Source organism: Vulpes vulpes, chromosome 13, assembly GCF_048418805.1.
Source record: "Vulpes vulpes isolate BD-2025 chromosome 13, VulVul3, whole genome shotgun sequence".
In the NCBI taxonomy this organism is placed as follows: domain Eukaryota; kingdom Metazoa; phylum Chordata; class Mammalia; order Carnivora; family Canidae; genus Vulpes; species Vulpes vulpes.
The window spans coordinates 91,772,889-91,844,977 of NC_132792.1; the positions used below are offsets into that span (position 1 = coordinate 91,772,889).

General features: G+C 35.6%; 1 pseudogene; it reads right to left on the reverse strand.

Moving 5' to 3' along the window:
- Window positions 1-12,335: 12,335 nt before the first annotated feature.
- LOC112925691 (DNA-3-methyladenine glycosylase pseudogene) lies at window positions 12,336-13,133 on the reverse strand (annotated as a pseudogene).
- Between the last annotated feature and the right edge of the window lie 58,956 nt (window positions 13,134-72,089).

A 72,089-nucleotide genomic window follows, 5' to 3' on the forward strand; every position in this document is an offset into this window, starting at 1 on the left:
TTTCCTACCTGCCTGGTGAGAACTAGGCACTATTCTAGCCTCTGTATGGGTGCTGGGGATTACTTTGTCTAATTCTCTTAAATGGTTCTTTATAAGCCTCAATTTGTTTTCACAAATGCATGGAGCAATCAGTACTTTCCTGAATACCAAGGACTACCTTCTCAGGATCTCCAGAGTTACCTCTTTGTACAGATCTCTTCATCACTGTGGGTTCACTATAGATTCCTTGGCCCACTGCAGTGTAATTTCATCTCCTTAAATTGAGAATTCTGCCAAGCTCTGCCTGGGTTATTCCTCACTCTGCCAAGGTCTACAAACTCTTTCAAGCCATTAAGTAGTAGAAATTGGAGAACTCACTTCCTTTGTTTCTCATCTTCCAGGGTTCACTGCTCCTTGTTGCCTAATATTCATTATCTTGAAAAGCAGAGATTTGTATGTTTATCTCTTTCTCTCTCTTTCTTTCTCTCTCTACCTTTGTCTCTCTTCCTTATGTTTTCTCTCTGGTTTGTTTTCATGAAGGAGTGTAAATTCAGACTGTGTTATTCCATCTTTGCCACAGTTCTAAGTAAACAGGACTTTTAAATAATATAGGGAAGAGAAGATGGACTAAACACCCTGAGGCAAAGAGACTTTATGTAGCATTTTACTGTAAAAAGTAAATGTAGTCAAGGAATAGCCTTTTAAAGAGTCAAGAGGTTTGTCGCTAATGTACTAAATTGAATACTGCTGCTTTTGTAGACTATGAGGAATTGACATAATTAGAGTAGCCTTACATCGATGGAAAGATTATTTCATCAACAATGTAAAGGAACTAAGCTAAATGACCATGAGTACTTAAACTGTGTTCTTTATTGTGAGTTCATTTTGTCCATTTTTAGTATTATATTATTTCACAAAATACTTATATCAAAATATTAGAGGATATAACTACTGCTTATGTCCTCTTTGAACTTTACCATCATCTACTAAACAGCATTGATATTTACTAGTGACTACTTAGTAATCTCATGTCTTTTGTGTTTAGGTGTTGAACACACAATACTCAAAATTGAAATCAGACCAGTTTAAATATAGAATTCTACAAACATGAACTACCTGGAGGCTGGCAGGAAAACAAATGCAAAATCCCATTCAGGGCCCAACTGACCTTTGCTGTTACTTACTTAACAAAATATTTCAAAGAAATTCAAGACTGACCTTTCTGCACCACATCTTGTGGCTGCATTTCTGCTCAACAAGCTAATCAGCGCAAGTGTCATTGTTCTGGGAACCTGGGAGAGGGAGAAAGGAAAAAGAGTTTTGTATAGTAAAGACAGGGACAACACAGAATAGGAAGAAGAAAGTGAGTATCAGGTAAATAGCTATGTGATAGAATATATCTAATTAGATATTCAGTTTTTAAAATATTTTATTTATTTATTTATTCATGAGAGACACACAGAGAGAGAGAGAGAGAGAGGTAGAGACACAGACAGAGGGAGAAACAAGCTCCTCACAGGGAACTGATACGGGACTGGCTGCCCAGACCCAGGATCATGCCCTGAGCCGAAGGCAGATGCTCACCTGCTGAGCTACCCAGGCATCCCTCTAAGCAGATATTCTTATTAGAACCTTTATAACATTTATTCCACTCAAACTTTCTAATCTGTTTTCTCCTTTCAACATGTGAACATGGTGCTGTAGAGGTTATTTTGGCCATATTTTTGAAGTCAAAAGAGAATAAAATTACCAAACTTGACAAAGAGGAGTTTCAGAAAAGTGAGACCTAAAGTAACATTTTTTGGAATGGAAAAATGGAAACATTTTAACTGTTCTTATCTAACTCTTTTTCATTCTGTTTTAAAGATTCATGAGTAATAAGTAGAATAATTCATTATTCACCATAAATAATGACTACAATTATTCTTTATTTTCCCTCTTGATCCTCATGTATACCAGAACAGTGACCATATCAGATTCACCCTACGAACTAATTTAGGGAGAATTAGTTATCTAATAATTCTCATAAATCATCAAGCTTCCTGGAATCATAAAAATCCCATTGTCTTTGTACTTAGCCTCTCTTTGTTTTACCACAGTCTCCAGCAACTCTTCTCTGTCATTTTGTTTCAAATTACATTTACTAATATTGGTGCTTACACAATTTTGTCACTTCATATTTCCTGATTTTAAATATTAAATGCTTGGATACCTGAAGAAATGGGAAAATGGCTTATTATGCACTCAATTCAGATCATGAACATAATTTCTTTAAAAAAAAACAGATTTTATTTATTTATTCATGAGAGACACAGAAAGAGAAGCAGAGACATAGGCAGAGGGAGAAGGAGGCTCCCCACAAGGAGCCTGATGTGAGACTCGATCCCCAGACCTGGGATCACGCCCCCAGGCGAGGGCAGATGCTCAACCTCTGAGCCACCCAGGCATCCCATGAACATAATTTCATCTGAAAAATTCAAAACACCGGTATATCTACTTATTCTTTTGTTGTTGTTTTTACTTTTTGGAACACAGATTTTCTTTTAATTGTAACCTGTTATTAGCTTTGTTTAAAAATCATGGTGGATATTTGGAAACTTGCAAGTTTATCTCTCCTGAATTTTTGGTGTTCTGTGTGTCCAGAGATCAATCAATAAGCAAATAATTAAATATAAGTTAAATAGTAAATGTGTCAGACATTGTCCCAGGAGGTGCTGGAATATACAAAAAGAACAAAATATATGATCTTTAAAAAAAGATTTTATCTACTTATTTGAGAGAGAGAAAGAGAAAGAGAGCACACGCACATCCACAAGTTGGGGGAAGGAAGAGAGGGAGAAGCAGGCTCCTGGCTGAGCAAGGGCCCTACTTGGGGCTCAGTCCCAGGACCCTGGGATCATGTCCTGAGCCAAAGGCAGATGCTCAACTGACTGAGCCATCCAGATACCCCTAGCAATATATGATTTTTATCCTTTAAGAAGTATTAGACTGTTATTTAATACTTGAGTTGTATCTTAGTTATTGAGGTTTTTATGTGTGTTTTTTGTTTGTTTGTTTGTTTGTTTGTTTGTTTTTTTGCCTAATCCTGACAAGATGGAGAGGTTGGGGAGGAGCAGTGCCCTCCAGGTAGCATAAACAGCATTTAAAAAGGTGTACACCTGCAAGCCTCTGCTTGCAAGAACTGGGGTAAATGTGGCTAGGCAGAGAAAGGATGACTAGAAAGTTAGATAGAGACATAATTTTTAATACACTAAAGAGTTAACAATTCTTGCCATATAATAGACAATGGTAAAAAGGCATGGGTAGAAGGAAATTGATTGGAATGAAATTAAGAAGTATTAATCCAGTATATTGGCTGATTGGATATGGAGTGCAGGGAGAGGGAGAAATGTGGGACAATTCCCAGGTATATGGTATAGATAATCAAGAGGATGATGATTAGATTAAATTAGATGAAGTTAAAACCTCATTTAAGGGAAGATGTTGACTTCAGCATGTTCAACTTGAGTTGACAATAAAGTCTACAAGAGAAAATGCCCCACAGATGTTTGACAAAAAAATTAAGCTCCCAATTGCAATAAGCAACTGTTGGATTCAGTGACCAACTGACAGAGTTCTAGCCCCTTCTCTGTTTCCTAATAATTGAATAAGTCAGTAATGTTCTCTGAGCTTCAGTTTCTTCTGCAAAGAGAGTTGCAAAGATGGTTTTAAACAAATCAAAGAATGTATTCATAGGAAGAAAATTAACAAAAATATAATAGGATAAAGTTATTCAGTAAATATTTTTTGAGGATCCATGGATTTTGTTATAGATTTGTGGGATAGTCACAAACAAAAAATCCTGCTATCAAGGAATTTATAATTTTATCAGAAAAGTTAGGCAATAAGCAAGAAGTGACTACTGATATATCAGGAGTGATAAATGCTGAGAAGAAAAAAAGTAGAATAAAGTGGCTCCCTAGTGATGGGTGGAGGAAGATTTTTTTGTAGGATAATCAGGATACCTAAAGGAATGAAGGAGCAGGCTATGTGTGTATTGGGGCAAGGGTGCTCCCTGTGGAGGAAATAGCAACCCTGAAGAAACCCTGAGTGGGGAACATTCTTATTTGTGTTTTGCACTAAGTGAAATGAAAGTCATCAGAAACTGGAAGAGATAAATGACATAATCTGTCTTTAGTTTTAAATAGTTTATTCTAGCATCTGTGTGGTTCACAGACTATACAGTGACAAGGATGTAGCCAAGAGACAAATTGTTCTTGGTGAAAACGAAACTTGGTTTACAGTGAAAAGAGTGAGATAATGAGAAAAAACAGACTTTTGGATATATGTTAAAGATAAAACCTACATGATTTTCTGATTAAACTGATATGTTTAATCAGAAATATATTTAAGAGAATGTTTAAGAGAAACATAAAAACCAACCAGGGTCCCATATCTATGGCCAAAGGAATTGAATTTAGAAAGTGGTATTACAGAGTTGGGGAGGAGAGAAGAGTAGCAGCTTTGGGCAGGATGGATTATTGTGTTTGAGAAGTTTGAGATACCCATATATTAACCAAATAGAGAATCTGTAGACAGTTGGATATATGGGTCTAGAATTCAGAGGAATAAACAAGTAGGGGAATCCAAAACCAGGATGCGTTAGTGTTGTTGAAAGCATACTAAGACATGGACTGGGAGATGCATATGTTCAGATTCCACTGAGAAACGTCATAATGCCTGGAATGAATATGAAGATATATATTGTTTCTGGAGAAAAAGATAACAATGTGATAATCTTATTTTTATCCTAGATTACAAAACATGTTTAGGAAGGAGGGGCAAGATGGCAGAAGAGTAGGTAGGGGTCCTCAACTCACCTGGTCTCACAAATTTACCTAGATTACTTTCAAAACATTGTGAACACCTACAAATTCAAACTAAGATTTAAAGAGAGAGCAGCTGGAATGCTACTGAGAGAAAAGTTTTCACTTCTAACAAGATAGGAAGATGAAAAAAAATTAAAAAGAATAAAATGGGGAAGGGGAACCACAAATAGCCGGGCTAAAGCAGAATGGTGAAAGGCTCTGGGGCAGGAAAGTCCAGCCGGGAGAAGTAAGAACTTTAAAAATCCAAGCCAATGTTTTCCCTGATGGAAAAGTGCTTAGCAGGGAAATCAAGCAGAATTACAGGAGGGGCAGGGAAGCCTCAAGATTCCTAGAGTCACTATAAGAGGAGGGGAGCCTAGGGGAAAGCTCACTGCAAACCATGGTCCAATATTGGTAAAGGACTGGAGTGCTGCAGCTCTCCAGGGCATTTGGGAGAAGCCAGTTGGTTAGGTGGGCCAGTCTGGAGCTGCCTTTACTCTAGAGGCTGGCAACAGAAGGAGGTTGCTGTACCCCATTCCCTTTGGGAGAGGTGGTCCCCAGGAGCCATGTCCTGTGACACATGGCTCTGGATCCCAGGGCACCCAAGCAGACAAAGCTGGCAATCCTTCTTTCCCCCTGGGATAGGCAGAAGCAGGGAGGGCCCTGGAAAGTGAGAACTCCCCTGTTGATGTGCACCCAGCAAGCTGTGCGGATCAGTGCACCTGCACCTGCATCTAGTCCACTGTGGACTTGTAGGCTGCCATTAGTTACTCATGGGGAGCTCGACTCCAGAGCTGGAAATCTCACAGACATTTTAGTTTTTCCTCTTTGTTTCACCTTGTGCCTGGGAGTGTGAGACCTCTAGGGAACAAAGGCCTCACAGGAAAACAGCTCATACTGAGCACCTGGCAAGGGGTGGAGTATCTCTGCCCAGGTGCAGACCCCTGAGAATCAGCCCCAGAAGAACTGCTGGAAGAACAAGGGAAAAGCAAGTTTATTGACCAAGCAGCACTGGAAAGCTCCAGGACTGAGGGGAAAAAAGTATATAGAAGTAGAGGGTCCTTTCATTCTTTTTTTTCTTTTTCCATTACAACACGTTTTTATATCAGACTAAAAATTTCCAGTTTTTTTCTCTTTTCCCACCTTAACTACAATATTTTACCATCTCTTCATTTTTGAGTTTTTTTTTTCCTTTTTAACTTTCATATTTCTGCAATTACATGTCTTAGATATATTTTTCACTTCTGGATTCCCTTCAACATATTCAATTTAATTTTGGTAGATATGTAAGATATAGGTATTTGTTTTTTTGTTTTTTCTGCCTCGTTTTATTCTACAATTGAGGAAGTTAGTACCTTCTAAAACACAACCAACATACACCAGGAACCAAGTGGGACACTGTGTAGATTCATTCTGTGAGATTATATTGTCTTTTCCTTCCCATTCTGCACCTCCTCTTTTATCTTGTTCATGTTTTGGTGGTCAGTGTTGGGGCTTTATATAAGTATTGCTGGTTTATATAAATTTGGGATTGAGCATCTTCTGACATATAGAACAAAATACATACAGAACCAAGAGGATAACCCTCTAGGATCCCTCAGGTAGACTACATTCTCTCTCCACTATCACTTCCTCACCACCACCATCCCTCTCCTTTTTTTCTTTTTCCTCTATACTTTTTTTTTCTTTTTCTTTTTTCTTCTTTCTTTTCGGTTTTTGGCTTTTTATTTTTACTACTTTGTTTTAAAATTTGTTTTTAACTTTAGTGGTCCTTTGGTTTATTTTGTTCTCTTCTTCTTCTTCTTCTTCTTTTTTTTTAATTTTCTGGTCTCTGACCTCTTCAGAATCATCTAGGGTGTATTTTATTTAGGTTTTGTGGTTGATATTTTTGACTCAGCCTGCTCATACAGCCACTCTGCCCTGGACAAAATAGCTAGAAGGAAGAATTCACCCAGAAAGAAGAAATGGAAACAGTACTCTCTGCCACAGAGTTATAGAATTTGGATTTCAGTACAATGTCAGAAATTCAATTCAGAAGTACAATTATAAAACTACTGGTTGCTCTAGAAAAAAGCATAAAGGACTCTAGAGACTTTGTTACTGCAGAATTGAGACCTAATCTGGCCAAAATTAAAAATAGATTAAATGAGATGCAATCCATACTGGATGTCCTAACTTCTAGCCTTAATGAGTTGGGAGAGTGACTTAGAAGACAAGTTGATGGTAAGAAAGGAAGCTGAGAAAAAAAGAGAAAAACAGAGGAAATGCTTAGGGAAATAAATGATAGCTTGAGAAGGAAGAATATATGTCCTATTGAGATTCCATAGAGGTTGAGACAGAGAGAGGACCACAAAGTATATTTAAACAAATCATACCTGATAACTTCCTAAATCTGAAAGGAAATAGGCATTCAGATCCAAGAGATAGAGAAGCCCTCTCCCCCCGCAAAATCAATAAAAACAGTTCAACACCTCTACATTTAATAGTGAAACTTGCAAATTTCAAAGATAAAGATAAAATTCTTAAAGCAGTAAGAGACAAGAGACTAAATGAGAAGAACATGCAGCCAAGAATACTCTATCCAGCAAGGCTCTCATTCAGAATAGAAGGAGAGACAAAGAGCTTCCAAGATAGGCAGAAACTGGAAGAATATGTGACCACCAAAGAAGCTGTGCAAGAAATATTAAGGGGAACTCTATAAAAGAAAGAGGAAGCCCAAAGAGGCAATCCACAAAAACGGACTGAATAGTTAATTCAATGACACTAAATTCATATCTTTCAATAGTAACTCTGAACATGAATGGTCTAAATGATCCCATAAAAAGAGGCAGGGTTTTGGAATGGATAAAAAGCAAGACCCATCCTATTTGCTGCCTACAAGAAACTCACTTTAGACCTAAGGACACTCCAGCCTGAAAATGAAGGGGTGGAGAACCATTTACCATTCATGGTCCTCAAAAGAAAGCTGGGGTAGCACTCCTCATATCAGACAAATTAAAGTTTATCCCAAAGACTGTAGTAAGAGATGAAGAGGGACACTATATCATACTTAAAGGGTCTATCCAACAAGAAGACCTAACAATCATGAATATTTATGCCCCTAGTATGAGAGCTGCAGAGTACATCAATTAATTAATAACCAAAGTAAAGACATACTTAGATAAAAATACAATAATAGAAGGAGACATCAACATGGCACTTTCAGCAAATAACAGATATTCTAAACAGAACATCACCAAGGAAACAAGGACCTTAAATGATACACTGGACCAAAAAGATTTCACAGATATATATATATATATATATATATATATATATATATATATATATACAACTTTCCATCAAAACGCAATTGAATAGACATTCTTCTCAAGTGCACATGGAACTTTCTCCAGAATACATCATATACTGCGTCACAAATCAGGTCTCAGCCGATACCAAAAGATTGAGATTGTCCCCTGCATATTTTCAGACTGCAATGGTTTGAAACTAGAGCTTAATCACAAAAAGAAATTTGGAAGAAACTCAAACACATGGAGGCTAAGGAGCATCCTACTAAAAGATGAATGAGTCAACCAGGAAATAAGAGAAGAATGAAAAAGATTCATGGGGGATCCCTGGGTGGCGCAGCGGTTTGGCACCTGCCTTTGGCCCAGGGCTCGATCCTGGAGACCCGGGATCGAATCCCACGTCGGGCTCCCGGTGCATGGAGCCTGCTTCTCCCTCTGCCTCTGTCTCTGCCTGTCTCTCTCTCTCTCTCTGTGACTATCATAAAAAAAAATAAAATAAAATAAAATAAAATAAAAAATAAAAAAAATAAAAAGATTCATGGAAACTAATGAAAATGAAGATAGAACCATTCAAAATCTTTGGGATACAGCAAAAGCAGTCCTAAGAGAGAAATTCGTCACAATACAAGCCTCCCTAAAAAAATTGGAAGAAAACTCAAATACACAAGCTAACCTCACACCTAAAAGAATTGGAGAAAGAACAGAAAGTAAAGCCTACACCAGGCAGAAGAGAGATAATAAAGACTCAAGCAGAACTCAATGAAATAGAGACTAGAAGAACAGTAGAACAGATCAACAAAACAAGGAGCTGTTTCTTTGAAAGAATAAGATAGCTGAACCCCTAGCCAGCCTTAAAAAAGAAAAGAGAAAATACTCAAATTAATAAAATCATGAATGAGGGATGCCTGGGTGGCTTAGTAGTTGAACATCTGCCTTTGGCTCAGGATTTGATGCTGGGGTCCGGGATTGAGTCCTACATCAGGCTGCCTGCATGGAGCCTCTGTCTCTCTCTCTTTCTGTGTCTCTCATAAATAAATAAATAAATAAATAAATAAATAAATAAATAAATAAATAAATAAAATCTTTAAAAAATAAAGTAAAATTACGAATGAAAAAGGAGAGATCACAACTAATACCAAGAAAATACCCACGATTTTAAAAACATATAATGAGCAACTATATGGCAAAAACTAGGCAATCTGGAAGAAATGGATGCATTTCCATTGTCACAATACAAGCCTCCCTAAAAAAATTGGAAGAAAACTCAAATACACAAGCTAACCTCACACCTAAAAGATGGCAAAAACTAGGAAAAGCACAAATTATCAAAACTGGACAGGAAAAAAAGAAAGCCTGAACAGGCCAAAACCCAGCAAGGAAATTAAAGCAGTCATCAAAAACCTCCCAAGACACAAAAGTCCAGGGTCAGATGGCTTCCCAGGGGAATTCTATCAAACCTTTAAAGAAGAAATAATACCTATTCTACTAAAGCTGTTTGGAAGGATAGAAAGGGAGGAATACTAGCAAACTCCTTTTAAGAGGCCAACATTACCTTGATTCCAAAAACAAACAAATACCCCACCAAAAAGAATTATGATGATGAACATGGATGCAAAAATAGAATCCAATGATACATTTAGAGGATTATTCACCATGACCAAATTGGATTTATCCCTGGGATGCAAGGTTGGTTCAACACTCGTAAAACAATCAACATGATACATCAACATCAACAAGAGAAAAAAAAAAAAGAAACCATATGATCCCCTCAATAGATGCAGAGAAAGCATTTGACAAAATACAGCATCCATTCCTGAGGAAAACTCTTCAAAGTGTAGGGATGGAGAGAACATTCCTCAATATCTTAAAAGCCATTTATGCACAGCCCACAGTGAATATCATTCTTTTTTTTAAAAGATTTTACTTATTTATTCATGATAGACATAGAGAGAGAGAGAGCAGCAGAGACACAGGCAGAGGGAGAAGCAGGCTCCATTCTAGGAGCCTGATGTGGGACTCCATCCTGGGACTCCAGGATCACGCCCTGGGACAAGGCAGGCAGCAAACTGCTGAGCCACCCAGGGATCCCCTCGAATATCATTCTTAATAGGGAAAAACTGAGAGCCTTTCCCCTAAGATCGGGAAGACAACAGGGATGTTCACTCTCATCGCTATTATTCAACATAGTACTAGAAGTCCTAGCCACAGCAACCAGACAACAAAAAGAAATAGAAGGCATTCAAATGGGCAAAGAAGAAGTCAAACTCTCCCTCTTCACAGATGACATGATACTGTACATATAAAATCCAAGATGTACCACTCCAAGATTGCTAGAACTCATACAGCAATTCAGCAATGTGGCAGGTTAGAAAATCAATGCACAAAAATCAGTTGCATGTCTATACACTAACAATGATGCTGAAGAAAGAGAAAATAAGGAATCAATCCCATTTACAATTGCACCCAAAAGCATAAGATACCTAGGAATAAACCTAACCAAAGAGGTAAAGGATCTATACCCTAAAAACTACAGAACACTTCTGAAAGAAATTGAGGAAGACACAAAGAGATGGAAAAACATTCTATGCTGTGGATTAAAAGAATAAATATTGTGAAAATGTCTATGCTACCCAGGGCAATTTACACATTCAGTGCACCCTATCAAAATACCATGGACTTCCTTCACAGAGTTGGAACAAATCATCTCAAGATTTGTATGGAATCAGAAAAGACCCTGAATAGTCAGAGGAACATTGAAAAAAAAAAAAAAAAACCCGAGCTGGGGGCATCACAATGCCGGATTTCAAGTTGTACTACAAAGCTGCAATCCTCAAGACAGTGTGGTACTGGCACAAAAACACACATTGATCAATGGAACCTAATAGAGAATCCAGAAATGGGCCCTCAACTCTATGGTCAACTAATATTCGACAAAGTAGGAAAGACTATCCACTGGGAAAAGGACAGTCTATTCGATAAATGGTGCTGGGAAAATTGGACAGCCACATGCAGAAGAATGAAACTAGGCCATTCTCTCACACCAGACACAAAGATAAACTCAAAATGGATGAAAGATCTAAATGTGAGACAAGAATTCATCAAAATCCTAGAGGAGAACACAGGCAACACCCTTTTTGAACTTGGCCACAGGAACTTCTTGCAAGATACATCCATGAAGGCAAGAGAAACAAAGGCAAAAGTGAACTATTGGGACTTCATCAGGATAGAATGCTTCTGCACAGCAAAAGAAACAGTCAACAAAACTCAAAGATAATCTACAGAATGGGAGAAGATATTTGCAAATGATGTATCAGATAAAGGGCTAGTATCCAAGATCTATAAAGAACTTATTAAACTCAACACCCAAGAAACAAAACATCCAATCATGAAATGGGCAGAAGACATGAACAGAAATTTCACCAAAGAAGACATACACATGGCCAACAAGCACATGAGAAAATGCTCCACATCACTTGCCATCAGGGAAAAACTAATCAAGACCACAATGGGATACCACCTCACAGCAGTAAGAATGGGGAAAATTAACAAGATGGGAAACAATAAATGTTGGAGAGGATGTGGAGAAAGGGGAACCCTCTTGCACTGTTGGTGGGAATGTGAACTGGTACAGCCACTCTGGGAAACTGTGTGGAGGTTCCTCAAAGAGTTAAAAATAGACCTGCCCTACGACCCAGCAATTTTACTGCTGGGGATTTACCCCAAAGATGCAGATGCAATGAAACGCTGGGACACCTGCATCCCAATGTTTATAGCAGCAATGTCCACAATAGCCACACTGTGGAAGGAGCCTCGGTGTCCATCCAGAGATGAATGGATAAAGAAGATGTGGTCTGTGTATATAATGGAATATTACTCAGCCATCAGAAGAGACAAATACCCACCATTTGCTTTGATGTGGATGGAACTGGAGGGTATTATGCTGAGTGAAGTCAGTCAATCGGAGAAGGACAATCATCATATGGTTTCACTCATATGGGGAATATAAGAAATAGTGCAAGGGATTATAAGGGAAAGGAGGGGAACTGATGGGAAAAATTAGAGAGGGAGACAAACTATGAGAGACCCTTAACTCTGGGAAACAAAGGGTTGCAGAAGGCTGTTTTGTTTTTTGTTTTCTTTTGTTTTGTTTTGTTTCTAGACATAAAGTGTTTATTTGGTTGTTAAAAAATTAAAAAGCCTGGTTGGAGGAGGCCGTCGCTCAGGCCTGTGCGCTCTGCTCCCCGGCTCTGTCTACCACGCTGACCCAGGGGCTGCCCTGTAGGTAAAAGCGCAGGAGCTTCCAGGCCCACTCTCCCGCGTGTCCAATGCCCACTCTGGCTGCTGCCACCACGGCTGGCTCGCCGGGCCCCGCGGACTGCGCTCCAGCCACACCGTTCGGTCCTCGGCAAGGTCCCGCTGGTCGAAGCTCTTGTCGATGGCCAGGGCCTGGCACAGCTTGGAGGGGCCGCAGCCCAGCTTGCGGTCCTTGTGGCTCGGCCCGTGGCGCCCTTGCGGAGGGTGCTGCGGAGCTGCCGCGTGGTCTCCAGGCGCCCCAGGGGCTCCAGCGCTTGCAGGAGGATGCACGCCCCATCCCGTTGGCTGGAGACGTTCATGCAGAAGTACATGCCATAGATGATGTACACATACAGAGTTCCTGGCTTCATGAACATGCCACGGTTGCGGGGGATCCGCCGGCCACCCCCAGAGTGGGCAGCTTCATCCTCTGGCCCCAGATATGCCTCTGTCTCCACAATGCGGCCACGGAGCTCTGTGCCATCCTCAAGTCGCCGGACTAGGACCTGTCCCAGAAATGCCACGCCAGGGGGACGGCAGGCTGGTCAAAGAAGTCCGATCCCAGCTGCGCAGAGTGGCTCTTTGGGCGGGAGAAATAGATGCTGCGCCGCGGGCCCAGGGTCACCGGCGGCCCCAAGCAGGGCTCCCCAGCAGACCGCGTCTGGGCCCTGCCCTGCGGGCTCTCACCGTCTGCCTCCCACACTCGCTGCCTTTTTTGGCCCATCCTGCGGGTGTGGGGTTGGAGTAATTGGGCGACAGTCACTGTTGAGGGCACTTGATGGGATGAGCACTGGGTATAATACTATATGTTGGCAAATCGAGCTGAAATAAAAACAAATGAAAAGAACTTGTTTAAAATAAAAAGAAATTTGCATACTATGACTGCTAGCCTGCCAAGAAACTGCAAGATGGTTTGGCAAGTTATCTAGATTAAGGGCAGATGCCAATATTTTATTTTGATCCTGCAAAAAATAATCAAAAGTGAATTTTTTATCTGAGTGTAGAATGAATGTAAAACATTTGGATTATCTTTTCCTTTTTTAGTATCAGATTATTTTGGAATTGGGTGATTCATTTGTTAATTTTTATACTCAGTACATAGCGGTGTTATCAACTCTTCACTTGATAGCACACTGTCATCATTAGTCCATGTAGCCATTTAGTCCATTAGTCCTTTCTTTCTTGTTTTGGTTGTTTATTCATGTATACCTACATATGAGTTTGTATGCATGCATATGTGTATGCACAGAAGCATGCATGGATGTTTGTATTCCTTTTTATCCTTATTTCCCAAGCCCTTTATTCTACCTTCCATAGGTAATAACACTTTCTTCTTCTCCCTCCTCCTCCTCCTCCTCCTCCTCCTCCTCCTCCTCCTCCTCCTTCTCCTCCTCCTCCTCCTTCTTCTTCTTCTTCTTCTTCTTCTTCTTCTTCTTCTTCTTCTTCTTCTTCTTCTTCTATTCTTTGTTTTTTCTTTCCTTACAACATTGAACAGAACCTTCATTATTAATGATAGGGTAGGTTTTCATCGTTTTCCAAAAATTAAAGTGAATGTTTCTAAAACTTCCTCATTGAAGATATTGTTTGCTACAGATTTTGTTGAACAAGTAAACTCGTTAAGTGCAATCGTAATTTGATAATAAACTTGTTAATCATATATATATTAAAGTTTATTAATTATTTTCTCTAGTATTGTGAAAATTATGTGTGAATATTATAATATTATATATTTGGTAAATTTATCTACTTTCACTAGGCTTCCAAATATGGCATATGGTTATATATAACACTTATTATTTTTCAAATTACTGCTGTGTCTAAAGTAATTTTTCCTTTTTAATTTTGCATTCTATTCCTTTTGAAACTTTCTTTTAGTTTGTGCTTATCCTTTCTTCAATAGAAAGGTTCAATTTCAAAAGGAAAATGTGTTTTTTGTTGCTATTTTAAAGTAATTCATAGCTTTATTGAATAGTGATCTGAGGGATCACAATATTTACAATATTGCAATTTTATGGAAGTTACTGCTGGTTTCTTTGGAATCACACATAAAATTAATTTTGGACAAAAAGTCCCTGATCACTTAACAAGTTGTTAAATTCTCTATGATTGGAGTATACAACTTGATATATATCCCTCTTTGTGATTACTAATTATATTTTCCTAATATTTATTTGGCTGCTTATTCTATCTTGAAAATTAGTGTTTTTCTATACATTATCTATTTGCTTTTCATGTAGTTTTTCTTTGGTGGAGGTATTTGGTGTGTTATTTTATAAATAAATATTTATATTGCTATATTTAATTTGAATTATGGCTTTTAGCTTAAGAGTGTATTTATTTGTACTACTTAATTCATTTTATTAAATTATAATTTTTCTGATATCAGGATCACGACCTGGGATTTCTTGTTTTTATTTGACTGTCATGACTTTGTTCACCTATTTATAGTATGTCTTTAGGACTCACTTATTTTAGGATATCTCTTTTTCAGATCAATGATTTGAGTTCTGCTTTGTAAACTAAATTAATAATTATTTCCTTAATAGGTGAATTAAGCTTATTTGTATGTTAATATGATTAATTATATTTGGTCTCAACTGTCATATTATTTTCCAATTATATACATTATGCTGTATTTTGTCATAGTTTTTCTCTGCATGATATGTACTCCTTGTGCTTTATTCAATTATTTATTTTTGTATTTTAGCAGATTAGTAATATTGTTCCAATGGATGACTTTGAACTTAACACTTTAAAAAATCCTTTTAATCCCCTGATTTCGTATTTATATTTAGTTACCTTATTTGTCAGCATTTAACAATGTCCTTTAACTCTGCCTCTTGGCTCTATGACAATGAAGCTAGAGACTACCTTCTTCCACCGACCTCTCTTCTCATTTCACTTGTGTTATTTCTACCGTCACATCAGACACAATTTATGCATCCATCTTCCACATTTGTCCCTATCCTACTTAATTCTTAGTTTTCCATTCATAAATATATTAAATTTTCATCATCTAATTTACTGAATCTCTTTGAGTCAACTATTAAGTTCATCCTCTAAAAGATTCCTCAAGAAAGGCAATTAGATACAGAATTCCTAAGTCTTTGTATGTTTAATAATGTTTTCTACAGCCTTGGTACTTACTGGATAGCTTGCCCAGGTGTAATATCCTTGCCTTGGTTCACATTTTCTTCCACTGGGTAGTTTTTTGAAAGCTGCTCTATTGTTGCCCTTAGACTTTGTTATTTGATAGATAGATTGATTGATTAATTGATTGATTTTTGGCTTAGAAACCTTGCCTTTTTTTTTTTTAATCGTTGAAGCATAATAGTCTTACTAGTGTATGTCCTGGTGTTGATTGTTCTAAGTCCATTTTTCCAAATACCAGGCATACCCTTTCAACATGTATTTATATAGGTCTTCTTTTATTTTTGTAAATGTGTCTTCACTTATTAGTTTTGATATTAGTTCTTTACCCTTGTTTTGTTTCTCTTTTTCTGGGATAGCCATTGTGAATATTATTTCTTTTCTTTGCCTGTCTTCAATTTCACCCCATTTTTTCCTGTTTTGACTTCTATTTTTATTTCATTATAGTTCTCTTGGTTATTTCCCTATCCTTCTAAATGTCTCAAATTAAGTTCATATTTGAGTATATTCTTCCTAGGGTAACTCACAATTTAGTCTTCATTATTGAGATAATTTTGGTTTTTTTCTGCCATTTCCTTTCTGTGTTCATTCTTATTCTCCTTATAGTTCTTCCCATTATTAGTTTTTGAACTTCTGATTCAAAGTGATTTTTTAAAACCTTAAGTACTTGAGTATATTTAATTCAATCTATGGTATTGTTTTCCATTTTTCTTCAGTTTTCTTTGTGTGTGAGTCATTGGGGCAAGTTCTCATTAGTTGAAGTGTGTTGATCTTATGTTCATAAATCAGAAATGCAATTTTGCACTGGTACATAAAAAATGTACACAAAATGTATAATATTTTCACATATAGGTTCTTTTTAAGGAAAAAATATCTATTTTTTTAATCATGGGGAAATAAATATGTGGAATTTACTGGTCTCGATTTCCAATATGAACCCTTTATATTGATCTGTAAAATCAATCTTAAGAAAAGGTAAATTTTCATAGTTATTTTATATTCTACTTTCTTAAGGCTTTTAAAATATTACTTATAAATTTCAATCACAATGTGCTTTAATTTTAAAAATTTCCTCATTTTAATCTAAATATATATAGAGAGAGTAACCAGTGACAAGCTTTGGATTTTATTAATGGGATGGGCTTCTTAAGGAACGTTCAAGCTGCATGAATATAGCAAGTGATATAAGAGCACAGATGATAAACCAAAAAAATAATTTATTTTTATGAATTCTGATATATTTGTCCTAGTACACTAAATTTGCTAAACAAATAGTCTCCAGATAGCAATGAAATTTACACAATGAAATTACCATCACACTCATAGAAGTCCAAAGTAGTTATCCCTGATTAATGGGCATCTCTCCCACCTGGGGTAATTCAGAGGAGTGAATTACAGGGATCACAGGGATCCTGGCAGGGATCCAGACAGGGATCACAATAAGCCATCAAAGTGTGATAAGACATGTGGCATCTGTATTCAAAGCCACTTCCTAGCTGAAATCATATTCCGTGAAAGAGGAAATCAGATGTTGGTGGATAGGTAATTTCTTTTGCCTCATTAAAAAAGCTCTAATCTCTCATAGGTTTTGTTTGTTTTTTTTTAAATTACTTTTGAGAAGACACCTTAGATTTTTTTTTTTTAAGATTTTATTTATTTATTCATGAGAGACACAGAGAGAGAGGCAGAGACACAGGCAGAGGGAGAAGCAGGCTCCATGCAGGGAGCCCGACCTGGGACTCCAGGATCACACCCTGGGCTGCAGGCGGTGCTAAACTGCTGCGCCACCGGGGCTGCCCGACACCTTAGATTCTTCACCACAATTTTCATAAACAGTACACGTGTGTTCTATTTCTCAAACACATATACATGGACACACATATAAACACATATACACACACAAAATACTTGTTAACCTCTCAAGTAAAGCAATAAAGTAATAGAACATTTTCCTTTGGAATTGAAAAAAGTATGGTCTGATCTCCCAGGTATTTAATGCTGTACAAGCAATTACCCTCCCCCACCCCAATAAGTGGTATAATACAACCATTTATTGTGATCATGGATTTGGTGGGTCAGAACACAGAAAAGGCAGAGGTGAAAATGTATTACTTGCAGGTCTCCCAAGCAATTGCAGTTAGATGTTAGCCAGGATTACATCATTTGAAGGCTTGAATAAGTCTAAAGAATCAACTTTTAAGGTACCCCACTCAGATGGCTGGCAAGTTGTTACTACCTGTTGGCTAGGGATATTGACTCTTCTCCAGCTGGGTCCTTCCATGGGACTGATTCCATTTCTTCATAGCTTAGGAGCACGCTGCCCCAACATGAGAGCCCCAAAAAACTAGTGCATTTTGTAGCTTACCTTCAGAAATCACACATCTTCACTTATGCCACATTTGTTGATTACACAGAGACAGAGACCACACTGACTCAGTATGGCATTTACAAGGGCATGAATCATTGGGGGACATCTTAGAGACTAGCTACTAGATACATGCAAGGGGAATTAGGTATCTTTTAGGCATTGCAACTCTCAGAAATACCGGGGTTAATGTGTTTGTGCCCTTCATTGAGATAAGGACTTCAGATGTTAGCAAAAAGCCTGTTTGTAAAAAGTTGCTTGACATATCAAATGTTGAAAAATATTTCTGAGAATCCTGAAAAAACTTATTGAGATATCTTTGAGATAAAAGGATTCTCTTTTATAGATAACAGAACTAGATGTTTCTCTTGGATGGCGTAGCCATTACAAATAGTTCTACTGACTTGTCAGTAATTTTTAATTACTCCAAATATGGTATTAGTAATTATTTTAAAATCATAATAGAATTACTATTTATTAGTTTTTTTCCTACATTTAAAAAATCCAGGTCAGGTTCATCTTGCCTTGTTTACAAACTTTTGCTCTATACCTAATTTTTGGTCACTCCAAAACATTTATTTGATAGTTGTTTGTTTATTAATTTATAGCCATCTGCCTTGACATCTTTGCCTTCAATTAGACAAAAGGAGACTTACAATTTGATTGCATAAAGTAAAATTTGGCACTCTCTGTTTCTTACACATTTGAGGGAGCACAGTGATGGTGATATGATATCATGTTGAAGGTGACAAGAATGGTGATGATGATGATTGTGGGATAGTGTGATGGAAAAAGTCATGGCAGTGATCTTGATACAACTGTGTAGTATTTTTTTAGAAGAAAATGTGCTTCTCACTGGTATTATCTCTTCATCATAGTTCTGCAAGATAGATATTCTCCCCATTTTGCATATGCAAAAAATTACCATTCAGAAAGATTAAATAATTCATGTAGCTTCACATATGACTCAAATGTTTCTTTGAAATGAAAAGTTAGTTTTTTTAGGTGATTGTTATGATTCAATGTAGGTTCATCAACTGTAACAAATGTACCACTCCTGTGGGAAATGCTGATAATGGGAGAAGCTGTGCTTGTGTGAGCCAAGGGGTATATGGAAACTAACTGTACCCTTCCTCTTAATATTTCTGTGGATCTAAAATTTCTCTTAAAAAAAAGAGCCTTTAAAAAAATTAGTTTCAACAATACATCACGCTTAATAGAGTTTTCCAGCTGTCAACATTATGAAGTATCTAAAATGTATTACTCCTACTATCATTTTACATTTCTTTATTGCTAGTCAATTTTCAAAGTCTTTAGATTGTTCAATAGGAAAAAAAGATGTTGGTATTAAAAATGGAAAAAAGTGGGCAGCCTGGGTGGCTCATCGGTTTAGCGCTGCCTTCAGCCCAGGGTGTGATCCTGGAGACCCAGGATCAAGTCCCATGTTGGGTTCCCTGCATGGAGCCTGCTTCTCCCTCTGCTTGTTTCTTTGCCTCGCTCTCTCTGTTTCTCTCATGTTTCATCAGAGAATAAATAAATAAAATTTTTTTCTCTTTTTTTCTCTCATGTTTCTCTCATGAATAAATGAATAAAATCTTTTTTAAAAATAAAATAAATAAAAATGGAAAAAATGGAAGTGAAGAGGAGAGAATTAAGTCACTTTTTTAATGTCACTAAATCAAATAGCTTCCAAGTATAATCTGGTGTTCCATAAATTAGTAGCATGATAGTAATAATAAACCAGCTTTACATGCTTTTTTTTCTGTAACAATTTAGTCATTTTGATATATAACTCAATGGTTCAATTCCCACAGTTTTGCTTAAGATTCTTGCCTACACAAATTAATCACACCACAATAATTTAGTTTGTGTAACTGAAGAGATTGTTTTAATAGCAATTTCCTTACTAATTCCTTTCTAATGACAAATCACTTTAATACAACAGATTATAATTTACCCTCTACCTTAAGCAATGAATAAATTGCTATTTGTATATTGCTTTTCAGTTTTTAGTATTTCTTTTTGGTTCCAAATATTTATAATTCTCCCTAAAATTTTGTGTGTTTTGACTTATTGGAAGCATTATATTATAAAAATGTTCCCAAATGTGTTTATTGTTTATTATTCAACAAAGATACACCTTTTACAGTCTTGATTTCTTTTTCTGTGTAATTTCTTTTCTAGTTGCTCAGTATTTTAAATTCCCATTGCACCAAGGGATTAGAGAATCAACCATGAGTTGTTAGGATCATAAATCCTGGTGACACATTTTGATTAAGAAGAGCAACAGAGACTATTGTGTATACTGTGGCACACTGGACAAATCCTCTGACTTTGTCACTGAGGTATTTATTTTTCCAGTTGCAAATTAGGCTGTTGACAATTCTCAGACCAATCCCTCTTGGAGAATTGTTCTTGACTAAGAGTGCTTCCTTATCCAAATCTGTGCCTATTCTTGAGTCCAGTGAATGGTCACTTTGAGTATACAAAAGCTCAGACCGACCCAGTCTCAATTTGAGACATCTCTGAAGGGATGTGCCAGCTTCAGAGCTTGCCATGGATCTCCTGAGGGCTCTGTTGCAACTGTGTCACAATATGATTTCTCCTTCTATTCCTGGGATGGCATCTCAATAAATCTGCACAGGAGAGTGAAGCACGGACATTCCTTTCCCAGTTTGAAGAAAAGCACTGAAGCTCAACTTCTTGAAGCCTTTTCCCATATCAGGGATATTCAAGACTGTTTATAACTTCCAAGGGCCCTCATGGTCTTAAAGTCCCTCACAGGAGGGCTGCTATCTTTCCCAGAAAACTTGTTAAAGAATTGACGTCCCAAATCCAGACTTTCAAGTAACAAATACGCTGTGTATTTCCCACTGATGAAGCCATTTCCTCATATTTTTGGGAGGAAGACATTCAATGTGGAAAGAGGGGATTCACCAAATCAGAATCTACAAAACTCTTGGCTATGGCACGTGATAATGGGAAGATTGGGGAACTAAATGATCTGTGCCTGCTGACTCTTGGTTATTTGAACAAGCTGTTCCCTAACCCATGTAATGTGACATGAAATGTATCTGACCCATGGTACTGAGAAGATCCACCTGGCATGACCTCTACCTCTTTGTGCTATTTTCAGAATTAAGTGATAAAATGCATAAAAAATTCTTAGTTCATGGCCCTGGACTAATTAAGCATTAAACAATTTATATTATAATTACTATCATCAGTGTTGAATATGCTACCCTTTTATTTCCAGTTGTTCCAGAGAATTAAATCAATTATTTAATAAATTTTTTAATATCTGCTATATGTCAGGCAGTATTCTAGGATATAGGAGTGAACAAAACATAAAAATCCTTGTCTTTATTGAGCTTCTCTTCCATAGAAAAACCATAAACAATATATTATATAAAAATATATAACATGATAAGTTGAGATAAGTTCAAATGAAAAATAAAGGTTGGAATGGGAAAACAGAGTGTTTGGGCTTGGGGCAATGAGGGATAAAGTATTGTGTTTTTAAGTAGAGCTGTCATTGGAAGGATTCTTAATACTGTGATAATAGAGCAGAAACATGAAGCAGGACTAAGTACAGGAGATTTGGGTAAAGGATAGCTGTTCCAGTTAGAAGGAAGAGGATGTTGATTTCATGGTTTCTGATAAATTTTCTCCCCTAAATTAAGGGTTTTGTTTTGCTTCTTTCAAGATGTTCTCTTTGTCTTTGATTTTCTGCAGTTTGAATATGATATGCCTAGATGTACTTCCCTTTCCTTCTTCTCTCCTTCTCTCCTTCCTTCCTTCCTTCCTTCCTTCCTTCCTTCCTTCCTTCCTTCCTTCCTTCCTTTATCGCTCATTGTTCTTTGACTGTCCTGGATCTGTGATTTGGTGTCTGAATACATTTTGAAAAGTTCTCAGCCATTATACTTCAAAAATGCCCTCTGTTCTATACTTTTCTCTTTTTTAAATATTTTATTTACTTATTCATGAGAGACACAGAGAGGCAGAGACATAGGCAGAGGGATAAGCAGGCTCCCTGCAGGGAACCTGATGTGGGACTTGATCCCAGGATCCTGGGATCATGCCCTGAGCTAAAGGCAGACGCTCAACCACAGAGCCACCCAGGCATCCTGTTCTATACTTTTCTTGCTCTCTTTCTGGTGCTCTGATTCTGTATAAGTTTAGAGTTTAACCTTTTGAAGCTGTGTTGCATATCTTCTACAGTCTTTTCTGTTTGTTTTTTGGTTTCAGTTTTTTTCTTATTGCATTTTAGTTGGGTACTTTTACTGACCTATCTTAAAGTTCATTGATTCTTTCCTTAGCTAGATGCAGTATAATGATGAGCTCTTTTAAGACATTCTTTATTTCTATTGCTGCTTTTTACTTTATTTTCTTTTGATTCTTAGTTTCTATATCTGCTTACATTAACCATCTGTTGCTATTGCATGATAAACTACTTTTTCACTAGAGCCCTTACATATTAATCATAGTTATTTTCAGTTCTCTGTCCAAAATCTGTGTCATATCTGAGTCTGTTTTGGATGCTTTATTTGTCTCTTCAATCTGTTTTTTCTTCTAACCCTTTGGTATGTCTTGAAATTTTTCTTGGAAGCTAGACAGGATGTATTGAGTAATAAGGATTGAGGTAAATTGCCCTTTATTGTAAGAATTTACATTCACCTGACTAGGGTTAATGAGTTCTGTTTAATGTCTGTTCTAATTGTAGGTGCCAAAGATTTCAAATTTCTCTAGTATCATTTTTATCCCCCTTTTCTCGATTTTCATTATCCCTAAGTATGCTCCTCAGAGATACTCTATGTCCTATGGCTCTTTCTGTTGTAGCTCTCTCTTATTATACAGGTCCTTGTTGGTTCAATGAAAAAGTATGGGCCAGAGAAAACATTCTATTATCTTATGATTAAATCTCAGGGTCTATATCTCTAGGCTATATAACCTCATAAAATGTTTCTCCAGAAATATAGCTTCCCTATTCATTATGTAATACAGGAAGATTTGAGGGTACCAGAAGCAGGAGGAAATCCCTTCCTCTAGGTGATATACGGGTTAGTAAAGTCTTTAATCTTGAGTCTTAGGACTTTGTCATGGATAACACTTCGAGTCTATTTTACAGTGATCTCAATTCCTTTCCTCTTCCTGCTAGAACCAAAGGGGAATTTTTCTCAGATTTTCACTGTGAGAATCTGGTGGGGCTATTGGAGGTAAAATGGACAAAAGCATATCTCCCATGTATCCCTTACTCTCATACTCCCCAACACTCAGGCTTTAGCAGTTCATCAAAATTATTATGTGAGTGTTTTTACAGTGTACACCTCTGGTGACTTCTGTTTTAGGTAAGCAGATATCAGCTGGGACTCTGCATTCACCTGTCTCTCTAAATTTCTTGGTAGCAGTTTGCCCTGTGACTTCAGTTCTCTGATGGAGAAACCATTGTTTTTCAGCTTTTTCTTGTTGGAATAATGACTTCCATGTCCAGTTGAAAGTGAAAATGCCTCCAGGATTTATCATTATTATTCATCTTCACCTTAATTCCATTGTGTTCCATTTATATTCTGTGGAATTTATTGAACCTCACTTTGTGACCAAGTGTTGGATTAATTTTGGTAAATGTATTAGTCTCTACTTGCTGGGGGCAATATTCTACAAAGATCAAATAGGCCAAGAACTATTATTGTACTTTTTAGATTTTCTATATCCTTATTCATTTCTGATACTTTTTTTTATTTATTTATATATTTTTTAAAGAGGTAGAGAAGGGTGGCGGGCAGAGTGAGAGGCAGAGAGGAGATCTCAGGCAGGCTCCACATCCAGTGTGGAGCCCAATGAGGGGTTCAGTCTCACAACCCTGAGATCATGACTTGAACCAAAATCAAGACTTGGACTTAACTGAGTGGACTGAGCCCCCACAGTACTCCTCTGATCCTCTTTTTAAACAGCTATTTTGAACAAGGTATATTATCATATGCTACTCTCATATGGGCTTATTTTTCCTTGGTTCAGTCAAGTTTTACTGTATGTATTTTGAAGGTATACTATTGGGTGCATACACACCTTTAGAAACAGTATATTTTCCATTTGCTTCCCTAGTTTCTACAGTAGTTTGCATTCCTACTAATAGGGCACAAGGGTTCCCTTTTCTCCACATCCTTAATGACACTTTTTATTTCTTGTGTTTTTGATACTAATCATTCTGACAGATGTAAAGTAATATCTCATTGTGGTTTTGATTTGCCTTTCCCTGAGGATGAGTGATGTTGAGCATCTTTTCATATGTCTGTTGGCCATTTGTATGTCTTCTTTCAAAAAATGTTTATTCAGGTCCTTTGCCCATGTTTTAATTGGATTATATTAGGGGGTTGGCATTGGGTTTCATCAGTTCTTTATTTATTTTGGATTATAACTCTTTACTGCATATGCCATTTACAAATATCTCCTCCTGTTCAATAGGTTGCCTTTTTGTTTTGTTGATGGATTCTTTCATGTGCAGAAGCTTATTTTGATGTAATCCCAGTAGTTTAATTTTGCTTTTGTTTCCTTTGCCAAAGGGGACATATCTAGAAAAATGTTTTTACAGATTATGTCAAGGAAATTGTTGCCTGTGTTTTTTTTCTAGGAATTTTATGGTTTCAGGTCTCACATTTAGGCCTTTAATCTATTTTGAGTTTATTTTTATGCATGATGTAAGAAAATGGTCCAGTTTTAATTCTTTTGCATGTAGCTGTCCAGTTTTTCCAAGCCTTTTTTTGAAGAGTCTGTCTTTCTCCCATTATATACTATTAATTTTTATTAATGTTTCTTACCTCAAAGTCTGCTTAGGCTAATATTAATAAAACTATGCCAACTTTTGTTTTGTTTTGTTTTGTTTCTCCCATTATATACTCTTAATTTTTATTAATGTTTCTTACCTCAAAGTCTGCTTAGGCTAATATTAATAAAACTATGCCAACTTTTGTTTTGATATCAAATGATGTACCCTTTTCCATCTTTCTCTTTTCACTCTTCTTATTTTTAAGATGACTCCTATAAAAATCATATTTTTATGCAGGTTCATACTCTTTAATTTTAATTTGAAAATCTAATCCTTTACATTTACAGATATATTTAGAATTATTTCTGCATGTTACTATTTGCTCATTGAGTTACTTATTTTATGTTTTTTTATGCCATTCTTTCTTTAATTTAGGTGAGTCCATTATTTTATTATTATTTTGTATCCCCCCACTATTAGCATACTAGTTATACCTTCTTTTACTATTTAGTTACTGGTTACTTTAGATTACAAGAATTTAAGAATTTTTAACTTTTTCCAATCTAAATGTTGATTTTTGCTTTACCACATACAAATAAAATAAACATTAGGATGTTTGAATACTTTAGCTCTATATGCCACTCTTTTATCTTTTCTGTAATATTGTCATCATTTTATTTCTTGTGATGATTAGTTTTATGTGTTGTCTAGCCTAGACTATAGTATCCACCAGTTTAGTCAACACTAAGTATTGCTGGGAAGGTGTTTTGTAGAGTAATTAACATCTAGAATCAGTTATCTGAAGTAAGGGGGATTATCCTCCATAATCTGGGGGAGATTTAACTAATCAAAGACCTTAAGAGCAGAAAATGGGGTTTCCCTAAGGAAAAAGGAAATTCTGCCTGTGGACTGCAGCTTTAGCTACTGCATAAGAGTTTCCAGACTGCTGGTCTGCCCTACAAATATCAGACTTTCCAGGCCCCCTTGTGCCCTTGTGAGCCAATTATCTGCAACAAATTTCCCCTCTATTTCTTGCCTTTTCTCAATGTGTGTGTGTGTGTGTGTGTGTGTGTGTATTTTCTATCTATCATCTATCTATATCTATCTGGGAATTGTCTGAATTGGTTCTGTATTTTCTGGAATTGCTTCTCAAATCTGATTATATTGAAAGAAACTAATAATTTTATTTCTGTAATAAAGACAATGCTGGTAGTCCATGGTGTGATAATAGATATGCACAAAATGTTGTCATTGACTACTCCAAATAAAATATTTATAAAAGGCAAGGTTTTTGTTGTCCATGCATTTGATATCTTAGAAAAAATTTTTCCAACTAACCAGTATCATGAGATTGGCTGGTTCTTCACTGCATTGGAGAAAGTGATGAAAGGAAAGGATGATTTTGTAGGCAACTTATTTGTCACTGAGTTTTGTACTCTGTCCCATTACCAAGTGATCCAAAAAGCTGCTAGTTTTGAGTGGGGCCAGAGCAAGAGGAGGCTCTGACACTTCACTAGGTGATCCAGCAGATTTGATAGTACTTGAAGTGTCAGTGGCATTGAGAGATGGTATTTGGAAACTTTGGCAGGCCCATGTAGGTTGAAGCCAATCCCTGCCTCTCCCTGTGGCTAAATACTTTCCTTTTGAAAAAAAGTTTTGGCCTCTTCTGAGACTTACTGGAAACTGGACACTTAACAACAAGCCATGAAGTTACCACGCAACCTGATCTGAGGTAACCTCACTCCTAAATTCTCTGGTTTACAGTCCAGCCTCTCACATCAGTACTCCACTAGACCTCATTTTCCAGTATGAAGAGACTTACTGGTTCAATTTCTACAAAGAATTTAATTTTATCTTTTTCTAGAGATGGAATGGTTATAATTGCCTAATTGCCTGGCTAAGCCTTAGAATGCAGGTTGGGGTCTGAATGTCTCAGCCTTTTGTATATGAATTTTCAACCAATTTCACTTATTTCAGCACTCTTCTTCACCTGTTTTCTCAGGGATTCTGATAACTTGAGTTCCACTGGAAATTATTGACAATTCTTAGCCTTTAACTTTTTCTGCTCTCTGACTTCTTATGACTACTCCACCTATTTGTTTTCTGAAAATCATTTCAATCTAATGCTCTTGTCTCATCTACCACTGCCTTTGTCCTGGCTAATTTTTTTCATTCTTTTCTATTTTAGTAAGGTTGAAACAGAAGAGAAGATAAATGCATGGAGCCAGTCTAAATTATTTAACAATGTTTCTGTATTGGCTTTTTAAAATGAGATTCTAATGCCATTGGTAAAGTTTGGGACAATTTTTTTATGATAAGATAATAGGAAAGTAAGATAAATTAAAAGACTATTAGATTTTGTGACTAGCACAGGCATCAATAATATCAAAGAGGAAAATCAAAAGAAAAGAATTTTTTATTTTATTAGTTATTTGGAATGAGCAACATAGTAAGAAAACAATCTGGGTCTTTTTCTTTGTGTTTTATAACATTTGGACAAAATTTTCTCTTGGAGTTAAGGCGGTTTGGCTCTTTCAGAATGAAAGCCTGACGCTTGCCTTCACAATCAATTCCTATTTCTTTCAATTTGGATCTGATAAATCTTTACTGCAAATGGCAAATGAGGTCAAAAGACATCTCAGGAGACATATCTTCAGTCTTCTACCAGATGCTCTTTGACACTCAGGGACCTGGTGAAAATGGTCAAGAGGGAGACAGTGAGGAAAGGGTAATCACTTGCTAAAAGTTGTCTGGCTTTTTGGTTTAAAATATTGGTGATATATCAGGTCCGTGTCAGTTATAAGTCTCCAGAAGTCTAAAAGAATAAATAGCCATCAAGATAGAAGCCTAAATTCAGAGTCTACTTCTAGCCTGCAGGATAGTTTCTATCTATTATAAATTTCTGTAACTTACAGAAATTTCTAAGACCGGTCCAATTAAGAGGCATGATCAGGTAATACAGAAATAGCAGCAATGATAAATGTTGCAGTAAAAAAATTAAAAATCGCAATATCCCAATAAGTTGAAATTACAGGAATAATCTAAAAACGACAACGTGTGTTGTCTTTTACATTTTCAAAATTCAAGTTAATAATATCTACCATTTATTAAGAATAAAAGGTATTGTGCTAATCCAAGGTATTATGCTAAGCATGAACATTAGACATCTCTTTTAATCATAGTAATCTACTCAACAATTATTTTTTGAACATTTTCTATGGACCAAGCTCTATCCTTTGTGCTTAAGATATATCAGTGGAGAAAACAGATTAATATCTTGGCCTTGCCCAGGCCTAGAGATGAGTATCAATCTTCTTATTCCCAGTTTTGGGGCGGAGAGACAAAGTAAGATATATTCTGTAAATCAAAATCTCCGAGCAAGTGAAGTGGCAGTAAACAGGTTCAATCCATTTTCTCAGTATTATGCAAGTTAAATTTTAACAAAACAAAATAATTACATAAAGGAAAGAAGCAGTGTACAACACTTGTGAAATAGACAAATATAATTGACAGCAAACTGAACGTGTGTCAGTCATCTAATGAGATTGCCAAAGATACGCAGGGATGACATAATGGTCTAAAGCACGAGCTTTGAGATTAGACAAACTTGGTTTCAAATCTTGGTGCCCCCATTACCTAGCTGTGAGAATTTAAATATATGTTATGCTTTTGTGGCCTCAATTTATTCAACTGTGAAATAAATATATACCTTCCAAATCAGGGTGAAGATTAAATAAGTTAATATGTAATATAATTAGCATGTTCTAAGCATATTATATGTGTACAATAAATGGCAGCTATTAAGCCTATGTGACACTAGCATATGCATATTATTGAGAAAAAAATGAGTCTTAGGGATCCCTGGGTGGCGCAGCGGTTTAGCGCCTGCCTTTGGCCCAGGGCGCGATCCTGGAGACCCGGGATCGAATCCCACGTCGGGCTCCCGGTGCATGGAGCCTGCTTCTCCTTCTTCCTGTGTCTCTGCCTCTCTCTCTCTGTGTGTGACTATCATAAATAAATAAAAAATTTAAAAAAAGGAGTCTTAAAGTTCCTTTTCTATATATTGCTAATATATATCCAGGTTTTTCATTTAGTTTCAAAATTCACAACTGAAAAAGTCTTAAGATAAATTTGGGTTACCTAACTGAAAGACTATGACATTGAAGGAATTCAATTCCAATTATCAATTCATTAAATATGCAATAATAATATTCAGGCACTGTGCTCAGGACTATCACATGAGAAATACTGTTGAAAGAGCAAAAAGCCTGGAGGCTTTTTGTGAGTGGACATAATAAATGCCATTTAACAACAGTGGGAGCAGTCAATGTAAAATATTTACTCCTTTCCATCCTAGGAGCAATAATTAGGTATAAGGCATTAAAACCACAAGCAAGCAGACAATAGAAGGTTGAATTTATATTAGTTAAATTATCTCAGTATGAAAGATAAACCCCAGGAACACATCCTATACAACTTCTCAGAAGGGCAAGGGAATTAAAGCATCAGACATATGGTAGGCACAATTATAAGACCTTTCCTAGATCTGAGGTGCTATGGTTCTAATGAAACAATTGAAATTTATACATGTGACCAAGTTTGGCATTTTGAGTAGGAGATTCTCGTGGCTATTGCTTCATATTATCATAGCATGCTCTACTTACGCATAACCATAGTGTTCAGTTCTCCTCAAAAGCAGATGCTGAAATGGAGTTAGGAATGCAGGAGGTTTATCATGGAATAAAGTAAAGATCAAGGAGGAGGAAGAAGGATTTAACAGGCCAAGCTATTATCAGCAATGAAAACCTACAAACTGTGGAAATAAAAGAGGAGAAAAACGAAAAAATGGGCAGGGAGAGTTTCATATAGTGAAGATCTGATCAAATCCTCAAACATCAAGGAGAGGTCTACAGCAAACATTACAAGAATTTCCATGGATTGAAAGGGGGTCAAAGCTAAAGCTCTCCTCCATGTCCAAGGAGCTCCCATGACTCACATTACAATTACCTTCTCATGACCAAAGTTCTTAGGGTTCAGCACTCATTTTTCACAACAAAGCCTCTAATGGAATTGAGTGGTATCTTCTTTTCAAATATACTTACACGTCCTATCCACTCCCATGTATAGAAAGAGAGCTCTAGCTTTAAGTGTTAACCTGGAGTTCCATACTCTATGATGTGTGAACTCTAAACCCGCTATGAAATTCCCTTTTATTACACTGAAAAAACCCTACTATTTTCCCTAAAAGTCATTAAATCATTAAAAATTATCAAAGTTTCAGTATGGTTCAAACTCTTTAAAATCATCTGTTCCTTTTTAATTCAGATGACAGCTCAGTCTAAATTGTTAGACAAACAACAAACAAAAAACACTCATAGACTGTAGCTGAATGCAGATTTGTTTGCCTGATTCTAGCTTTCTTTTTTGTTATTTTAGCCTATACTCATGGCTGCGGAGGTCAACTTCATCTGACTTTATCTTCATACTTAAGTTTTTGTGTGTATGTTACATCCCTAGACTAATTTATAGAAGCCATCTGCTAAGTTCTGACTGATACTAAAAAATTAATGATTTAAAAATAAAATAACTAACTTCAAGTCTCAATGTGAAATTTCTAGTGCTCCTCATAGACTGAATATCAACAGAAATAAGTGACAGAAATTATGTTAATGACTACCTGTTGTATTCCTGCCCTGCTTTACACTTGGAGCATCAAAAAAACAATGGAATTTAGTAGATAGGCCATCTCACAGATGATGCTTATTTGTCAGCCAGACTGTTATATATCTATTATGTTAGAAAAAAAATATTAAAAACTCTTTTTCTATTGATCAAATGTCATTGAGAGAGTTTTTATTCATCAGAAAAGAAAGAACACCTTATTTCTTTTTGTAAAGTGTATTTAAAAAGAAATTCTGTGACAAATTTCAGGGAAACTAAAGAAAATAAAGAGGGAAATATTCCTTCTACACAGAGGCAACTTAGTTACTTCTGAACTAAAGGCAGTTTAATAGGAGACACTGAAATATATAGTTTTTTTTTAAAGATTTTATTTATTTATTCAGGAGAGACACACAGAGAGAGAGAGAGAGAGAGAGGCAGAGACACAGGCAGAGGGAGAAACAGGCTCCAGGCAGAGAGTCTAACATGGGACTTGATCGTGCGTCACCAGGATCAGGCCCTGGGCTGAAGGTGGCGCTAAACCACTGAGCCACCTGGGTTACCCATATATTTTTTATCTGCTAAATTAGGTGTATTTCTCAAACAAAAGTATCCAGATCATAGTGATTCCAAAGCCAGTATTAGTCTCCATCGACTATCTTCAAAGTTTGAATACTGTAAGAAAAATTGGATATTAGCCTACAAGTATGCTGTTAAAGTAGCATCAGATAACTGGAACAGAAATTGTTACTTGGAACTGGGTGTCATAATACATACCCTAAAACATGTCTTTGTCATGAGACCTAGCAGTGAGCAGAAACTAAGGATGTCAGTGTACGATGAAGAAAGGGAGGGCAGGGATCCCTGGGTGGCACAGCGGTTTAGGGCCTGCCTTTGGCCCAGGGCGCGATCCTGGAGATCTGGGATCGAATCTCACATCAGGCTCCTGGTGCAAGGAGCCTGCTTCTCCCTCTGCCTGTGTCTCTGCCTCTCTTTCTCTCTGTGTGACTATCATAAAAAATTTTTTAAAAAAAGGGAAGGAAAGGGAGGGCAGCAGCAGTTTAGCGTCACCTTCAGCCCAGGGCCTGATCCTGGAGACCTGGGATCGAGTCTCATGTCAGGCTCCCTGCATGGACCCTGATTCTCCCTCTGTGTCTCTGCTTCTCTCTCTTTCTCTCATGAATAAATAAATAAATAATCTTTTAAAAAAAAAAGGGAGACTAATTTTTGGATGATGGTTAAAAAACAATACTTGCTAAGTTGTGACAGAAAAGTTAGCAGACTTACCGGCAGTAACACAGAAAATTGAAAGAGATCATGGATCTGGCTAAAGAGATTTCTAGGCAGATGCTTTTTTTTAAAAAAATTTTTATTTATTTACGATAGTCACAAAGAGAGAGAGAGAGGCAGAGACACAGGCAGAGGGAGAAGCGGGCTCCATGCACCGGGAGCCCGACGTGGGATTCGATCCAAGGTCTCCAGGATCGCGCCCTGGGCCAAAGGCAGGCGCTAAACTGCTGTGCCACCCAGGGATCCCTAGGCAGATGTTTTAATGTGCCAAATCCATTCTCTAGCTATCTATGATTAGACATGTGGAGAGAAAGATATCCCAAAGAAGGGACTGTTCATAGTTTAAGCAAAATATACAGGTTAGACAAATGAACTGGGCTCAAAATACTTTTTTTTCTTATCCCTAGTCCCTTCAGGTCTCAAATTTAGAAATGGCCTAAAACACTATCAATAAAGCATGGCTTCAGGATAAAGATCTCAAGATTGTGGATAAAAGACTATTGAGACATCTGAGAGATTTAAATCATGCCTATTTGGGCTTCTAAGAATACTAAAGACAAGCCTCTTAGACATCTGTGATAGAGAAGAAGAGATTCTCTAAAGAGAGAGAGAGTCTCTAAAAATATTCAGAGTATGAATGACAGACATATTAGATTCCAGACAAAGTTTTTAAGAATTGCAAAGATACTGTCCCATGAAACCCTCAGTGTGACCCAGAGAGGGGCTTATTTTGAAGTTACTTGTGTGGCCTTGGTCCAGCAGAGACTAACCCAATAAAGTTCAAAATAAATCCAAGTATTTTATGAATACTGCATTGGGAGAAACACCAACAATTAAAACTAAAATGAATTAGAAACATTTTTAAGTGGGAAGAGCCCCCAGAATCCTCCTGGTCTTATAGGAGGTAGCTGTCTGAGAATATCACTCAGGTGCAAATTCAGCTGTAGTTTCTGTGAGAAAGGAAGCATGACTCAGAGGGCAGGCAAAGCCTAGAGATTGGAGCCAAAAGCAGTGGCAAAGGAGGACATCCAGAGAGCACGATGGGGGCCAACTCAAAGAACTGGCAAAATGTGCTCAGCTGGATTTCAAAACTGCAAGGACCGGACCAGTGACTGCTGTGTTTGTTTTCATCTATTCCTTTCGGAATTGAAGTACTTACTTTTGTTATGCTATCCATGTGTCACCTTTGTATGCTCCTTGTATCTATATTTGAAGGGATGTGTAATCCATCTCTTTAGTTCACAGATTCTTCCTAGCAAGGAGACACATACTTGGGTGGCTACACCTGAAAACCTCACCCAAGGAGCTTCATGTTTGCCTAGATTTTACTTAATTAACACAATCCTGGATTTTGGGCTTATGTCAAATTGGATGAGATCTGGGGGGACAGGGTGAGTGCATTATTTACGTGAGAAAGAATGTAAATTATTTTTTCCTACAGAATGAAGTGGCAAATGGCTACAAATTCCTTGCTACCTCTCCCACTGAGTGGTGAACTTTCATTCCTTTTTCACATGAATCTAAAATGGCTATAATGACTTTTTTGAATAACAAATTATAGAAGAAATGATGTTCTGGATGTTTTGGAGCTAGATGTCTCTCAACTTCCACCTTGGCCTGTTGGAATGCATGCTCTTAGGGGACTTCCTCTCAGACCCATCATGATAAGAGAAGCCCAAGTCACATGGAGCGGCCTGGTCAACATGCCTTGTTTGAGCTGCCATTAAATAGCCAGCATTAACTGCCAGCTGTGTGAAAGAAATTCCTTGGATGTCCAGCATTGTGGGTCCTTCAGATGACTCAAGCCATGACTTCCATTTGATAGCATCCACATAGAAAATTCCAAATGAATATCTCCCATTTGATCCCAGTCAACCCAGAAGGCTATGATGATAATAATAAATTGTTTTAAGTCACTGAATTTGGGGTTTGCTTGTTATACAGTGGTAGATAGAATATAGAAACATGAAGGGAATTATAAATCATTGAGTTGGTTTTTTAAGGAAAATCTTTAAAAACATGGGGCAGTGGGAAAACTGATAAGAAAAGATTGGAAACTTGTATAACTCTATGTCCTTCTGTTTACAAATAAAGCATATAGTGAAAATATAGTGAAATTCATAGGTTCTGAGACACCATTGATTAGAAAATGTTCCTTTCTTTTATATATCACAAAAAAGGAAATCATGCTTTAAACTGTGACATAATGCTTCCTTTTGAATTAGAATTTCATGTTATGCTCATAAAAAGATTTTATACTGATTTGGGTATCAATTCTTTAACCATGTATCACTTTTATGATATAGAAAATGGAAATCTAAGCAAAATAAATTATTTAACTTTTTTTCTAAAACATATGTATGTTAACTCCTACATTTTAGAATCACTTTCCAAATCAAAGTCACTGATGTTTGGTGATTCTCCACATATTTTCCTGCTTCATCAAGAGCATCTGTGAAGGTTTATTCTTCAGTGATTCAAATAAATATTCGCAAAATATAACAAAATCCTTAGAATTCTATCAGGTTTCTGGCTGGCTATTTCAGATAACTTAGCCAGTGTCTCTTCTTTCTATTCCCCTGAGTACTGGTGGGATCCCTGTCTTGTTCGAGGGGAATCATTTTCCTTTCATGCTTAGAGAGATCCCCATGCTTGTGGATTCCCTTCTTCTCAGGACTAAGGCTTTTCTTAGAAAAAATATCTATAACTCAGTCCAGTTGCTGTCTGTGTGAACAGCTGTGACCAAGTTTACACATGTACAAGCAATGGCATTTATGGTATGACACCACCTTACTAAGAGTGATCATGAGTAGCTATTTTTGCATATTTAAGTTTCAGAGATGTTAAAATGCAGAAAATTTGTGTATCTTAAAGTTGATGAAATATAGCAAATGAATATTTTATATATATTTGTAATACATTTGTAGATGTATAAATAAATCTTTATATACATATATAAATACCATATATAAATATGTATACTATTACACATATATATCACACATATACATTGTATTATATGTATTGTTGCTGATATTTCTTTCAGAAGATACATACATAAATTCAGAAAGCACACAAATCACAGATGTCTAGGAGCTTTGACTTGGAAAGAATTTTAGGGAACCATCAATCCAAGTGCTTTGAGTTACAGATAAAGAGGCAGTTCTAGTGAGGGAAGTGGTTAGTTGATTATCACACAACTTACGAATGTCAAAGCTGAAATAATTTATTTTGATATCTGGCTCAGTATTCTTTTCACCGTATCAGTGATCCTTTGGTAATATGCAGAAATAGGCCAACTAGTTTTTTTATAGCAATTACTTGGTTTTATCTAAGTGCTCCATTGCCCCTTTAAGTAAAAGAAGGCTTTTACTGGGTAGAGATCCTTTAATAAAGTTTTTGATGAGAACTAAGGTAAGTTTATAGCTGGCAGCATAGTAAACTAAACTTTCCTGTATTCGTTGATGTTATTACCTTTCTTCAGCCTTCCCCACCCCACAATTGGTCCTAAATTGCAAATTTAGCCAGGATACCACGTATTTAGAAAAAATAAGACATCTTTACTAAATAATTGCAGATATAAATCAAGATTCTAAAGTACTTTAATTGCAACTTTTAGATTTTTCCACATTTATATATTCAAATCGGCAGCGACCCCTTCTAGGCAGTCCTTCCGAGAGATTGTGTTTTTTCTCTATTTATGTTGTTCTGTCAAAGTCAAGTTTTGAATCCCTTCTTGACATTTTGGAACCTGTGGCATATTTTCCTGAATACTCCTGGTGATAACAGGAATACCTTCTTCTGAGGGTAGATGTATCATTTTGCTTTTCTTCCATGGCAGGTCATTCCAAATGTTAGTGGTTTAAGACAATAGCCATTTATTTTTTAAAAAAGGTTTTATTTATTCATTCATGAGAGACACAGAGAGAGAGAGGCAGAGGCAGAGGGAGAAGCAGGCTTCACGCAGGGAGCCCAGTGTGAGACTGGATCCTGGGACCCCGGGATCACTCCTTGAGCTGAAGGCAGGTGCTCAATGGCTGAGCCACCCAGGCATCCCTAGTCATTGATTTAAATTATGATTCTGAGTCAGCAGTTTGGGCTTGGCTCAGTTGACCAGTTATTCTGGTCTTGGTTTGGTCTTGTCATAGAGCTTGTAATTTAGTTTTTTTTTTTTTTGAGACTTTATTTATTAGAGAGAGAGAGAGAGAGAGCCAGCATGAGGGGTAGAGGGAGAGGGAGTAGCAGACTTCCCTCTGAGCAGGGAGCCTGATGTGGTGCTTGATCCCAGGACCCTGAAAACATGACTTGAGCTAAAGGCAGACACTTAACAGACAGAGTCAGCCAGGTGCCCCCATTTTTTTAATACACTGCTGTCTGGTTCAAGTTTTGAGGGCCTGGCTAGAGGCTTGTCAGCCCCTTTTTTGATCAGATAAATCCACATCTCACCACTTCCCTTGTGGCAGTGCTCACATTCCAGGCCCCTGGAGCCCAGGAAATTAGTCAAATAAGCCAATCCATAGGGAGCCTGTGACACCTGGCTAACCCCACCCCACTTGCCTTACATAAACTACTCCCCAGTACAGTAGAGAGTAGCTCCCTCTAGAGCTCCCTAGAGTTGCTTACACTATCCCTGGGTGCAAACCTTTGGCCCTGCCTAATAGTTTTTCTTTGTTCAGAGCTGTAAGTAACAAAAAATTCTGCCTTCTATCTATCTGAGTATCACTGTGTTTTGTCCTACCATCAAAAGAATCTTTAAATCTTATAAAAATGGGTGTCTAACTGGCCTACCATGGCCTCAATTAGGATGCCTTATTCATATTCAATGTAGCCTTAGATTTTTCAGCAAGCTAGCCTGTTGCTTGTTCAGGTTACAGTGGCAGAATTATAAGAGAGAAAGTAATGCCTCTTAAAACGTAGGTGTGAAACTAGCATAATGCCACTTCCGCTGCTTTCTACTGGTTAAAGACGTCATAAGGTCACCCCTTCTCAAAGGTTAGGAAAAGTGACTACACCTCTGCAAGAGAAAAATTGCAAAATCATATTTTAAAGGCAGAAAAGATTGAAGACTCAGAACACTTTTGCAGTCAGTTGACAATAGAGGCTTTGATTTTGATGATCATCAAGACGTCATTAGAGGTATGTGTGATAATGAATAATTTAGACAGTACCCTTTCAAATTAACAAACAAACTGCCTGCTATTGTGGTGTATGTGTTCACTTCATGTATTCACTCTCTATTACTCATAATAGTGACAATTTCAAAACCTGTTTAAATATGTTTTGAGACCTAGCTATTGTGGCTTAATGAATACTTTTTTATAAGAATCTATTCTACCTGTTATTCAAATTTTTCATAAAATGTTTACAGAAATGAACTGTCATAGGGATTTATCTCATTGAAAACTAAAAATTACACAGAAATAAAATAACACCTGGTAACATATTGATCTATACTCTGGAATGCCTTACCAAGGGGATTATAGGTATATTATAATAAATCAACAAATTTTACTAAAAGCTTACTCTTTTAATCAGAATTAATGTCTCAAATACCATTTAACACTTTGTATAAAACTGATATCCCTTTTTGTATGTGAATGTGGAGCAAGGAATAATCAGTCACATGTCTCCTAATGGACTAGAGCAAAAATTTAGAGCAGAAATACCTACCCAGGGCTATGATTATATGTATATGTGGGTATGTGTGGGGCAGTTATGTTCACTCCTATTTTTCACTCTTGACTTAGTCTGCTCAGGCTGTCATAAACAAAATAGCATAGATTGGGTGGCTTAAGCAAGAAAAATTTATTTTTTCATAATTTTGGAGACTGGAAGTCCAAGTTCAAGGTGCTGGCAGGATTGGTGCCTGGTGAATGCTCCCCCCTTGAATAGCAGACATCTGTCTTCTCTCTCTATGCTCACATGACCTCAGTGTGCATGCACAGAAAGTGAGGGGACTCTCTGTGTCCCTTCTCATAAGGACATTAATCCTATCAGATCAGTACTCCATCCTTATGATCTCATTTAACTTTAGGTACTTTCTTATAGGCCCCATCTCCAAATACAACTGTAGATTAAGGCTTTAACATACAAACACTCTATTCATAACAACCATTATTTTGTATATATTTACCCTCTGAAAATGTTTCAGTTTTAACAGTAAATTTTATGGTCACTTTAGGTATATGCATACTTAAATTCTCTAAGCCTTATTAAGTTACTCTCCAAATAGGCTATTGGATTTGATGCTCCTACAAAAAATAATACATGAGATTCCTTGTTCTTCCACATTTTATAAGGAGTTTTTATTATCTGATTTTTGGTTTTCTCACTCTGAGAGATTATAATGGACATATTTGGAACTGAATATTATATCCTTTAACCTATAGCATAGTCCCTGTGACAGTTTCCATTTGGAGCTGAGGATTAAGGGTGCAGTAGTATTAATAGTTTATCATCTCAGATATTAATAACTCTTACATGAATTAAATGGTTAATATACTATACCAAGTTAACATTTGATATGTGAGGCCTATTATTGCTGTGTAAAATAGAAGAAAAATGCATTTTAGTGGAATTAATATACTCAGTTGCATGATTTTGTGCAAGCTTGCAATTTTGTACTCAACAGATGAATATTAGTAAGTAGCTGGTAAAGAGTATTAAATGAAGTCAGAGAGAGGGAGTGCCAGTGAGCTACATAGCAGGTCTCCCATATGTGTGGATTCTTTTCCCTCTGTCTGGAGTCTTACTGACAGCAGGTCAATGAATTATTTGGCCTTTTACATTTTGCTTCTGGCTTATTTCTATGACTTTCCTTTCCAGATTGGTTTTTCTTCCTTGCTAAGAAATTTCATTTTAGTTTTCTGCCTTCTTTTTGAAAGATAAAGCTTTGGTTCATGTTTATTTTCTTCAGTCTCATAGTAACTTGAGAGGCTTAAATGTCTTACAGTTGGAAACTGAGGAAATTGTAAGAAAACAACCTCACTAACTGCTCTGAAGGAGAGCCTCTCCTGAGGCTGAACCCACTCTCAGACTCAGAGTTTAATGGCCCCATTGCTGTTTGGAAAAGCAGCTGGATCAAGCTTTCTTTTAGCTACAGTCAAAAAAACATGGCTTTCTGGGGAACCAGAGACACTCTCGGTAGAGAAATGGCCCAAGTCCCAGGAAAAATGGGCAGCAGAAAAGGATAAGTGGGAGTTGGACAGGAGCTAAAGTGTGGAGAGGGTGGCTGATGGGGACAGTTTCCTAAGGCACCATCTGCCACATGCAGGTTAGACTGTGGATGGATCTCCGTAAAATTCCTTCCACCCACCTTTGGGTTGTGGTTTGGATCTCCGTAAAATTCCTTCCACCCACCTGATGGATCTCCGTAAAATTCCTTCCACCCACCTTTGGGTTGGGCCAAAGCTCTCAGTGAAGTCTTACCATCTCTGCCACAGACTTTCAGGGATCTCAGGCACAGGCTTTCTTTTCTCTCTTCATTTTTCATCCCAGTAAAGGCCTTTGGAATGACAAAGTTGAATGACATAGTTGAAAGCTGACAAACGTCAATTAGGTAAAAGATCAGTTTTAGAAAAGAAAAATTGATTGCTTCCCTATAGATTTAGACAAGTAGTCATACCTAGTAAGATGGGCTATAATGGATATTGGTTTCAACATTAGTGACAGCTTTGCCTGCCTCAGTTTGCTCACTTCATCTCACGGACCTGCCACAGTAACCTCACCAACTATTAAACCTTCTGCCATAAATCCTTTGTCAGCCTCTGACAACCCAACAGTATAGAAGAATGATAATTATTTTCAATAGCATGTACATTTGGTGGCTTTTTGTTATTACTCTGCCATAATGGAACATATATGTAACTTGTAGAGCTTAGATAATGGATTAATGTATATACCCAAAATGTCTCTGTCCATGTTAGATTTTTTTTAACAATGAATTAATAAAGAGTTACTTAGGTAGTCAAGCTGGTATAACAAGATGGGTTGATATTAATTATTTGGAGGACTGGTTATGAGTTTCCAATAAAAAAAGTGTCCTGTATAGTTACAGTTTGGGATTTCTGTATTTAATTTAGTCTCTGCATATAGTTGTTATAGCTGCTAGTGAAAGACAGTAACTGTCTTTTAACAATTATAGAAACAGCTAGACATTATTACTATGAAAGAACCACTCAAATTGTCTTGCATTTTCTCCATAGGACATCTTGTGGATTTTGAGACTGACTGAATCAGCAGCAGAGAGGTTAAAAAATTGCTGATTTTAATTGCTTTCACAAAATTGCTGATTTTAATTGCTTTCACGTTTTCTGTCCTTAACCAGATTCAGTCTGTTTATTAGAACTGATTGATTTGAATTGATGAGTTTCATTGATTTTTGTCATGCACAATTTAATTCAATCAAATTGCCTTGTTCCAGGTTGTGAAAATAAGCTTTATTTTTCGAATCCAGTAACAAACACTCCATGGAATGTGGTTCACATAAGAACTAGGCAATAACCAATGTGTTTGCTAGTAGCCAAAGCCAGATATAAACAGAATGCTTTTGGTACAATACTAAAAGGTACAGATATCTGTGCCTAAGAGTCTCTGAAATAATACTGTCTTTAGGCGATGGTGATTCACAGAAAACAAGCAGCTGAGGTTATATACATTAAGGGATTTACTCCACTGTAGGGCCCAGGAATCTGACTAGGTGACTCAAGATGTAGAGTCTGCTGGGCTGAATTGCAAAGTCATGAAATCAGTCCTAACACTCAATGCTTCCAAAGACACAACCTGGAGGGAATATCCTTCCTGTTTCCCACTCTATGCCTCTTTCTAAAGCTGACCACAATTTCTATTTTAACCTGATTTTGTCCATAGAAAAATGTTAAGTATTACAGTGCTTGTGGGGAGCCCCATATTGATAAAATCTATTACGTATATGTGATCTATCTCGCATATGTGGTTTTCAATCTGGAGATTCCAAGAGGGCTTTTTGCTGGATGGTATTGACTGTTTCTGAAAATATCCTGTCAGCTTTTGGCTCAACTTGGTTGTTGGGTAAGATAGTGAGTTCATTATCACATTTGCCCTGATTCATAGGCTAATTTGCGTCAAATCCAGACATAGCTGTATTTAATAAAGACAGTTTTCCTGGGTTTTGTGTAAAGGCATTCTCAGATGAGTCAGTGCATCACATAAAAACATCCTGAGTGTAAATATTCTTTTCTTTTCATTTTTTTAAATTTATTTTTTATTGGTGTTCAATTTACCAACATAAAGAATAACACCCAGTGCTCATCCCGTCAAGTGCCCCCCCTCAGTGCCTGTCACCCATTCACCCCCACCGTCCGCCCTCCTCCCCTTCCACCACCCCTACTTCATTTCCCAGAGTTAGGAGTCTTTATGTTCTGTCTCCCTTTCTGATATTTCCCACACACTTCTTCTCCCTTCCCTTTTATTCCCTTTCACTATTATTTATATTCCCCAAATGAATGAGAACATATAATGTTTGTCCTTCTCCGATTGACTTACTTCACTCAGAATAATACCTTCCAGTTCCATCCACGTTGAAGCAAATGGTGGGTATTTGTCGTTTCTAATGGCTGAGGAATATTCCGTTGTATACATAAACCACATCTACTTTATCCATTCATCTTTCGATGGACACCGAGGCTCCTTCCCCAGTTTGGCTATTGTGGACATTGCTGCTAGAAACATCCGGGTGCAGGTGTCCCGACGTTTCATTGCATCTGTATCTTTGGGGTAAATCCCCAACAGTGCAATTGCTGGGTCGTAGGGCAGGTCTATTTTTAACTCTTTGAGGAACCTCCACACAGTTTTCCAGAGTGGCTGCACCAGTTCACATTCCCACCAACAGTGTAAGAGGGTTCCCTTTTCTCCGCATCCTCTCCAACATTTGTGGTTTCCTGCCTTGTTAATGTTCCCCATTCTCACTGGTGTGAGGTGGTATCTCATTGTGGTTTTGATTTGTATTTCCCTGATTAAATATTCTTTTCTATTTCATTTAATTCTCAAAATAAAGGTACTCAGGGAGAATTTTACCTACTTAATATTATTGTAGATGTTAAACATAGATGCATATCACTTCGTTTAAGTATCCCTTAAAAACTTTTAAACACCTTTGACCTACTGGGAAATGCCAGAGGACTAAATTGTATTTTTTATTAGTAATTGCAGTGATTTCTCATTAAATCCTGAAATCCTCAAAATTATAGTCAATATAAACTTAAATATAAAAAAGGCAAATGACACACAGGAATAATTCCTTCCTAATAGTTTTATGAGTCATTTGAAGTAGAGTGTGAGACTGTGTTATGCTCTAACTTAACTACCTTACACTATGTTGAACTACAAAGTGTAAACTATATTACAATTCAGAACTCCAAATTAGAATTAAATGATTCCACACAGATCTACACTACTAAATAAAAAAATATGTATCAGTATTTCTTCCTCTCTTTATCTAAGTATTAATTATCAATGAATTTCTTTGAAATTTTCTTAATTGGCTTAAAGTTTATTGATTGAATCAAAAATATTATTTATACATGTTGGTATATAGAAACTATGTTACACACAGCTCTGCTCATTTTCCTGCCTTCTGATTGGCACTATTAAATTGTCCTTTCAGTGTATTTTTCTCTTGACCAACTTTTGACTTTTTATTTCTGAGATAAATTTATTTTCTTCTATTCTCTTAGGTTGTATCACACTTTTATTTTTTTTCCCTGTGTTTTAAAATCCATTTCCCAGGGTACCTGTGTGGCTTAATCAGTAAGCGTCCTACTCCTGGTTTCAGCTTAAGTCCTGATCTCAGGGTCATCTGTGGGGAGTCTGCTTGAGGATTCTCCTCCCCTATCTGCCCCTCTCCTGGCTCACTCTCTACCTCTCTAAAATAAATAAATATTTTTTAAAAATTAAAAAAATGAAATCAAATGCATTTCCTTTCTTAGTTTTTGAATTTCTAATTCAAAGTCGCTTTTAATACAATCAAAATCATGTTTAGATATATTTAAAATTAAATGTGAAGTATTGACTTACCTCTCCTTCTCCCTCTCTCTCCTAATTCATGCTTACTTTTCAGGGCGAATTTTTCCTCAGTTGATAAGAATTTCCCTTTTCTGATTTTTTCTAATAGATCCTTATGGATCTGCCAGTCTTTTTTTCATATTCATTGTTGTAGAATTGGGATATATTACATGATTTCTAGTTTAATGATATCTTCTATCAGTACAGCAAAGACCTCATACACTAGAAGATTTAGTTTTTGGTTTTTGTTGGTGAAGGGAGTTACATGGCCTTCAGATTATTTGGTACTCTTTGATTTTCAGTATCTTAAATCTCCCTTTTGGCTACTTTTTCCCTTTATCACTCTTATTCCTTTTACCTTTTTCTTCTCCCAGCGGCTTTGCAGTTTAAAGACCACCACTTAAAATTCAAATGTATGGTACATCTCCTTTGTGTAAAGTTGCTCTAGTTCACCAGAAAACCTTTTTAATGTTCTCAGACTTAGGATGGATTTAGTATTGTTAATAGAAATTGAAATCAATCTTGGGCCCTATTGCTTGTGCCTTTCACCTATAATTTTTCCTGGTCTGATTTTTCTCCCTACAAAGTGATGTCATGGGTTGAGGGTGGAGCAGGACCATGAGAAATTATGTGTCAGAAGTGTCTTCACTTTTCTTCTTTTACTTACGTTTTACTTATAGCTATTTGGAATTTATACCCTCTCTATTATCAAGTTATGTTGAAGATGTAAATTGTGCATACCACTGATTTAGGAGGGAATGCCTGGTGATGAAGACCTAGGCAGGAGCCACCATGGTATCTCTACTAAATTAACTTAACCAGGTTGCTTTTGGATATGATAACCAACCACAGATCTATTTCATTTTGTATTCATGGTTATACTCATGGAATTAGTTCCTAAAATAATACTTTTGGCTCAAAGGACCTACATTTCTAATTTTTATGGATATTGCCAAATTGTATTCAATTACCAATGGAACAAACAATATATACTCCCACTGGAGTGAGAAAATATGAGGATGCTTGTTTTTTGCTTTTCGCATATTGCCAACATACTGTGACACTGAAATAGTTCCCGATCTGATATTTCACGATTGTTTTTTACATTTTTATTTACGAGTGAAGTTGAGCATACTTTTTATCTGATTAAGGACCATTTTTCTTTCTCGAGATGTCTCTTAAATGATATCTTTAAACAAACTCATTTAATTTAAATGTTTGTTAGTCTATAGAAATACAATGATTTTAGTACACTGATTTTTTAGCCACCAACCTTGATAAATGCTATATTACTTCACATAATTTATGTGTAGATTCTTTAGAAGTCTTCTATTTTCATCTGCAAGCAATGACATTCTGATCGTTTATTTGTTTTGTTTTGCTTCTATTCCTGGTAATTTTTATCTTATTGTAACATCAGGAATTCCAGCAATATAGTTAATGGAAGTGATAATACACTGGATCAATCCTTAGCCTGGTACAAATCATGAAGGAAAGATTTTCAGTGCTGCACTATTAAGTATAAAATTTATTGTATTATTTATTTATTTATTTATTTATTTATTTATTTATTTGAGAGAGAGCACAGTGGGATGAGGGGTACAGGGAGAGGCAGACTTCCTGTTGAGCAGGGAGCCTGATGCAGGGCTGGATCCCAGGACCCTGAGATCATGGCCTGAGCTGAAGGCAGACACACTTAACTGACTGAGCCACCCAGGCTTCCCTATTTTTTTTTTCAAACTTTTAACAGTTAAGGATTCCTTTTCTATATATAGTTTGCTAAAGGGTTTCATCATAATTGGATACAGAACTTTATTGTCTTTTCTGCATCTATTATGATGATCATATGATATTTCTCCTTTGCCTTCTAATGTGAGGAGTTGCATTATTTGTTTTTTTCTTGAAGGCAACCTAGTCTTCCGGGACATGCTCAACTCAGTCACAATGTATTATTTTGTATCCTTCAGGCCTGGATTTGGTTTGAAAATATTTTCTTTGAGGTTTTTGCATCTATTTTCATGAATATGAGGCAGTGATAGTCCTTTAAAAAAAAGATTTTATTTATTTTTTCATGAGAGAGGCAGAGAGAGAGGCAGAGACATAGGCAGAGGGAGAAGCAGGCTTGCTGAGGGGAGCATGATGTGGGAATCGATCCCAGGACCCCAGGATCACAACCTGAGCTAAAAGCAGACACTCAACCACTGACCACTCAGATGTCCTGTGATTTTCCTTTTTTTGTTGGATTTGAATTTATGTTAAGGCTAATCTCATAAAACTGCTTTAGGATGTATTTCTTTTTTTATTTCCTGGGAGAGTTTATATAAAATTGGAATCATTTCTTGTTTGAATTTAACTACCCCATAAAACCACCAGGACTGAGTTTTCTTTTGTGGGAAGATTTTAGCGACAGGATCAACTTATATGATGGCTAATGGAGATTTCTAGTTTTCAGTTTCTTGGGTTTTATGTAATCTGAAAATTTCAAATTTATCAAAGTTTTTCTCATAAGTTTTTCATAAAATCTGCTTACATTTTTTTACCTGTGTGCATTATCTGTAATTATATCTAATTTTCATTCCTAATACTAGTTGTTACTGCTTTATACTTTCATTGATCAAACTTGCCAGAGGATATCCAATACATAACTTAAAAAAAAGGCTTCCTGATTTTTATGCTGTTTATTGTTTACCATTTCAATAATTTTTGTCCTTTTGACGTAGGAATGAGTTAGGGGCAGACAGGGCTAGGCAGGAAAAGATAAGGGAAAGACCCCACAGTCAGGCTCCTACCCATCCCAAGAAAACAGAGATAAGACAGTAAAAACAGAAAAAATAAACCTGGCTCCCTAGCTCCAAAATTTTAGGGAGTATCCCCCTTTTAATGGCTACTAAGTAATCACAAAAATATGTCATTAAGGTGTTATCAATAGTCCCTGCTCAAACCAAGGGAGGACAAGAAACTCAAGGCCATGTGCTACCTGACTAGGTTCACACAAATCCCAAATGTAGAGAAATGTTATGGAGGAGATATTAACCTGAGAGAAGGGAACACCTTGTTTGGGCTCATGATATTTACAAAAACATCTAGTTTGTTATTATGATAGTCATAAGTCCACCATGCTTGTTCTAAATATCAACCCTGATATTGACAAGAAATTTACCAAGTACCCTGCCTGGTTAGTCTCCTATAAAAGAGAGATAAAAGCCCTAGTGACAACCCTATTGGGACCTCTCTCACTTTTGAGAGCTTTCTCTGCATCTCTGCTTAGTAAACTTCTATTGCTTTGCTCTCTCTGTTGTCCATCTGATACATCCTACAGCTCTGTGAGACAAGAACCAAGCTCTCCCATATCACTTTTTTTTATTGTTTCTTACCTATTACCTTTTTATGCTTCACCTTACTGTTCAAATATTATTTTGAGATGGTTGCTTAGAATAAATTTTTAAGGCTTTAAGTTTTCTCAGATATGTATTTAAGGCTACTACATTTTTCTCCCTCAGAACTGTTTTCTTTCAACTTTTATAGTTTTATATGGAGGATTTTCTTAATATTTATACAAATATTTTCTAATCTCCATTACTATTTCTCCTTTGACCCATGTGTTATTTAGAAATAAATTTCACAATTAATGAACATATGTAGATTTACTAGTTATATAGTTATGCTATTGTTAAAAAGGTTTTATTCATTCACTTGAGAGAGAATGTGTGTGCACAAGCAGGGATGGGGCAGAGGGAGAAGCAGGCTCCCCACTGAGCAGGAAGCCAGACATGGGGCTCAATCCCAGGACCCTGGGATCATGACCTGAGCCAAAGGCAGACACTAACCGACTGAGCCACCCAGGCACCACCAGTTATACTTTTATATTGATATCTACCTTAATGAATTTTTAAAAAATAATGTGCATGTTTAAATTATTTTTTAAAATGGATTGAGTGGCACCTGGGGAGCTCAATCGGTTAAGTATCTCATTCTTGGTTTTGAACGGGCATGGAGCCTCCTTAAGATTCTTTTTCTCACCCTCTTCCCTCTCTCCACCCTGCTTTCCTGAGTGCACTCTCTCTTGTTCTCTCTCAGAAAAGAAAATGAAAAAGAAAGAAAGTTTAAAAAATGGATTGAGACCTCCTTATAGCACTGTATGTGGTAAATATTTACAAATATTGTGTGTGTTTTAATGAAATTTGTTCTCTGAAATTGTAGCAGGCAGTTTATACATATATCCTTTTAATTGTAGCAATTACATTTTCTGTATTTTTCATCATATGTTGTCTGCTTACTTTATCAGTTGCCAATGGGAGACACTAAAATATCATGTTATGATGTACATTTGTCTGTTTATGTCAGATGTTCAGTTGATTTCTACCTTATCCATATTGAGGTTACCTTATTAGGTACATAAATATTTAGAATTGATATTGCTAAGTAATTTTACTATATTGTTGCATTAACCTCTGCATCATATGGACAATTTTTACCTTTAGTAATGCTTGTTGATTGTTATTAATGTTAATAAACAGGGTTTTTGAATTAGTATTGTCATGGAATATTTCTTTGTATTATTTTCATTCAAATTTTCTGTTTTCTTAAGTTTAAAATTTTTCTCTTTTAAAAGTCATTTACCTGTGTTTAATATCTTAATCCAGTCTGAAAATTATCTTTCATTTTGAATTCACTAGAGGGTGAGGAAAGTAATAATCAGTATTTGTTTACCAGATTTGTGACAAATGCATTACTGCAATGTATTAGGGAGAAAATAGTCTTTAATAAATTATGATGAATCAATTCAGTATATGTATGGAAAAAACCAAATTCACTCCTACCTCATAACATACATGAAAATATTAATTGAAAGTGGATCATGTCAGCAGCTCTTGGAGCAAACATAGGTTTGCTTTAAGGTGGCAAATATTTGACCTTTAAGGTGGCAAATATTTTCAGGAGAATTAAAAAGCTGTCTGTACCCGTAAAAGAAAAATTTGATAATTTGAACCAATTTAAAATGGAGACATTATCTTCATTAAAAGTCATCACTAAAATTTTGCCATGAAGAGAGTTAAAAGCCAAGTTATAAGTCATCAATTGGGATGTTATATGTGAATACACATATTTGACAAAGTGCTCATATCCAGATTAAACAAGAAGGTCTTTAAATCAGGAAGAAAAAGAAAGTGAATTAAGATAGGCAAATTTAAATATACACTTCTTCATAAGATGCCTCAAATTATATGAAAAGTTGCTCAACAATACTAGTAATTAAGGAAATGCAAATTAAAACCATAATAAGTTACTACATTTATTAATATGTTTTAGACTAGAAGGGCCAGTGTCGATAAGAATGGAGTGACTAAAACAACATATATTGCAAGGGAGTGTATATTGGTCCAATCCTCTGCAGATGTTTTTGGCCATATAATACTAAAGCTACATATATCCTATCTTTTACCGGCAATTTTAATTTTAGATAGAATGAGGTGGAATGAATGACATCAAGGGAATATTTATAGCATTTTATTCACAGTAGTCAAAAAATATGTCAATTCAAATCTGCATCAAGTATAGAAAAAATAAATTGAATGTGCTAAAATGATAAATAGAACTCTGCAAACAATAAGAAAAAAGAATAAATTCCTGCTATAGCAACTATCATATCCATTTGGCTTGCTATAACAAAAATACCATAGACTGGATGGCTTAAACAACAAACATTTACTTCTCACAGTTCTGAAGGCTGGCAAGTCAAAGATCAAGGTGCTAACATATTTGGTACCCTGTTTCATAGATGGGTGTCTGTTCCCCATGTCCTCAAATAATAGGAAGAGCAGGAGAACTCTCTCGAGTTCCTTGTAGAGACACCTATTCACTGGAGGTTAAGATTTCAATGCATCAATTTTAGGAGGAATACATTCAGTCCATAACAGCAACAGAAAAATGAATCTCATAGTCATAATGATCAGTAAACGAAGCTGGAAATAACAGAATATTTTTATTTATGGTGCGATTCCATCGATATGAGGCTCAAGAGGAGGCAAACTTATTCTCTGATAATTGAAACTGGAATAGTGATTACCTCTGGATAGAATCATTACTAGATGCTCAAGGGAGATTTTTGAGATATTGAAACTATTCTATAACATTCTTTTAAAGATTTTATTTATTTGTCAGAAAGAGAGAGCACAAACAGGCAGAGCAGGAGAGAGAAGCAGGCTCCCCACTGAGGAGGAAGCCCAATGCAGGGCTTGATCCTAGGACCGCAAGATCATAATCTGAGCCAAAGGCAGATGCTTAACTGACTGAGCCACCCAGGCACCCCTCCATAACTTTATCTAAATGTGTGCATACATGTAAATTCTTCACATTGTACACATAACCATATTATGATATATGTCAGTAAAGCATTTACAACATAATAATGTAATTTTTATTAACAAATTAAAGGAGAAATATATATAATTATATTAGTAGATGTAAAAACAGCTTGGATAACATAGTTCCCTTTTGTGATTATTATAAACACAACAAATTTTTAAAATTCCTCTTAATAAACTATAATAGAGGGCAAATTCTTGAATCTGGTAATAGGTAGTTACTTAACACTGTTTTAGATGCCTCATATTTAAGAGTAAAACATTATATTATGATTTATCTAGTATAATGTAGAGGCCTTTTTTAGGCAACCAACTTGAAAAATGGAGTAAAAGAGCCCACAGGAACCTCCAACTGCTGAGGTTAGTATAAACTGACCAACTAGGCAACCCATCTCAAAATATCCATAAGTCTTAGCAGACCAATGGGTTAGTTACACTCTGACACAGGTACTAAAAAAGGAAAAAAAATTTTTTTTTATTTATGATAGTCACACAGAGAGAGAGAGAGAGAGGCAGAGACACAGACAGAGGGAGAAGCAGGCTCCATTCACCGGGAGCCCGATGTGGGATTCGATCCTGGGTCTCCAGGATCGTGCCCTGGGCCAAAGGCAGGCGCCAAACCGCTGCACCATCCAGGGATCCCAAAAAAGGAAAATTATTCCATACCTCCCCATACCTCACCACTTCCCACCTTTAACTATGGCCCCCAACATTGCCTCTTGGCAGACAGTCTCTGCTTTGCTGCCCTCTGCTCCCTTGTGATGTATTCAATAAACTTCTAGTTCCTTTGTTCTGCCATGGATGAATTCTTTCACCACTGCACTAACAGCTTCCACCCAGTTGGGCCACCCTACATTCGCTGGTCCCCACCAAATAGGGAGAGAGATCACATGAACTACCTTGAGTTTCCTTACTAAATTCAGAAAACAGATAAGGATGACCTTTAACATTGCCTCCTTCATATTTTACTGAAAATTCTACCTAAACCAGTAGATTAGAAAAATAAGTAAAGGTATAAAGTTTAGGAATAAGAATTAACATTATTACTATTTGTAGACTATATAATTCTTTACTTTAAAAAAAGTTAGAAAAATTGCATTGCTGACTCTAACTTCAATAAAATATGTCAATTGAATCATATTTTATCAACAAATTATTAGAAAATGTAATTTCATAAAAACATATTACAATAGCAACTAACAGTGTAAAATTTCTAGGAATTATTTTAACAAGATTTATTTAGAATCTCATTGTAGAATATTATAAGAGTTTTATTTAGTGAGTTTAAAGTAGATCCATATAAATAGATACATATAGCTCAGAAATAATGGAATGCAAGGTTAAAATTATAATTCTTATTCTGAAAGATTTAATGGAGCTTTGAAATTTATTCTAAAATCTTTGTGGAAGGACAAAAGAGCATCAATATTCAGGAAAAATTTCAAGAACTGTGTTGTGTGTGGGGGGGAGGAATACAGTGGGGCTTGTTCTTTCAGATAAATATCTAGTCTTATATAAACTTAGAATAATGAAGATTGTGTGATATAATTATGGAAAAATGGACTAGCAAAATCAGATTTTTAAAAATATAAAGAGATGCATGCATTTATGGAAACTGGATAAATGATAGATGGAAAATTTGATAAGTGATTTGAGTGTAAAAATGAATTATTCAGAAAATGGCATTGGGGCAAATGGTTATCATGTGGAAAAGATTAATTAGAAACATAGAAGTGTCATAATTAATTAATTCCAGAATAATAAAAGAGATAATTTTGAGATAGAATAACTTCATGAACTTGTTCTAAGAAAGAGTTTATTTATTTATTTTTTAAGATATGAGAATATTTAAACCATATGGAAAAGGAAGTTAACTTTTTACATTAAAATGTAAAATTTCAAAAAAAAATAAAATAAATAAAATGTAAAATTTCTGTATCCATGCATAAGGGGGACCACGAGTGAAACAATAACTTGTACATTGACATTAGCAGATTCCCTACACAGAATTGCTATTTATTGGGTGGATATTATGTGTCAGGCATGTTCAGAGTTCTAGGAATAAAACAGTTAAAAAAGAGACAAAAATTCATGTCCTCATGGAGATTCCATCCTGGCCCTACAGCTGCTGTGTGGTAAAATCAGAGTTTAAACCCATTTCTGCCAACTCTAAAGGTCCTGCTTTATGAAGTGATAAATACATTGACATTGTATATTGATGCATCACTTTATAAATATTGTGAGCTTGGTAAAATGGGGTTATCCCTGACAATTGGATTAATTAACTCGGTTAAGACAGAATCTTAACCTGCAAAGATCAAGCATTTATTTATAACGAATTCACTATTGAAATGAAAGTAATCTTGAAAGGATTCAGCCTTTCCAGAAGACAGTCCATCTTGTAGTATATAAAGATACAAATGTATTAGGAACTCAAATAAATAAGAAAAATAATGGGAAAATGTGCAAACAAAAGGTAACAGGTAATTGATCATAAAAGAGGATCATTAATAATATAAAACATACTTCATTTTACTGGTAGTCAGGCTATTTGACATTCAAAGCAAAAGGAGATACTGTTGCTTACTCATCCAATTGGTAAAATTTAAAGTCAGTCAACTCTAGTGTTGGAGTAAATATGGAGCAATACAAACTCTTATCTACTACTGGTGAGAGTGTAAATTATATGTCATTGTTGAGAGACAGCAGAATGCTAATGTTTAATAAAGCTGAATCCATCCATACTTTGTGACCCACCAGATCCAATTCTACATGTGTAGCTTAAAGACATAAACAAAAATGTTTACTGTGATCATGTTTCTATTAGAAAAAAATTGAAAAAAGACCATCCATTAACAGAAAGATAAATATATATATTATAATCTATCCATCTAATAAAAATAGATAACCATGATAATGAATGGTCTAGAGCTTTTTTATCAACAAAGATAAATCTCTAAACATAATTTGGAACACCATGGATGAGAAAAAGATGCTTTAAATATCCTATTAAATGAATTTGAAAACATGTAAAACATTACTAGATATGGATTATGGATTCATGCATATGTTGTAAATGTATTTTTTTAAGTATGAGAAATTCTTAATTGTTACAGTGTTTTCCTTTTTGAAGGAGGAAGGTAAATCCAACTGAAGAAGTGAATTATAGAGGTTTCCTTTGATTTTAACATTTCTTAATCTGGGCATTATGAATGTATATATTTATTTATACATACATAATTTCTATTATTCTTTATACATTCTGAATGTCAGAAATGCTTTATTTTTAATATATAAAATCATAGATATCTCCAAAAATTTGTTTTATTTTATTTTCTCATCCTAAATGCACCATTTCTTATATCACTATGATAATCATATACTCTAGTATTATAAACACAAAGTCCAGTGAATCAATTAAGCAAAAATTATTTACTTGCTGATCTATTTTAAGATATGAAGCTAATATTGTATTTTGTAATGTGTTGGGATTTTAAACTGTAGCCAAAAGAGATGTTTCAAAGGATGATACTGCTGACTTGTGAAGCCATAAGCATAAAAACATCCCACATTATCTACTCTGATGGTGAAACTAACACAAAGGGATATTACTGTTACCTTTGAAGAACACCACAACATACCCAAGATTGTCCAAATCCAATAGTCACTGCCCCCTTTCAAAACAAACCATTTCATCCAAAAAGAAAGAGTCGTGATATGTGCTCTGAAAGAATAATGTTATATCTGACTTTTATCTTTTTTATTTTTTTTAAGATTTATTTATTTATAATAGACATAGAGAGAGAGGCAAAGACACAGGAGGAGGGAGAAGCAGGCTCCATGCCGGCAGCCCGACGTGGGACTCAATCCCGGGACTCCAGGATCTCACCCTGCCAAAGGCAGATGCAAACCGCTGAGCCACCCAGGGATCCCCTATATCTCACTTTTAAACTTTGGTATAAAATTGAACATATGGGAAGCTTTCACAAAATACATTTCCCTCAGGGGAGGCCTATGAGGTAAAGAAACCCAGGCATTGTTTCTCATTATGAATATGTTGAAATACATAACTGCCCAGGCGTTTCCAATGTGAAATCCTAATTATGAATGATGGATTAATCCAATAAGACAAAATTATGTTACCTGAACTTACACTGATCTTTGCATGTACTCTGGAGATATTTTTGCTGGACTCAACACCATGATTATGTTAAGTGCCATGTTTAGAAAGAAGAGCCTGAAGAAATTCAATATACCTTATGTATACCTTTGTTCTTTTTCCTGTATTCCAGCTCCCTTTCTTTTTACATAGCAAATAATTCATAGAACATTCTTCAGACTATTTTACCCTAAGACAAAGTAGAATTGAGAATTAATTAGAGTCCTTTGGAAATTAACATCTCATTCTGATAATACAAGTGTTGACTTATTAGCCATTTGGCATTTTTTGTAGTGATTGATGACCTTGTTTTTTTTTTTTAATTTTATGGATTACAATTTTAAAGTCGATAATAAAGCACTGATACATAATTTATAGGGAAAAAAGAAAAATCAGTAACCTCTTCACAAGATGAATATATTAAGCATCAAAAAACTTACCTCAATTTCCCAACCAAGAAGACATTAAGGAACAGAAAATAATATATTTTAGCTTCATACTAATCATTTAGAATCACCAGAGGGACAAAACCCATTGTCCTTTTCATAACTATCTAAATTCATAAAGTTTCAAAAGAACAGTCACTTGGTCAAATTCAACCCAGAAGCTGTATTCATCATAAAGGTAATGGGAGTTTGTACTTAGTTACATTTTAGCTGAAAAACAAAAAATACCACCTCTCTCTTTTACTTCTGTTTAATGATCTGTGTATCAAAGGTCCACTTCACTGGAAGTCTACTTTATCAGTTGATTTCTGTTACTGAATGGTTACATATTTAAACAATGTTTCTATGAGAGGCATCCTATTGGGAAGTCCTTAAGGGTGTCAGATGACAAAATAATAGCAGGTGTGATGATACAGTCAACACACATTGGGGAATAGATATCATTTATTTCTCCTAATAACCTTGTATGATAATTTTGAATATACAGTTGGCCCTTGAACATGAGTTTGTACTGCATGGGTCTTATATGTGGACTTTTTCCAATAAATACAGCACAGTATTGTAAATGTATATTTCCTTCCTCATAGTCGTCTTAATAACATTTTCTTTTTTCTAGCTTACTTTATTATAAGAATACAGTATATAATGTATATAATATGTATAACATACAAAATATGTGTTGATTGTTTATGTTACCAATAAGGCTTCAGGTCAACAATAGGCTATTAGTAGTGAAGATTTGGGGGAGACGAAAGTTATCCATGGATTTTCAACTGCACAGGGTGGGAGGTTAGTACCTCTAACTACCTCGTTGTTCAAGGTCCATACTGTTCATTTCTTAAGGGAGAGACAGGGAAAAAGAAACATTCTAAAGACAATATCATCCTTTGGGAGTCACATATAATTTAGGGAAAGGAAAAAGAAAGAGGTTTCCACAAAATGACAGTAATAGATAAAAGATAAATTGTCAGAAAGAAAGGAAGAGAACTATATAAGAGAAATGATCTAGAAGTCAGAGGAGGAACATAAGAAACAAGCTTTGCAAGTGGGGATGAATCAGCATTCTACCACAAGTTGGCCATGTCCCAGGCATTTTAGAAGTATCCTGTCAATGAATCATTACATTGTCTAACTGCCCTGTGTGGTAGGTAATTTTTCTCAATTTATAGGTGACACTATTTTGGTTAGCTAAGACTTTCAAAGTCCGTTTAAATAAGAAATATAATGTGTCATTTTATCTATTCTTCCATTCAAATGAGAGAAAAGGAAGTAACAATGATCAACTTCTGGCTTTTCAAAGAAACTATCCAAATATTTATGCCTTTGAGAAAACAGAGATATCAATTTAAATATTATTTCAGGCCACTATTTTATTAAGTAAAGCAATCAATTGGAATAACACATCTCTTAGAGTTTAAAGTTTAGTTTAGTAAGACACAACAACAATATCAGAAGTCTTGTGGTTTTGCAAGGTCTCATCATTGAATTTAAACCTCTTAATAATGCTTTGGCGCAAAATATTATGTGATTTTCTTGCAGAGGTAATATTTTTATCTCACCTTTTATAACTTTTTTTAAAACGGTGATTAGAAAGTCTTATATTTTAAGACTTAAAACTGGAGTTTCTTTGGTTAGCCCCAAGGGAAAAAGAGGATAGCTGGAAAACTTAACGCCTATGTTATAAAAAGGAAAAGGTCAAAATAGGATAATTAAGAAACAGCAAATGGAGGATGTCATGGTTTAGAGCTGTATTATTTTGCATCTAATGTAAGTAATGCACAAATGTCTGTCAGTGACAGCCCTGTTTGGAGACTTATATCTGCCTAAAGCCAAAACTTATGCGGGCTCAATTATCTCTTGCCCTCTCACATCCAAGGACATTTTCAGTGGATATAGCCCAGAGAATGTAAGACAAATGGGGGCAGTGGGGTGGGGAGGAGAAAGTGTCAGAAATTTGACATGGAAGAAACAATAATGGGGAAAGAATTGAGATTCATAACCAAAGGGGATATGGGAAAATAGTAGAAACTATAGTTTTGGAGTACCTGGGTGGCTCAGATGGTTAAGCATCTACCTTCGGCTCAGGTCGTGATCTCAGGGTCCTGGGATCAAGCCCCACATCAGGCTCCCAATTCAGTGGGAAGTCTGAATCTCCCTCTGCCTCTCCTCCTGTTTGTACTCTTTCTGTGTCTTTCTCATATGTATACATTTTTTTAAATCTTAAAAAAAAAACTATAGTTTTATCAACATGGCAGAAATACTATAACCTTAAAACCTACACATAACCTAAGAAATGCTGGATTCCATATGAAAATTAATGTATAGCCAAGTTTTCAAGAAAGAAAGGAAAATACAAATATGACAAAAATTAAGCAGAGATGAAAACAAAAGTGTAAAGTAATGTGAGGTGATTCTGTAGCAGCCTTGGACTTTGGCTTTGGAAACTAGAAGCAGGAATCTTAACTTTCTTCAGGAATAGATCCTAAGCCTGAATGAGGGGGAGATTTAAAGCTGGGATCTCCTTCGATAAAGTCAGGACTTTAAAAGGCTTCACACTCTGTAAGAGCATTCACTAGAAAAAAAAAAGTCTTCAGTGCAGTTTGATCGTGAGAAGCTCCATTGCTTCTGTAACGGCTTTAGTGAGAAAGATTAATGAGTGCACCGAGGAAACATCAAATTTCAGGCTTGTGTCTTATTTGGCTATGAATTCAAATTTCTGATATATAAGTAGAATGGGCACCCCCATACCAAGGTAATAATTTAAATTTTCTTTCTTTCTTTCTTCTTTCTTTCTTTCTTTCTTTCTTTCTTTCTTTCTTTCTTTCTTTCTTTCTTTCTTTCCAGAGAGAGACAGAGAAAGAGCATGTGCACACACAGGCATGCACAAGTGGTGGGAAGGGAAGAGAATCTCAAGGAGACTCTGTGCTGAGCATGGAACCCTACATGGGCTCAATCCCACGACCCTGAGATCATGACTTGGGCCAAAATCAAGAGTCCATGGCTTAATTGACTGAGCCACCTAGGCACCCCTGTTGCCATGTTTCTGATAGATGAGGGGTTTCTAGGGTAACTACATACAAAACCCTATTGAGTTAAATACTCATAACCAAGGCCACAAGGGATTCACAAAAGGGGGGGAAATGTCCATTGAAAATAAATTCAAAGAAAAAATGAAGAACAAATCCACATATTAAAAAATTTGCCAACCCCACATAAAACAGAATCCCAGAACTTGAAGCACTAAAGGGACATTGCAAAAGAATAAAAATGTATGCCAAATAATGACTTATGAGTCAAACCCTAATGGATAGGTCATAGAAGAAATTAGACACCAGCTGAGGAGGTAGTTGTTGAAGTGAAAGTTAGGCCTGAGAAAGATTTATGGAATGCAGTGCAATGAATCAAATAGATTTTTAAAATATGGAAAAGAGAGTAGAAACCTAGATGACAGATTTCATATCACTAATAATAGTTTTATAAGAAAAACTAGAGTCTCTAAAAGAGAGTGATAGCAAAGAAAGAAACATATTTGATAAGAAAAAGAAATTTTTTTCAGAATTCATCAAAGAGAGTCCTCAGATTTAAAAGTAAAAGTAAGGAAAGTGAGGAAAACCAAGGGTAAGAAAAAAAAAAAAAAGCTCTTAACAGGAACTAAATTAAAAAAAAAGAATTCATTCATAAAGGAACATTAATTCACTGAATACAAGCTTCTAAATAGCAAAAACATAGGAGATAAGACAATAGTGCTGAGAGAAAATTATCAAACAAAAATCACATACCTGGCTAAATCATCTTGTAAGATGAGAGCATAGAGACAAATATAGATTGAGATAATTTACAATTTAAACCCTTATTGAAAGAATGAATAATGGATAGACTTTATGAAGAAGGTATTTGAATTCAGATGAGGGAGATGAATGTTAGACATAGTAGTCAACAATTGAGATAGGTGAACATGTAAGTAAATCTAAGTAAGTTATAACTGTGTAGAATCACACATGTTGGAGGAGTCCATATATAATATTCTTCTTCACCTGAATTGAAATACAAGAAATATTCATCAGACTTAGGTAGATATAGATGAAAACACCAGTTTTTCATTAACCAATATATCTGTATATTGGAATATATGCTTTTTTAAATTTTTTTTTTGGAATATATGCTTTAGGTGTAGAACTAGACTAGTTTGAAAATCTACTCTGAAATAAAGTTACTCCTCAAAATGGCAGCTGCTCCGAAATTTACAATCGGCCAAGAGTGTGTGTACATTTTACAGGAAGTCTGATGTCAAAGAGCAAGGAGTTTATCAGACCATATCTGACCCCTCCCAAATTCACTATGGGTTCTTACCACTTCTCTTGGAAGGTATAACAATCAGTTTCATATAATTTATGTGGCTGTAATAAATAAAGCAGAAATTTTCTAGGATTACAACAGGAAGTCTTTATTTCTTGATCATATAAGAGGACTTTATCCCTAGTCTCATTAGTAGTTAGAGGAGATTTCCTTCTTTGGGAGATGCTATTCTCATGGCTGAAAAGGCATATACATTCCAACCATGTGTTGGCTCTTTCATTGGGAGGTTGCCCATGTCACTTCTACTTGTATTCCATTGGCTGAAATTTTGCACATCAAGTCTGATCCGAACAAATAACATAACCTACCAAATTAATAAATGAGGAAGTTATGCAAGAGAGAGCCCATAGTGTCCATTGTCCCTATGGAAGAAAGAAGCAAGAGAAAGGATCTGTCCCCAAGATAATAGTGACCAATTTTGTATTCATGTGGGTGTGTGGGGAGGTAGGTGTTTATAAAATAAGATGAGATAATAATCCAGACAATATAATGTAATGTAGAAAAGTAATTAAAAATAAATAATATTTTTAAGAGAAAGAAGTATTAATTTTTGACACTGTTAAACTTTTATGCATTTACTATTTTTAAGTACAATAAAAATTCTTAGAAATTAAGTATAGGAAAATTTAAAAGGGGAATCAATTAAATTAGCGCAGACAAGTAGAATACTAGTAGTAGATAGAGGAAGTAAAAGAAAAGCAGGTTAATTGAAAAAATAACACAAAATGGAAGACATAAAATCAAATGTATTAGGAAGCATAATGAATGTAAATAAAGCAAACTCAGCAGTTAGTCCAGAGATAACTGGACTGGACAAAACAAAACAAAACCTGTATGTTATTTTTCTGAAATGCAAAAGCATGGAAAATGTGAACGTGGAAAAAAAAAGGGAGAATTGTTGTCAGGCAAACACTTAACCTATGTAAAGATAGGAAGCTATGTTAATATCAAACAAAATAGACTTTAAGACACAACACCTACAGTGGATAGAGTATACTTAGTTATATATTCTGAAATTGTAAACACTAAATATAATCACAAAACATTTAAAGGAAAATTTGACAGAATGGCAAGGAGAAATTAACAAATCCATAATTATGAGAAATTTTAACGTCTATTTCTCATAAATTTTAGTTAAACTAGATGACATATCAGTAAAGATATAAATGATTTAAATGCAATTATTTTTACATCTGATGGCTGCAATAACAATTATCTAAACACCTACTTCCAACAACTAATATACAGTCTTTTCTTTCATACATGAAACATTCAGAAAATAGATATCTTAGGACAAAAAGATTCTCACTATGTTTTGAAAATTGATGTTATAGAAACCATATATTCTCATCATAACATAATAATGATGGAAGCCAATTACAAAAAGATAAATTTTAAAATTCCTACCTGAGAAATTAAAAGCATAAATCTAAATAATTCATGGTTCAAAGAATAAAACATAATGAACATTTTAAACATTCAAAACTGAATAATTCATAAAATACAGCTTCTGTTAACTTCCTATTGCTGCCATAACAAATTGCCAAGAGCTTGGTGTCTTAAAACGGCATGGATTATTATCTTACTATTTTGGAGGTCAGAAGTGTGAAATGAATCTTGGCTAAAATTAAGGTTCAGCAGGGCCGCAGTCCATCCTGGAGGCTCTAGGAGAGAATGTGTTCCCTTGTCTTTTCTGGTTTCTGGGAGCCACCTGCATTCCTTCTTTCATGGCCCCTTTCACCTTCAAAGAGTCTTGAGTCTCACTGCAGGATTCTGACTTCTGACTTCTCTCTTTTTCTTATAGGGATTCTTATCATTACAGTGAGCCTACTTAGTTAATCCAGGATAACTTTCCAACTGAAAATCAGCTGATTAGAAAATTTAATTCCAGAGGCACCTGAGTGGCGCAGCGGTTAAGTGTTTGCCTTTGGCTCAGGTCGTAATCCTGGGGTCCTGGAATAGAGTCCCGCATCAGCCCCCCACAGGGAGCCTACTTCTCCCTCTGCCTGTGTCTCTGCTTCTCTCTGTGTGTCTCTCATGAATAGGTAAATAATTTTTTTAAAAAAAGAAAAGAAAAGAAAATTTAATTCCATCTGCAACCTAAGTTGCCCCTTGCTATGTAACATGGCATATTCACAAGTCCCGGGATTAGCATGTGAACATCTTTGATGGAGTGAGGGAGGCACTATTCTGCCCGAAGTATTATTTTGAGGGGGAAAATAAAGACAAATACTATAGAGAAGAAAGGTCAAATTATTTTTTTTTAAGATTTAGTTATTTATTTTAGAGAGATAGCAAGCAGGGGGATGGGTAGAGAGAGAGGGAGACAAGCAAACTAGAAAATATTTATGATAAGGAAAGACATTTAATGAAATGGAACACATAAATGTTAGAGGATTGCAAAAGCCAAAGCTGCCTCTTGAAATAAACAATAAAAATTAAAACAAAGGCTTTTGCAAATTCAGTCTAGAAAAATGAACTATTGAACATAAAAGATAATGTGAAGAAGAATATATAGTTAAGATGGAGCAGAGATTTAAAATACAACATAAAATGAAAATGTTAAGACAATAATTTGAAAATTAACACTTTCTATAAAAAATGTAACTTATTAAAAGTGGTTCAAGAAGAAATTGTTTAAAACCATAAACCTATAATCATTAAAGAAGTGAGATCAGTATTGAGAAATCTACCGATGAAATGTTTTCAGCCCATAAGGATTTAAAAAGCAAATTCTACTACATCTTCAAGGAACAGACAGTTCAGAGAATTGAAAAAGAGGTAATATCCCCCAAATTTATTTTATTAGGCCAGTGAAATTTTGGCACACAAATCAGAATAGTCTGTTAAAAAAAAAAGAGGAATGAAAAGAAAGAAAATTTAGAGGACAGATCAATTTCTTATATAGATACAAAAATCTTTACAAAACTAAGCAATGTAGAAAGTCATAGAACGTATTAAAAATGTTTGTGTCTCACAGAAAGGCAGGCAGTATAAAATTAGAATCTTTGTTATAATCTATAAGAAGAAAACTGTAGCACAAACTGCATGACTTAAAACAACAGAAATTTATTGTCTTGCTGTTCTGGAAGCTAGACGTCTAAAATCAAGATATTGGCATGACCGTTCTTCTTCTGAAACCAATAGGGGAATCCTTTCTTGCCTTCTCCTAAGTTTCTGGCGGTTTGCCAGCAATCTTGGACATTGATTGTAGATGCATCCTTCCCAGCCTCCATCTTCATGTGACCTTCCCTTGTATGTCTTCATATTGTCCCTCTGTGAATGGTGATGCAGTGTTGTATATTTGAAAGTTGCTAGGAAAGTAGATCTTAAAACTTCTCACAAGGGAAAAATTGTATTTATGTGAGGTAAGGGATGTTAACTGAACTTACTGTGATAATCACACTGCAGTATAGACATTTATCAAATCATTGTATTGTATACCTTAAACTTCTACATGTTGATTATATCTCAATACAAAGTGGGGTTGTAGGAGAACTCTCTCCAAGAATTTTAATTTAGTACATTGTTCTTCAAAAATCTAATGTTCAATAGCACATCTCTCTAATTATTATTTTAATTTTTTATTTTAATTCCAGTTATTTAATATACAGTGTTATGTTAGTTTCAGGTATACAATATAATGTTTCCAAATTCCATACATCACTCAGTGCTCATCACAAGTGTACTCCTTAATCCCCTATTTCACCCATCCCTCCACCTACCTCACCTCTGGTAACTATCAGTTTGTTTTTTTATAAAAGAATCTACTTCCTGGGGTGCTGGGGTGGCTCAGTCGGTTAACTATCTGCCTTCGGCTCAGGTTGTGGTCCCAGGGTACTGGGATCGAGTCCTGCATCAGGATCTCTGCTCTATGGGGAGCCTGCTTCTCCCTCTGCCTGCTCATCTCACCCTGCTTGTGCTCTCTTTCTCTCTCAAATAAGTAAATAAAATCTTTTGTTTTTGTAAAGCCTTTCCTGGATTTTCTCTCTCTTTTTTCCCTTCTGCTTGTTTGTTTAGTTTCTTAAATTCTACATGTGAGTGAAATAATATGGTATTTGTTTTTCTCTGACTTATTCCACTTAGCATTACATTTTCTAGCTCCATCCATGTCATTGCAAGTGGCAAAATATCATTCTTTTTTATGCTTGAATTATATTCCATTGTATATATACACATCTTTTTTTTTAATCCATTCATCAGTTGATGGACACTGGGTTGCTTCCATATCTTGACTTTAAAGAACACTGCTATAAACATAGGAGTATATGTATACCTTTGAATTAGTATTTTTGTATTCTTTGGCTAAATGCCCAGTAGTGCAATTATGGATCATAGGGTAGTTCAATTTTTAACTTTTTGAGGAACCCCAATACTGTTTTACACAATGGCTGCACCACTTTGTGTTCCCACCAACAGTGCAAGAGGGTTTCTTTTTTTCCACCTTCTCCCCAACACCAATTGTTTGTGTTGTTGATTTTAGCCATTCTGACATGTGTGAGGTGATATCTCATTGTAGTTTTGATTTGTATTTCCTTGATGTTGAGTGATGTTGACTATGTTTTTATTTATCTGTTGGCCACCTATATGTCCTTTTTGGAAAAATGTCTATTCATGTCTTCTGCCCACTTTTAAATTGGATTATTTGCTTTTTGAGTATTGAGTTTTATAAGTTCTTTATCTATTTTGGATCTTAAGCCTTCATCATATATGTCATTTGCAAATATCTTCTCCCAATCTGTAGGCTGCTGTTCAGTTTTGTTGATTATTTCTTCCTTCGCTGTGCAGAAATTTTTTATTTTGATTTAGTCCATATCTCTCTAATTCTCAACACTTTGGGGGAAAGAAGTGATTTTTAAATTTCAGGTCTAGTGTACTGGTTTAAAAAGGAGACTTGTGCAGGAGTCTGCCTGGGTTCAATTTCTACCTTTGTTGCTTTCAAGACATGTGACCTTGGGCAAGTGGTGCTACCTCTTTGAGCCTTTTAGAAGAAACTCAAAACTTCTATGTTTATCAGCAGAGTGACAATGGTCACATGCAGGTGTGCTATACTTAGTAGAAAATGGATAGGTTGGTACAAAGTGGTCATATTATGGAACCAACTAAATGCTAACAAATACATAGTATAGATAGTTACATAAAAACAGCCTTGGTTCCATCTGAATGAGCATGAATTTTAGATTACCGGTATTCAGATTAGCAAGGATTTATTTTTAAAATTTTTTAAAAGATCTTTTATTTATTCATTCATGAAAGACATAGAGAGGCAGAGACACAGGCAGAGGGAGAAGCAGGCTCCATGCAGGAAGCCCAATGTGGGACTTGGTCCCAGGACTCCAGGATCATGCCCCGTGCCAAAGGCAGATACTCAGCCGCTGAGCCATACAGGCATCCCTAGTAAAGATTTAATAAAGTACCCCAATACTTTAAAAGAAAAGAAGAAAATAAATTAAACAGGGACTCAGATGTTTGTGTGCCAATGTTCACTGCAGCATTCACAATGTTCAACAATTAAAGTCAGATAGTCAAAGATGGAAACAACTCAAGTGTCCACCAACAGTTGAATATAAATATATAGACATACAATTATATTCAGGCATAAAAATAAATGAAGTTCTGATAGATGCTACAACATGGAAGAAACTTGAAAACATTATGTTAACTGAAAAAAGCCAGACACAAATACTGTACCATTCTATTTACATGAAATATCTAAAATAGGCAAATCCATAAAGACAGGAAGTAGTTTAGAGGTTATCAGGAGCTGGGGAGAGGAAATAATGGAGAGCTATTGCTTAATAGTTACAATTCCTCGTTGGAGGGATGACAAAGTTTGGAAACAGCTAGTGGAGATGGTTGTACAACATTGCAAATGTAAGCTAATGACACTGAATTGTGCACTTTAAATTATTAAAATGGCAAATTGTATGCTATATATATTTCTATAATAAGAAAATTAAAATTAAAAAGCTATCTCTGTAGTGATTCATACTCGCCTGGTTTTTCTCTTACCTCTTGGGGAATTAGAATTTAAGTATTAAAATCTAGAATATTAAGAACATATAACTTATATTTTACTAAAATATGTTATATTCCATATTTTTCCTCCTTCCTCCTATTATCTATAATTCTAGGACTTTTCTTCTTTTAAATTGAAGTATAGTTAATACACAATGTTACATTAATTTCAGGTGTACAACATAGTCTACAAGTCTATATAGTAGGTTATGCTCACCACAAGTGCAGCTGCCATCTGTCAGCATACAACACTGTGACAATACCATTGTCACATTTTAGACTATATTCTCTATGTTTTATCTTTTATCCCCCTGATTTATTCATTCCATAACTGGAAGCCTGTATCTTTGACCCCCTCACCCTTCCCACCCCTCTGGCAACCATTAAGCTTCTTTTTTTTTGGTTTCCCAAAACATGATACAGCTCCTCAATAAAGGAAGTGCCATAGAGCATATCCATTTGAAGCTATGAGGCTTTTATTTATAATATATGACTTGAGGTCACTTTAAAACCGTGAAATAACAAGCCATGTTATTACACAATTCTGCCTCCATGATTTTAAAGAAGCTGCTCAATGAGATGATCACCTTGTGTACCTAATCTCATCAAGCACAAAAGAAGCCACTCATGTCTTTAATGCTATCTATGTTTACAAAATCCATATTAACATTTAGAGGTATGGAATTCCAGTGGAAATAGTTATCTTTATATTTCATTAAACAGCAATAGGAAAATCAACTCTTGTCCTTTCTCTAACAGAGAGAGGAATTATATTCTCTCTTTTAGAGGAATATAATTGCAGGTGAAATGAATTGTCTTTCTTCTGTTGAAATGAAACTACAATCTATGTGCTCAGTAGCATATGCAAATAACAGATTGATACTTGGTTACAGAGAATTTTCTGTTCCCGACAACATCTGTTATACTTGACAGATGCTCTAGTGCCAACTTCACACCAAGTAAAGTGAGACTACAAGAAAGTAGAAACCCCCAGTGTTTTAACTTCTTTTCTGAACAAAAACACCATTAACCCAGACACTAGGCTCTGAACTGTATAAACTATATATAATGTTTGCACCTTGTGGATGCAGAAGCATATGTGATTTCAATGATTAAAATATCACATTCCTCACTCCCTGCTTCCTGACAGACAGAGATCTGGTTTACTTAATCTTCCATTTGAGTTCATAACATTTCAAAATGTTTTCCTTTTTTCTCCTATGACTATAAACGAAATAGAATATCTGGAAAATGTGAAATGTTCCTTCCCAATCATAAGAGAAACATCTTAATACTAGTAAATGCATACACAAGGAACATGAATGGTAAAATGACTCAAAAGGACATACAAATAACAAACACATGCTAGAGATTACTGGATTTTGCTAGTATCGAAATGAATGCAAGTTAAAACAAAAATGAGATAGAATACAGAAGGCATATCGCTTAAAATATGATTCCAAAGTCCAGACTACTGCTGCATCAATAGTAAAATAGTAAATATATATTTTCATTTTGGAAAATATTTTGGCATATCAAAGGTTTTTAAAAATATCTTTAAACTCACTTGAGGAAACTGCTGGTTAACTTTGTGCTGAAAAATAAATACCAGTTAAACACTAATGTGTATAATCCTCCACAAAATTTGACCATAGAGAAACTGGAGAAACAAAAAATATTTCTGGGAAATATAGACCCCAGAAACAAAAAGCTGAGCAGCCAATTCAAAGCACTGAATGTGTTTTGAGTTGTTTATATCTGGAAAATGAGTGCAAATAAGCATATGAAAAGATATTTCACATTATATGTTATCAGGGAAACACAAATTTAAACAATGAGATACCACTAAACAACTATTGGAATGGCCAAATTCAGAATATTAACAACACCACATGTGAATGTGGAGCAATAGGAACTCTCATTCATTGCTGGTGGGGATGCAAAATGGGACAACCACTTTAGTTTGGCAATTCTTACAAAACTAAACATACTCTTACAATATGAGTTGGCAGTCACATTCCTTGGTATTGACCCAAAGGAGCTGAAAACTTGTGTCCACACAAACACCTGCACATGGGTGTTTATGGCAGCTTTATTCAAACTGCCAAAACTTGGATGCAACCAAGATGTCCTTCAGCAGGTGAATGGATAAAAAAATTGTGGTGCATATGTTCATTAATAAAAAGTAATGAATTATCAAGGCATGAAAAGACATAGGGAAACTAAAATGCATATTACTAAGTGAAAGAAACCAATCTGAAAAGATTACTTAGTATATGACATTCTAAAAAAATGCAAAAATATATGACAGTAAAAAGATCAGCAGTTGCCAGGAGTAGGGGAACAGGGTGAGGAGATGAATACATGATAAGGATTTTTAGAGTAGTGAAAATACTTTGAATGGTACTATAATGGTGGATAGATGTCATTATACATTTTCCAAGCCCATAGAATATACAATACCAAGAGTTAACCCTAAGGTAAAGAGTGGACTTTGGGTAATTATGATGTCAATGTAGATTCACCAACTATAACAAAACTGTGTATCACAGCTATGACAGTAAAAACTCATGAAATCTCAATCAAGGTTTTAGTTGGATATTATGAGAAATTTGATGAATTTTCTCTAAATTAAAAATAAGTACATTGCAAAAGGAAACACATTAAAGTCTTGAGGATGGTAGTCTATGAGATAAGAGTTCGAAGAGAGAATATACAAAGAAAAATATATACTTTGCTTCTGCAATTCAACTAATTTAAGCAACTTACAATAAAAATATCTGATTTTTTAATTATAAAACTCAGAAAAAATATGTATACAAATGGGTTTATTATAGTCTTGTCTAAAGTGAAGACATGGTGTTACCCTTCTCAATATCTAACAACAGAAGGAAAACACAGATTAAAATAGTATAATATTGTGCAAACATTAAAATAATGGGGAAGATTATGTCGATGCATCTAATATGAATTTTTAAAGAAACTATTGTTTTCATTAAAAATAAATTTGTTTCATTAAATAGGGGTGTATGGGTGGCTCAATTGATTGAGCATCTGACTCGGTTTCAGCTCAGGTCATGATCTCATGGTAATGGGCGAGAGCCCCTGTTGGGCTCCAGGCTCTGTGTGGAGTCTGCTTCAGATTCTTTTATCTCTCCCCCACTGCCCACCCTGCTCAGACTAGCTCTCTCCCTCTCTGTCTAGTAAGTAAATAAATAAATACATAAAATCTTTTAAAAATGTGTTTCATAAAATATGCTTCATATAATTTATAACGTTAAAGATCCCAATCAAAAAAAAGGTCCCAATTATATGTGAACCAGATGATATATGTGTGACTAAAAATAAATCAAAGGTAATATAAAGCATTATGTTAGCATGAGTTTAAGATAATAACATCGTGCTAAAATAGTTTCTTTAAATGCTGTATAATATTGTCTTGAAAAGAAATACAGTTTGAAATACTGGAAGTTTGCTATAAGAAGTTTATGAAAGAAAACATGAGTTTCACAATTTTAAATGGAATTTTATTCAGTTATCAACTATCTGTGCTAATAGTGGAATGCCCAAATACAGTCATTGTATATGTAGAAGCTTCAAATTTCATCTTCATAATACCTTGTACCCATTTATTGATATCAGTCTCATGACTTCTGTTTCCCTGACCATATTCTTTCTCTTTTCTCTCCTCTGCCCCTATCTAATGAATTCTATTCAGTAGAAACTTGTGGAGAATCTAGTGAAAAGGGGTTAGAGTCATCAGACAAGATTGCTTTCCCGATGAAACTTCCAATCTATCACTTACTGAACACTTAGTATGTGTCAGGTCCTATACAAATATTACACATGATATGTTCTATTTATATTATATAGAACCAAGCACAGAAGAGCATGGACTGCACAGTGATAAAGCATGTGAAGTTAGGCCAGCCTTTTGTACAATAAGTATGGTGTTATGTGTTGCATAAACAACACAAGGAACTTGAGTAATGTATTGGTTAATGTTGTAATACTGCATTATTGCTGTCAACTGGTGCGCCTAGAACACTGGTGTACCGAGAACCCTCAGGAATTTGTTTGCATATTACCGTTAATGTATGCAATTTATTTTGCTGCAGCTGATCACAACTATTCCTATGGCAACCAATAAGAAGAAATGTTGTTCTGTGAAAGTTATGTGACTTCATATATCATGGACTTTAGAAGATGTGTGAGAAACTTTGTTTTTTGAAGACTGAAACTGCATTTGGGCAGTGAATATTTCTAGAAAAATAGCAAAAACAGATTTAATGAGCAATGAAGAGAATTTGTTTTCTAGATGATGAGATACTCCTATATTGTAATAAGGACAGTGAAGTAACTGTTGCAGATCTGCCTAGGCATTTTTCTCCCCCTCCCATTGATCCTGTTGAGAGTGCCACCCAATACTAAGTTTGAAAGAGAGTTGTCAGCCTAAGATGGATAACTACTGGATTTATGAATTCCCTAAATTCATCTTCTTATAATATCAAGCTCCTTGTTAAGGAAAAAAAGGAAAACTAAAATATAATCCAACAAAAATGACCCCAATAGAATAAGTTATCTTTTTGACCTGCAAAGTCTTCTTCCTCTTGTAATTTACTAAACTGTTTTCCTAGTTTCTCAATTTCTTAGGAAGCCATCTGTTGCCCTGCCTCTCAAGACTTCATAGTACCTTTCTTTGTATCTAGAAATGTCCCATTACACACACATACACAAACACATTGAGCTAGACTGATGATGTAGGCATTTTGAGAAGTCCTAGTTGGCAACAGCACAGTTTGGAACACTGGCAAACTCAGAGGCCGCTCCAGAATTGACATGAAATCGGAGCTTGAGGTGAGCAGCTCTATAGGAAAGTTTGAGCAGGTGAATTGCTTTGTAATTGGTTTGAGTGGCAAACACACTTAGCTTCTGGTTTATTTCATCTGGCTAATGGGGTGTCTGATGGGGATTACACAAGGGGCTAGTGCTGCACACTTACAAGTAACCCACTGTCATTACTCGTGGTTAAAATCTCTTCTCCTGTTATAGCAGCTGGATGTCAGATGGCCCTTTCAAAATCCAAGCCTCTAGAAAACACTGTGATTTCAGAATAGTCAATATAATAAATAATGAAAGGTAGCTGTTTCTTTAAAACATATTTTCTTAGAGAATATTTTAATGGTTTAGGAATAGATTTTGGAAAAGATGTTGAAAGCTGACAAATGGTACATCCTTCAGAAATGAGGAAAACAAGGAAGCTTTATCTCTGCCAGAGAGAAGACTATAGCCCAAAGTCCCTAAAATACTATGAAAACATTGTTATCAAAGCCACAATGCAGCATGGATGCACAGAAATATGCTGAGAAATATAGATCACACTATTGCCAAAAAGCGCTTAAGGCATTCAGAGCAAAGGCTCTGGTGATAATTTATCACCAGTATGAAATCATTAAATAATGAATATCACATCTTTTAAATGACATTACAATTATAATTGCTATTCTAAAAGTGAAACATAATCCAGGATTTGACCTTGGGAAATAATTAAACGTCTTTGGAGAGCTTCCACATCTGTATAAACATGACACATTTATATTAACATTATGTTTTCCCATAAAATAACATTAACCAGTTAACAACACAAGAATAATCCATTAATGGCAAAAATAAGGAAGTGAAAACCGATAAAATACTTAGAAATATTTTTAGATTAAATTTACGTCTTCTTTAAAGAAACTAGTAACATTTCACCATCATGAATCATTATCAAGACTGATCAAAATGCAAATTGCTATCACATCAAATTGTGGAAATAACACACTTGAAGTCAATTTATGATGAATAATTTATACTATAACTCAAATTTATTTGGAGGAATAAGCAAGTTAATATAATAAAAAATATATAAAGAGCTTGGATTCAGTCCAAATTACTAAATTTTAAATAATTCTATAAAATACACTTAAATTTGAATAGAAAAATAGAAGTAAATTGTGTTTTAGGAAAAGACACTTTTTATATAAAAATTATTTTATGATAAAAGCATGCAAAAGTATAGTATGCACTGTTGGACAAGGGACAGAATATTCAATAAATCCTGTTATGAAAATCGTTTGGTGCACCAGAATCTTTACAGTTTGCAAGGGCCAAAAACTTAATTCAAACTTATATAAAGAAAAATTTTTTTATTCATGAGAGACATAGGCAGAGGGAGAAGCAGGCTCCCTGTGAAGACCCCAATGCAGAACTCAATCCCCGAACCCCAAGATCACACCCTAAGCCATAGGCAGATGTTCAACCGCTGAGCCACTCAAGTGCTCCTGAACCCAAGAGTTTAATTAGGCCATCAAGACAATGTCACTTCCCATTTTATTGAGTCTCCTTTTCTTTGTGATGACTTTATACTCAAGATTCCCTCAAATCCATATGAGCACAAATATGACTATAGGTAGCTTCAGGCTGGCATGTGACCACTAGAACAACCCCACAGGAAAAGGTAACTTATTCCTATTGGATTGCACAGAAGTATCTGGTTGACTTTCACTGGACTGCTCCACACACTAGGTCACAATGCCTACATCACACACTCCACTTCACCTCATCACACAGTCTTTTTATGATCTCACAGCATCACAAGAAGAGTAAGTACAAGTTATTTTGCACACACAAAAGAAATCACATTCACCTAACTTTTGTTACAGTATATTGTTATTATTCTTCTATTTTATTATTAGTTATTATTGTTAACTTCATGCTATGTTTAATTTATAAATTAAACTTTATCATAAGTGTGTGTATATATAGGAAAAAACATCGTGTATATAAGGTTTGGTACCATCTGTGGTTTTAGGTATCCACTGGAGGTCTGGGGACAAGGGGGTATGACTATATTTAAAACAAATGAAAAACATTCCATTCATAAAGCCAACATTCTGGGAGACTGATAATAAAGGAAATAAATGTGTAAAGTAAATAATACACTGGATACTGATAAATGCCAGGCATAATAATGAAGGAGGGATGTGGCATTGAGAAAGTGAAATTTGAATGAAAATTAAAGCTAATTGAAGGAACAAAACATAATTTCAGCGGGAGGAAGAACATTTCAGGTAGAAGAAATTGGAAGTGAGTTGTCTGCGTGCCTGACACATTTGAAGACCGTACATATAAAAAGTTTGTAATCATAAAGAGAAACTGTTTTAAAAAGGTAATGAAAAGAATAGGGTATGTATTTGTGCACAGTATGTTCTCAATCATGTACAAATATGTACAGGAAAAGCCCAGTTGGAAAGACATAAAATAGTTAAAAGCAGGATTAAGGGTGATTTTTGTTCAATTTTCAATTTTCTGTGATTCTATTTTTTTCTAACAGCCATAAGTTCCTCTCATACTAGAATTTACATTTTTAAAACTATTGGACTGGAATGGATTGAGCAGCTGGAAGAACTGTACAATTATAAAATGTGGAAAATAAACCACACATCTGATGTTAAATACCAAATTTTCCACCTAAAATCATGCCAAGTTCTTAGTCTTGTACAACAAGTGATGAAAAGAGCCCCATCAATATAATATTTTTTATTCTCTTCCCAGAAGAATTGCTCAGCCAACAAATACCCAAACAAGAAACTTACTGTCTCATAGTGAGAACATCAGCCTCATGCTTAATTTAATTTATGACTTCATAGCAACTCACCAAATTTGAGATAATGTCTTCACATTCCTTATTAGTTTAGTGAAGTATCTAAAAAGGCACAACTGAAGCCTTAGCAGATGGCAAGCTTCAGTCCCTGAAATGGGATTACAGTTCTTTCTTTGCTGGGAGTTGACAGATGGGTCTCATCAGATGGGTATCATCACATACCTCCAGGGCAGAGAATGAGCGCACAGAGATTTCCCGGGGACAAATGTGTTTAAAGAGCACGTGCTGGTTCTGCCAGCTAAATCAATAAGGGACAGCTGATAGTTGGAACTATCAAGTCATGTTGGGTCTGGAAATTGCTCTTAACCTTTGCCTTTATTTGTAGACTGTCAACTCTGGAAAGAAACATCCAAAATGTAAGT